The sequence below is a fragment of the Rhodnius prolixus genome, unplaced genomic scaffold, assembly GCF_049639745.1.
Source record: "Rhodnius prolixus isolate KJV_2025 unplaced genomic scaffold, Rpr scaffold_12, whole genome shotgun sequence".
NCBI lineage: Eukaryota > Metazoa > Arthropoda > Insecta > Hemiptera > Reduviidae > Rhodnius > Rhodnius prolixus.
In genome coordinates, this window is record NW_027411635.1 from 13,888,297 (window position 1) to 13,949,244 (window position 60,948).

The window sequence follows — 60,948 nt, forward strand, 5'->3', positions numbered from 1 at the left end:
AAAATCAGTGTCCGTGGTCGCTATGTACAGTGACCGTTAGGCGGAGGTCCTTTTATATAGAAAGTGCATAGGGGTAAAACGGAGAAATCCAAAAACTGTCCGTAAATGGTGGTGATGATCACAAATATCACCGGAAGTAACCATGTTTAGTTACCCTGAGCATAAAATGATCTCACACGACTTTCTCTGACCACCATCTTGACAACTTCCGATTCACAAATTTCCTATATCTCACAAATTTTGAACGTTTAAATTATATTTAATTCTTAACACTTTAAAAAGGAGTCTATTCATTTCCCTCTTTCAGAAATACCTCTAATAGGTTTTCAAGAAAACTGAATCAAAAACATGTTTTAGATTTATGTGTTTGAAGTCACTATACAAAGTTTAAATAATACAAAAATTAAATAATTATATGTTTGTCCAAGTACAAGCCGAAGTATACGAACTGTATCTGTTCAAGAAGTAGTCTGGCTTGACTACACTAGAAGACAGATAGACAGATGGCTTGTCTCTATTCTAGATCTCTCTAAAGGTTATGTGTTCTGTCTTTTGTGCTGAGTTGGCATTTTTCTGCAGTGAATTGGAAACTGAGCCAAACTATAACAGAAAAAAAGTAAAAATAATTGGCCATCTATCCCTACTGTTTGATGGCCATCTGTCCCGAATGCTAGAGAGAGATGGCCAACTTGTTAAACATAACTCAACGCATACTTTTTGACAGTTTTAGAGGTTAGGATTCATTAATGTATATTGTATTTTCCTAATATGTAAAAAACAACACTGAAAAATTTCGACACATACATTCGCTGCAGCACGCAATATGCAACTATCATAAAATTTTTTGTTGAGGCGATAATGTTTTTATTCTCTGAGTTAATTAATAACGCTTTGACGCAGACCAAAATGAACTCACTGTAGTCAGACATGAAGGTTCATCACTGGAAAGGTCACGCAGCGCCGTCGGACGACATTTCGGTTAAATTTCGGCTGTTGGCCATCTCTCCTAATTGACCATCTCACCCGACTTTACCCTACTAACATTTTCGATCGTTTAGTAATGCTGTTGTAAAATGACAGTTAAATAGGTCTGTATGTAGAATAAGGATAGAATGTCATTTGCATATGTAAAGATTGAAGTTAGCGGTTAAAGATCTAAAGAATATATGGGCCGTGCACAAATCGATTAACTCCACTTTTTGAAATGTCTTAAATTTAAGTGACAAAGCACTTGGTTTAGTCAGCTTTTTATATTTATAATATATTTCCCCAAATAATAAAGATTAACACCATTAAACGACCAAATTCTTGGGGCCATTAAATAATAAATGATTTATTTCAGAAGCCATTTTGATTAACTCCAGTGCTCTAATGTAAATCGTTGCAATATTTCGACTCAAATTCATGTAGCAGGCGCTGAATGATAGCGGTTTGAATTTATATTATAAACAGAAAATTTTAAAAAACAATGTACATTATTTCATCGCATTTCTCCATTTTTGTTTTGTTTTATGGAGTTAATCAAGTTGTGCAGTGAACGGCTCATATAATAAATGAAACGAGCCAGAGATTGTTTCTCTGTAAAACATCAGCCTCCACAGGATAAAATGATGACGCAGATATTATGATCAGAGAAATTTGACAGAAAGATTAAGTAATAGGTGTGAGGTAGAGTCTTTTTATATTAAAGTTTTCCACCTTAAGCCCGGATCCTTAAAAAGAAAATTGCTAGCACAACGTCGAGGAAAGGATTCAATATTTCGCTAGTGAGAGGAGGCGATGAGGTTTAGGTAAGATTTGTTGAGAGTTAAGGGATATAGGAGATAGCGTTATGAAAAAGAGTTCACTCTTATCACAACCCAATTTTGGAAATCAGGCCTGATCGTAACTGTGTTCCTCTTTCATTTTGACAAGAACTTTTGGTAGTGCTGCACGAGACCGAGACGAGGCGAGACTTTATGCAGTCTCGATCTCGGTCTCGGTCGCTCAAGTCTCGGTCTCGGTCTCGTCGAGATATCTCGGTCTCGGTCTCGGTTTTTTGAATTTTTGTTTAAGTATTAAAAGCGGTTTTGCTATTAATAATCTTTTCAAAAAATGTTATTATTTTCTAATAATTATTTTAATTTATATATTGGTAATGAAAATGTGTGTAAAAGAAGACAACTACTTACACTTCAATGCATCATATATTACTATTACTGTTATATATCTTTATATAATTTCAAAAAGATGTTAAAAACGCGCCAAATGAAAGACCCAAATAACATATCTGCCTGCTATAACAAGTCGATTCGTGAAATGAAAAATACACCTCCCAACAAACTTCCCGCTCCATTAGCTATGGCTGTTGGTGAAGATAAAGAATCTGAAGATTCACCTTTTGACGACGACGACGACTGCATCAATATTTTTGCACCATTTGCTCAAAAATCAGTAAATATCACCGAAGCATGGAAGACAGAAATAATTAATTACACCAAATTAGACCAAGCACCAGTAGACGTTGACATTTTAGAATGGTGGAAAACACTTGAGAATTCCTTCAAAAATTTGTCTAGAATGGCAAAAGATATTTTTAGTATCTGTGCAACTTCAGTGCCATCGGAAAGATTATTTTCGCAAGCTGCGATGATAATGACCAATAGAAGATCTCTAACTTCTGACTCAGTAAAAGCTCTTTTATGTATCAATGCTTGGGCAAAGTGTATCTTAAAAACGAAAATTTGTGGCAATATTTTTTAGGTGCATAGATAGTCTTTTTTTTCAAATTCACTAATTCCTAAATTCTAAAATATAATTCAAATAATATCAAAGTTCAAAGTATTAGATTATTAATAGTGAAATTTATGAATTTGAATGAATGAATGATATGAATAGTGAAATTTAGTGAATTTATGTAAAAATTATGTAATTCGAAGGGGTCCGCCACGGTAGCCGAGCGGTGCGAGATCTGCGAAGCTAATGTGTATTGTGGTATTGGGTTCGATTCCCGGTCTTAGGCCTTGGATTTTATTTAATGGTTAATATGAGAAATTTACAGTAAAGTATGTTTGCTAGTCGCCTCCGTCCGCGACACCTAATTGGTAGTTGGACGTAAAGCCCCGCCTGAAAAAATAGTCGATTACTTTACTTTGCTTACTTTACTTATGTAATTCGAAGTCAAATAGATGTAGTAATATTGAACATATATAATAAAATCGTATCTTTTAATAATTAATTCAATACCCGTAATGATTATTTATTAATAAAGAACACAATTTTATAATTTTGTAGCTAAAAATTAATATTTGAAAAACCGAGACGAGACCGAGATTTCTCGACGAGATATATATCATGTCTCGATCTCGGTCTCGTTTCTCGTGCAGCACTAACTTTTGGTACTGGCTCTTAAAATATGTGACTAAGAAAAGGATGCGTCTTTGGGGGAAGATTAAGGCATAGTTTCCGGTGAAACTGAATGGTGTTTTCTAGTTGATGTTTCCAGTTGATATAGAAGACGAAGAAAGTAAATGTATATATATCGGAAGAAGGCGAGGTGCTAGGAATATAGAATGGGGTGTGGTTGAACGATATCCCAAAGGGGCATCCATGGCTTAATTAGAGACTTACCCCCAATACTGGGGCTATGTATCCGTTCAATTTATTCATTAATTAGACAGGAACCAAGGCTGACGTTCCCCTCTACCGAGACTTGGGACAAACGCACATAAACACGGCCACGCAGGCTTATCGTCTCCACCCTTAAATCCATATCTTTAGCTCCTTGGCGAATAATAAATGTTTATGAATAACGGTGTTTGGTTTAATAAAACGAGCTAAATTTCTCGAGGTAATTTTAAATTTTAATGCCAATCAAATTATTCATTCAATAAATCTACAATGATTTTTTTTGTTTTTCAATTTTACTGAAAAAAAAAATAAGTCATTTTTCTAAAAAGAAAAAACTGTTTTAGGCATCTCTCGTGGAATATTTGGGGAGTAGAATTCCTGTTACAAAAGTAAACAGTAAAGTAAAGAGTAATGCCTATTTTTTGCAGGCTCTTTACAAGCCCAAATATCAAATTAGATGTCGAGAACGGAGGCGATTAGCAAACATAGATTTACAACAAATGTTCTCATATTAAACATTAAATAAAATCCAAGACCTAGAGACCAGGAATTGAACCCACTAAGCAAACAATACATCTTAAACTTTGTGGGCTTTGCCTACAATCTCTCGGCTATCGTGGCTTCAATTTTAATTCAGTAAAAAAAATCTCTCAAATCCCACCTCTCCTATTGATTTTCGTCCCATCTCTATTTTATCAAATTTCTCCAAACCCTTTGAACGTTTAGTGCAATCCCAGCTTTCTAATTACCTCGAACAAAACAATCTCCTTAATCCACTCCAATCTGGCTTTCGTCCTTCTTATTCCACTCATTCTGCACTCTTGAAAATTACCCATGACTTGCAGACGGCTATTGACGACCAAAAACTTACCATCCTTATACTCCTAGACTTCTCCAAAGCCTTTGATACTGTTGACCATCATATCCTGCTATCTAAACTACAATCCCTCTCTTTTTCCAATAGCACCCTCCGTTGGTTCCAATCCTTCCTGTCTAATCGTTCCCAATTCGTTGTCACTCCCGATAGTAATCCTTCTTCACTTCTTCCTTTGTCACGCGGTGTACCTCAAGGTTCTTCCCTATCTCCCACCCTCTTCTCAATTTACATCAATGACCTTCCTCTTTCCATCTCTCATTCCCAGTATCACCTCTATGCTGATGATTTTCAGATTTACTTATCCTTTTCCCCGTCGGATTTGTTTGAAGCTGTATTTAAACTTCAAGAAGACCTCAATAATATCTCAGCATGGGCCACGAACAATAAGCTTACCCTGAATGTAGAAAAGACCAAAGCTATAGTGATTGGCTCCAACCCACTCCTTAAATCATTGGCTCCTCTTCCTAATCTTTTCCTTTACAATACCCCAATAAAATATTGTTCCTCTGTGAAAAACCTTGGTATCACTTTCGATCAAAACCTATCCTGGAAAAACCATGTTTCCCAAATCTCTCGTCATTCCATCCATATCCTTAAGCAGTTTAATAGTTCCCGTCACCTTTTTCCAATTAAGACCCGGCAACTCCTAGTTTCCTCTCTTATATTCCCCCATTTCGACTATGGTTGTTTAGTGTATGGCGGTCTTTCTGGTGATATTGAAGCTAAGCTTAAGCGCCTCATGAACTGCTTCATAAGATTTATTTTCAGCATTTCCAGAGACTCTCGCATTTCGCACTGCTACGATGAGTTGAAGTGGCTTTTTCCTGTCTATCGCCGCCAATATTTTTTGGCTTCTTTCCTTTTTCAAGTCATCCAGTCTCAAAGGCCTTCCTATATTTTTCAACTCCTTAAGTTTAAATCCTCCATCCATTCCCGTTACACTAGATCTCGCTCATCTGATCTTTATATTCCCTCTCACCGTACCTCATCCTTTGACAAGTCCTTCCTCATACGTGCTACCTCTCTCTGGAACTCCTTGCCTTCATCTGTCCGCCATGCTCCTACCCTATCCATCTTTAAATCCCGTCTATTCAGTTATCTCCTTTCTATTCAGCTTCCTCCGAAATTGTAATTGTTTTAATTTATTTCCTTAATTTCTGCTGTTTTATTATTTTATTTTTACTTTCATTTTCACTTATTATATTTTCACTTTTGTAAATATTTATTTATTTATTTAATTTCTCTATAATCACAGGCCAAACTATTAAGGCCTCTATTTGTACCTGTATTTATTCTTAGGGGACAATTGTCCCAGAATAATAAATTTCTTTTCTATTCTATTTCTATTCTATATAGTTACACAAACTTTATTGTTTGAAGTAAGTTTTGTTAGTTAAAAAATCTTGTGAATAGGTTAGTAATAGAAATTAAGAAAGAATTTGATGCGTGTTGACCCTAAAAATGTTAGTTGCCTTCAATTTAGGCACATTATCTTCGCCTTAAAAATTATTTTGAGGTGAATTATGACTTTCAAAGCAATCCTCAATGAAGTAAATTTTCATTAAAAGTATTTGCAGCGATAAGCGATACCTGAAACTTTATTTATTTATTTTTTGTGTTTTTAATATAACAATAAAAGGGTGCCACGGTAGCCGAGCGGTTAGAGGCGGGACCTGTAAAGCTAATAAGTATTGTGGTACTGGGTTCGATTCCCGGTCTAGAGGCCTTGGATTTTATTTAATGTTTAATATGACAAATTTACAGTAAAGTATGTTTGCTAGTCGCATCCGTCCACGACACCTAATTGGTAGTTGGACGTTAAGTCCCGCCTATAAAAATAGGCGATTACTTTAATATAACAATAAAATTGTTATGAATACAAAAATGAAACCCACAATAGTATTGAAAAGTCATGTGAATATACACATCAGACTTTAGTTGACAAAAGTATTGATTCTTTAGTATAATTTATTTTTAATAAAATTTCTTTTGTGCATATTGAAGGTTGGTTTTGAGTGGAGTTACCTCTATATGAACTCTAGTTCGCACAATAGAAAACTTGAAGAAAGAATGGAAGACTAACATTGCAAGACCTATACAACATCCGTCTCTAAATATGCCAACAAATATTAATGGCTCATTTGACTTGCTATAGTGTGTACGCTGGCACTATACAAACCCTCCACCTCTTTCTGAATACTAAAACTTGACTGAATTTCCTCCGCCATTCCCCTTTCACACAAAACGGCCATCTTTGATGTGCCAGATCCAACAAATTGATTCTACTTGCCACCACTTAAGACCTTGCAGGCAAATCATTTCATACTATAAATATTTAAAGAGCCAGCTTACAAGACGGCTTACTGGGGATGGGAATGAGCCAGGCTTAACTTTTAATAGAAAAACTAGACAGACAGAAAGTTAAATCGAGTTTTATTAACGAAAAAGGAGCGAACTACCAGCTAGGGTTTTTTTTCAAAAATTAATTCCCTCAAAAAAAAAAGAATCTAAAAATTTTTTTTGGCTAGCTTAGTGTTTGACCACTTCGTCAGTTCTTTAAAGGCGAATTCATCCCATTTCTCGTCTCAAAGTCCAAACATTATGAACTGAGTATATCACTAATTAGTTATTGTAGGGGTGCCTGTAAATACAGAATTAGGGGTGGCCAAATGGAGGCGACTAGCAAACATACTTTACTCTAAATTTCTTTTATTAACTATTAAATAAAATCCAAGGCCTAAGACCGGGGAATCGAACCCAGTACCACAATACATAATAGTTTGGCAGGTCTCGCCTCTAACCGCTCGGCTACCGTGGCGCCCCACATTGCTAGTTGAAAACTCAGTTAGGTTATGTATAAAATTAAAATGAATAACTTGAAACATGGAAGGGATTAGCTATGCGGTTAAAGTATTGGATTGGCGGCGATCCCGGGTTCAAATCCCAGCTGTTGGCCCTTAGATTTTTTCTACCTAGGAGCTACTTACAGCTTACTGTCCGGTGATAGACAGTGTTGTCTGTGACGAGAGAACACTGTCCGGAGGCCAGTAGTGCACTAAAAGAATCCGGGCGCCAATAACCTCTGATATTGACGCGCCTTAAATCATAATAATGAAGAAATAATAATAATAATAATAACTGCAAACATTTGATTCTAAATAATTATTAAACAGTTACTACTTAATTAATGTGGCTTTCAAATTTGTAGTTTTTCTATCAAGTCAACTGCATTAGGATTAGTTGTTGGAGATGCTAATAAAATTAGGTGTTTTAGGTGCGTATCAGTTAATCTTGAACGATATTTTGTACAAACATTTTGTTAATCCAAACCTAAAAGAATATCTGACAGCCAAATCGTGTATATTTGGAAAACTGCTTTTTTGGAGTTACAAATTAATCTTACGGAATTTGGTAACATAATTAATTTTTTTTTTCGAATTTTTTAATTTTTCAATAAGTCTTCGCGTACCACTGTTAAAACTCCACCGTGGCACATTGCAGCACGCGTTCCGAGCGTTGGCCATTGCATTATTATAGATGAAGCCTAAATATTGGACTTTAAGTATTCAGAACTTTTTTTTTACTTTACTTATTTTTACAACTGCAGTATATTTCTGCAACAAGTGAAGCTGATACAACATGCTGCATAGTATAAACATGAGTAACGTGAGGGGAGAATTCACCCATTGGTGAAACTCCCAAAGAGGTACAGTTCAACTATTGTGCACTGGCATTTACCTCATTTAGAAGATCGCGTGGCCACCTGCGCTTCAACCATCTTGGGAGGATTTCCTGATAGTGTAGTAAGTTGGGATACTAGAGGATTGGGATACGAGGAAATTGAAGCGTGGAATTTAATGTAACGGGCATCTTGCAGCTTCAGAAACTTAGGGGAACAAGAAGATCTCGGTGCAAGGTAGAGTTTAAAACAAAGTAAGGAGCATCAGTGATTCGACTGAGTGTTTTTGATTGGAAGGATTGGATTCTTGTAGATATTGGAAGCTTTGGCTAAGCCCCAAAGTTCCATTCTGTCTTTCTAGGCAGGTTTCAGTATCATGGCGTAGATAAGTCGTTTGTTGTTTAACGAAAGTTTAGATCGTTCTTCGATAAGTTTAGCGATAAGTTTGAATCGTCTGTTTAGTTCTTATTCAGAAGTTTAAATTTAAAAGAAGGTAAAAATATATCTTTTAACTTGAGGGAATAATTTTGTTTAATATTTATTTATATTTTGTATATTTATCTGTGACTATGTTTCATTATATTTCAGGGTAATGATGTTATTTTACCTGTGATCAAGCTGTGACCAAGCTTAAACCTTTGTAAGTTTTAAGTTTTTAAGCATTATCTATCTAATGTCAAATTTAAACGTTCTCATATTGCTCTAAGTGCACAAAGGTGGCTTTGCCATTAGCATTACGATCATTTCAAGTTTTCAGGTACCTTGAAAAAAAATGTTGGTTCGGTTATAAAAATAAAAATTAGCTTTTTAATTATTAATGGAGACAATAAAATTGAAGAGAGAATACAGCATATTAAAGTGAGAAGTTAGTTTAGAATTAAGGGTTGAAGCGAGCTTGCATGTAGCTCGCTACATTATTGATAATGTTTCTTGTATGCTAATGAGGCTATAGATTACGTGTGTTCGGGGAATAAAGATAATACCTCCCCCTCTACGGCCAGCCGAAGATGGGGGTAACAATCAAGAAAGCTTCCTCTGTGTGTCGAGTGAATCCCCTTTTTTAAACCCTTATACTCTGTATCGAACCTTCATCCTAGCACGTCCGCCATACCAGCCAACCCAGGCCTTTTTAATATCCCAACCGCTTGGGATGGAGGTTATTAAAGACTCAATGGAAATTAAAGGCAAGCGTACGACTTTACCTTTCGGCTAATACACCAGTGGAATGGGCCTGCAAACGCTGTGGGTCCTTGATTAAAAATATGAGATAAATTACTAGCAGGGCTTTCTTAAGCGAATGGGAGATAGTAGTACAGCCATTGTTGTAATTTTTTTGTTTGTTTTAAGGCATAAAATAGCAACACATATTTAATTTATATGAGCGTATAGTCACCATGCGACCATGTACTCCAATCTCGAATACCTAGATTCGTGCTTCTGCCTCCCTTACCATCTAACCAACGAAATTATTTTTGGTTGTAGAGTGAAAAAAGAAACTCTTCTAGGAGCACCCTCACAAATTCTTGTTCCGCAACAATTCAATCTTTTTAAATCGGAATACCTACCACTCTCCATACAAATCAATCATCTCCGCCTTAGTACTTACGTATACACCGTTGGTCGCATTATTGGTGAATTCATCACCCAAAATAAAAATTCCGTAGAATTTAATTCAAATAATTAGAAGTTAATTTTCTTTAAAATCATTTCCTCTATAAATCAACAACTGCTTCACCAATTAGCCACCCTTCATTCTTGCAACAGAAATCGATTCAACAAATTAGTCGCATTGTTTTCTATCGATCATCGTAAAAAAGAGAACGGTTCTCTCTAATATCGATTATTATTAATCAACTTTGATGAAAAAAAAAACTTCCATTATGTCATTAAGATAAGTTTAAGGTAAGATTGTCAATAATATTAGACGTGTACGTAGATTCATCATAAAATAGGTATCGCGAATTCGGGGGCAATTCGACCAATTTTGGTAACGATTTTAGGTAGGCACCTACCTATTGTATTTTATTACTACTGTGTTTCATTGCTACCGTATTTTTCACTTCCGTTTTATTCTATAATAATTCTTCAAAACTAAAATGGTTACTTTTCTTTTTGTTCCTTCTCCAAAAATTTACATCCGAGTAAATTAATAATTTGATTTGTTCGGGGTAAGGTTTTATTAAAAATAAAAAAAGATCCAAATAATCTTGAAGCTCAATAAATGTCCAACTTTTCCTGTAATTGGGTGACTCCTTGATTCATTGATCATTGAAAAAATACAGTTGAAAATTTTAACAAAAATCATCGGGAACGAATTTTTTAGACATTAAAGTAAAAATTTCATTGTTTACAAGCAACGTTTTGAGGCTCCGGGTTAAGCAGATTTATAGGAAATTTAATGCTCTTTCGTTTGGTATAAGCAGATTTGTTGTAGGATAAAGGGTAGAAAAGTTACGACCGTTTTTATGGTAAAAAACGCGAATATCGACGGAAAAGTTAAAAATGCAAATATCTTGGACACTATTGAGAATCGGGCCATAGTGAATAGAATATTTTTTGTTGCATTTGAGCTGCTGAATCACCTCCCGAAGTTTCGACCTCTTCTCCGTGTACATCCTGTATATGTTGCTTATCAAATAGTGTCAGGATTTAGTCTATTATTTTTGAATTTATTTTTTTGGGAGCATTGACCGCTGTGACCTTTAGTGCCCGTTAATTCATTTAGCCTTCAGTAAATGCAGAGAGAAATTACTTGAATCTTCTACTTTGTTTTTTTTTATTTTTTAAAGAATCGCTTAAGAGAAAAAAGTGGAATATTTATTTAATTTTTATTCCTCTCTGAATTAAAAATTTAGTTTATTTCCACGGGCTGTTCTTTTTATTATTAAAAATACTATTCAATAATTATTTATGACTGTAAAGCTATAAGTAATGTAGAATTTCAGAGAAGGCTTGGTACGGCTAGATTTATTAATGAAGGCAATTGATCATTAGGGAGCGAAATGTTTGTGCGTGGTGGGTGGAGGCTGCAATAAGAACAGTGGAATACTGCATGATCTTGAAGCTAGGAAGAAATGGTAGTAAGGACATGATCGATCTCAAGCGGCAATGATACGTATAGTCCTTGCAAGCAAGAACGACAAGTTCGCGTGCGTTTGCTAGCTAGGTCCCACCTGCTGGTGCTCTCATAGAGTAGCTATATCTATCTCCTCATCCTGTCTTATACAAGGTCATCAATTATTTAGCCCCTCACTTTTATTTCCTTATCGGCATGAAGCCCTCACTGGACATGGCCTATCAAACTAATCCCCTTGTGGCTAAACACAAAACAACCATGATTAAAGAAATACCCAGCATTGTACAGAATTTTAATTTTATATCTTGCATATTTATCGTGTGCTTTTAGCATACCTGAGGACCCAAAGAAGTCGACACGGTTTTTCCCTATTATTTACTCATCTAAAACAATATCCGTTTTCTCTTGTCACGAACTTCCAACCAAACTTATTTCTAGAGCAGTCTTCACGCAGATATCATCCCTCATAGCAGAATGTCCAACAATAATTACCTGAAACCGATCCAGTTAGCATCCTAACATGGACCAAGCAAATGGCAGTAGGGATTCTCACCTTAGATGAAACGTAGGACGGTATTTTGTTTTACTTCTTCTTAATTTACAAAGGAGATTTTATAATCATGCAGAATATTCGATTTGGATATTGTTTCTGCATCCATCGGAACTCAAAAATGAAAAATTTGAGAAAGTGTAAATTTTGTGGAACAATTTTCGTTTAGATGCTAACAGAGAATGCTACAATAATGGTAATTTAATTAAAATCGGTCAACCGCACTTAGTACTTTATTTAAATCGTTTTCATTTCTTTTAAATTTTCTTAAATTTAGGGTTTCAATTATATGTGTAGTTCTATTAATTTTCTTTGAAACAATTTTTTGGGAGAAAAATTCTATTTAAGGGCAGTTTTGAAATAGGGGTGATTAGACTCATTTTTTTCTTTTCATCTAAACAATAATAATATTATTCGAGATAGTTACCCTAAGGCAGGGGTCGGCAACCCGCGGCACGCAAACCGCATGTGGCTCTTTTATCCAAATTTTGTGGCTCTTCAGCCTGTCCAAAATAAATTGTATATTTCAATTTTATTGAAACAGATGAAAATTTCATTTATTAAAGTAAAGATATTTTTCCAAAAAGAATTTTAAATGAGATTTGGTTTGAAATTGAATAGAATTATATTAAAATACAGTACGTAATTATAAAAGACTGTCCCCATTTTCATTCAAATACAGGTTTAGTTATTATTTATTCGTTTATTTACTTTGCAATATATGAAAATAAATATATAAAACATTTATATGTTATTGAATATCATAAAATCATAATTTGTGAATACAAATGATCTCCAGAGTTGTTTACACAGTATCATCCTTGCGGCTCTTGGTAAGATTTATTAAAATTATTTAAGGAGAAATGGTTCTCTACTTAAAATAGGTTGCCGACCCCCTGCTCTAAGGCATAGAACCTAGACCTCCAACGTACCTAATAGAAAACCCAAAATCTCACATTCAGTCCTCAACCTACCAGTTTTGGTTGCAGTACCTTCCTTCCGGTTTATAATGTCGTCCTTATTCTTATCCTAATCTACACTCCAAATTCCATCCATTTGCAATGTACAAAGCGCGGACCTATTTCCACATTTCCTAAGGTCAATGGTCATCGACTCTGTATATTTTTCAATGCCACATTGACACTGAACCGGCTGAATTACCTTCATTGTTGAAACTGGTACAGAAATCCAGTATCAGCTTTTTTCTCAGATATTTTTTGCTCCATCTTATGACCTCGAAACAATCCTTAGTTCTTTACGTTCTTTACAAATCTCTTTTATTGGGCGCGAGAGTTCTTAAACTGGCGCCATCTCGTGTCTATTTCTTGTAATCGCCACTCTCTCTGATTCTGGCAGCCCTGTTTCTGTAGCGGTCAGAAATTGGCCAAGGGTTTTTGGATCTTTGAACGGTATTACTATAAGTACAAAATTGTGGAATTAAATCTGTTTAGAAGGCCCTCAAAATTTGTATTTTTGGTAAAACCCAATGACCCGCATTACTTGTTCTTTCAAGAACTGGTGACCACCCAGATGTTTGTTCCCTCTGGTAGATAACTAAGTATATACAGTTGTAAATAGAATTTACCTTGATTCAAATTTTGTATTAGTATTAGTGGTTGCCTTCGGTAGGTGTGTTGGTTTACAAAGTCCTTGTTTTGTGCGGTTGATCTATACAAGAAAACCAATACACAGTTTCAAACATGCCCAAATTACAGATACCCTACAAAACCCAATCTTGAGATAATGTATTAATTATTGCCAGCAAGTCTGACTAACACTAATGTGACATATGACTTGTAAGTTTTTGCTCCGTTCATAATGGTTACCGTTCAGTTTTGGCTCGATAGCTTAACCCAAAAACCATTGAATCCCAGTTTTTGCGCTGACCATACGGTTACTGCTTTAATGTAAAGAAACACCACTTCAAGTACTTATGAGCGGGGGAACGGCCTAGGGGCAAACCTAATATGATCCAAATTAGGTAGCCTCTCATTGTAACGAGTGGCACGGGTGGAGTGGTTACCTAACCAAACCTTGTGGGCTAACCCTTTATCACTTTACTGTCGCGCGGCCACATTGCCTGACCAAATCGGTCAGGCACGTTTTTCCTGCCCAATCCCCCATCCAACTTGCACAACTAACCCTTCTTGCTACTGCACCCTTCTTCTTGTTCTTCACGGAGCCATTCATTAACCCCATTGGTCTCTCGGCCGCCCCACCATAATAGAGGTTTTCGAACTAACTCATTTGAAATTGGTTTCTGCGATGACAACAATGTTGGTAGATTAAATCCCGAATCGTTTCAAAGAAGAGATTTAATTACTGTTACTAATATGAGTGATTACTCCATCGCTCATGGACTGAACTTAATTCAAGTCTCATCCGCATTCTGTTCTCAATGCAGACACAAAAACTATTACCGAATCATTAAAGCATTAGTAGCCATACAAAAAGTGTTTTTTTTTCTTTCTTACTGCAAGTAATGATCCAGAAATGCATTTTTCTTGAGGTTTCGTAAATTAGAAAAAAAAAGAAATATTTCCGCAGTCCTCTATTTGTCTTAATCCCAAAAAAATGAAGAATCCGCATCCAGTTCGAACTTGGTATTCAGTTTTTAACCAATGTGGCCCTCTTTATCGTTTCGGCCATATTTAAATAAGAATTGCAATTTTTCTGAATGGCGCAGCCTCTTCGAAAACAACTCTATATAATTTATTATGTAATATGTAAATACTAGCAATTATACCAAATCCTGAGTATGTTTATGACGAATTTGTTTGGATTAAAAATTTATATTCATACGAACTTAATCTTGATTGAGAGACATTTAATGTTCATTTAAATACAGGGTGTTCAGCATAAGACTACCGAAACTTCGGGAGGCGATTCTGGACAACATTTGCAACAAAAAAGACTATATAAACTATGGCTCGATTCGGCTCCGTTTTATAGATATTTTTAATTTTATGTTTTTTTCAAGGTATCACTACTTTTTAGCAAACATTTGTCTATATTTCTTAAACTATTAAAGCTACAACAATTTCAATTAGCTCATTAGAAAGAAGGTTAAATTTCCTTTTAAATAAGCTAATTGTTATTTTAAAATAATAATATCAAGTGTTTCACATTGTGGCCCAAACATAAGAATTAGCAAGTTTCTAATTTTTTCCCAAAACTTTTGACTCGAAACTTCAACGTATGTTGATTGTTTTTCATGAGTAGTGCACGCTTTAAACTTACAATATTTTAGAGAAAAATTAAGTCAAAGTTTTTGGGAGAAAATAAATAAAATCTGTAGTATTTTTTTTTTTAATTTTGATTTTATTGCGCGTCAACATCCTGTAGTCATAGGCGGCCGGATCTTTTTTTCCATTGCATTACACAGTGTCCTCTCGTTGACTGTCCCATTACCGGACAGTGAGCTGTAAGAAGCTTCTAGGAAAAGAATATCTAAGGATTATTGGAAGTTATGTAGTTAATATTTAAATATTAATCGCGGGCCGCATGAATTCATTACGCACGTGCCTGTCCTAAGTATTTAATAGTATGATAGACCCGTTTAGTAAGTACACTTTTATCAGTTGTAAGTGTAAGTTTCTTTCTAGCCCACCGAAACAATACTTAATGTGCAACAAAGTCTAAAAATTCAAATAAATAAAGACTAATCTTTGCTTATAAGAGAGAACCGTACGTTTTACATCAAACTGTATACCAGAAATGCATTTACTGAGTAGCAGATGTGGCGGGACTACAAGGAAGTTTGATTTAGACATCAGAATTATTTTTGTTTTTATAGCTTGGGAGGTAGAATTTCTAATATATTTACAATAGAGATCTCCCCTCTTTGCTTTTGGAAGCACGGTATATCCCCATTTTTGGCCGATAGCCCCGTTACTCTCCTTCCAAACATTATTCATCGTCTAAGACACGGCCTACCCATCATTCCTCCGGCTACAACTCTAGATTTGACACATCATATATGGACTTGTCATTCTTTTCCTTGTTTTCGACAAACGTTTAGCCCGTAATGGATGTGCGTGCTAGCAGTCTGTGGGAATATGAATTGAAAGGGAACTCTAGGCAGGAGCCCTTTGTAGCAGAGCCCGGTTCTTACAACCTATCTACTACTACCCCATGTACGTCTCCTACGATATCCCTAAGGCACCAAAACAACTGGCGTCCGTTTTGCTTGGTATTCCACTAAACCCCATACTACTGTTGGCCCATTTTGATAAATGATCATGCTAGACTCCATGGTATTGCTGTGTCCGTGTCCTGCATCTGTACATTGGCTTACCGAGCATGCTGTCGCTGTGCAGACCTCTTCTTCACTTCTATTACCTGTCCGTTCAATCGATACTCTTGTTTCTTCTAAACAACACCCCTAACTTGTCCAATTGCTTCTTCCACAGCTATCGTTGCTTCTTAATCTCCCTTACTTATTAATTTATTTTACTGTCATAAGAGGATGTATAGATGGCATCAAGTTTTCTAAATTATGTTCACATTTTCAGGACTGCAATTGATTTACATTAGATTACAATGTTTTTTTGTTATATCTTCTTTTTTTTTAGATTTTATATAATATATTTATATTATTATTACAATGGTAAAAGTTTTTCAACTAGCAATAATCGCACCTCAGGTGACCTTCATTGGTTACGATATTGCCACTGCGCCATGGTAGCCGAGCGGTTAAGAGGCGAGACCTGCAAAGCTAATATGCATTGTGGTACTGGGTTCGATTCCCGGTCTTGGCCTTGGAGTTTATTTAATGGTTAAATGAGGAATAGTAAAGTACGTTTGCTAGTCGCCTCCGTCCGCGACACCTAGTAAATGGTAGTTGGGCGTTAAGCCGCGCCTGAAAAACTAGGCGATTACTTTACTTTTTTTACTTTAATTATTACATTGCAATTGGTTTCTGTCAAATATGTTCTAAAGCCCTGAAGATGACCTAGTCCTTAGAAATCTTGGCAATAAAATAACTCAAAAAATTACATCTGAAATTGGCAATCTTTTTTTCTTTTACCATTTTTGTTTTCAGAATACGTTTAGGACTACTGGTGTTGGGGGTAAGATCCTCTGTAAGGTTACATTTCAGTGTAATGGACGGTTAAAAACTGTGTAATATTCGTAAGAATCAATTGTTGAATAAATATTCGGTGATTGAAGGAAATTTGGGTGATAGAATTTCGAGAAAAGCAGTAAGTGAGAATCGTATGCGTTCGAATTCGGCGCTCGTAGCTTATTTCTGTGCGCTTTTGGTCTCGGACTTTGTACAGTCCATCACCGAACAGTGAACTGTAAGAAGCTCTTAGTAAGAGAAAAATCTAAAGAGCGAGCTGCTGGATTCGAACCTGGGTTCTCCGCATTGAGCTAACCACCTGGCTAATCCCTAAACTTTGCACCAGATTTGTTTTTATAAAGAATTTTGTTGCTAATGCTAGAGTTTACTGTTTTGTAAAAAGTAAGATTGAGTTTTGCATTATTAATTAATTTTTTTTTGTTTTGTAAAACGTTGATGCCAATATTCTTAGTTTTATTTTGTGGAAGGTACAAAAGGGATAAAAAGTTGTTAGATATAATACTAAGGGAGATAGCGAGAGATTACGGCTGGTGGTAGTTAATCTGTGGTGAAATGAAAGGAGGTGTGCTGTGGGCTATGGACCCACACAGTGGAGACGTTATGGAAAGATATTGGACTCAAAAATTATTAATGAGTCGAGATAAATTCAGCAGGTTATAGGAAGGGACGGTGTGCACGGTTGGGCAGATCCTACGCCTACTAAAAACTCTCTCCGCCCCATCTCGGCCGCTCCAAAAAAGACAATGGTAGCTGCTCTGTAAAAACAAATAATAACTGCGAAGGAAGAATGAGAAAGTAAGTGGGCTTGGAGAGAGAAGGTACGATATACCCAGCAGTTAGGATATACCCAGTGGCGGGGGTGGTTCAGAAGTACCCATATAATATCTGTGCGTGCCACCGTTGGAATATACGCTAGTGAAGAACAGGCGGAAGGTTTTGCCCCATCCTCTGTGCAGTCACTCCGCGGTATTCACCACTCATTCCTTCTCGCTCATATTCTGATACGCAGACAAAAAATATCACCACAGGTTTTTGATTATTCTAACGCATAAAAAGGGTTGAAACAGAGATAGCGGATGTGACATGCGGTACGCCCTGTACTGTAGGCCCCCTAGATGGTGAGGAGCCTCTACTGGGTAGGACAGAAGTTAAAAAAGGGGTTGGACGTAGCAAGCAAAAAGGGGTTAGGTGGAAAAGGATTAGCAGCGGCAGGGTGGCCATGGGAAAAGACAAAGGGAATTATAGGGAATGCCGTTTGTATAGAAGTCTGGAGGATGGAGGGGAAAAACTCAAGCTTCCCTGCCTCGGCTCGCAGACCCTCTTCTAAGCCGTTAGAGTGAAGGCGCAACTTCGATACTCCGGCTAATTTCCCCGCTGAGGCTTCTGTACACCCTGAACGGCCCCTACTCTTTGTCACTTCGGTCATACTTTCATTCAGATTAAAATCGTTACTTAATCATACATTGTCTCTCTTTCGCAATTCTATTAGAACGTCCCTTATCGTCGTCTTACTGTTGGAAGAACAACTTACATTACCTTGGTGACGAATTCTCACAACTATTTGTGGCGGATAACGCTTCTACGATGGTTCACTTCACTAGCTACGTCTTTTTTTGGGGGGGCGGGAACAAGCTAAAGCTGTTACTAAGAAGTAGTAGAATAGCACGTCCAACTACCAGATTAGATGTCATAGACCAGTGGTTCTCAACCTCGAGGGGGTCGAACGACCAAAACACGGGGGTTGCCTAAAGCCACTGAGAAGCCGCGCTACCGTCTGCAGCAGCGCTATTCAGCTGGGCCGTTAATGTTATTTATTGGAATTAGTAATAAATATTTCTCAATATACAGGGTGATCCATTTAAAACGCACCAATCGCTAATAACTTTTTAGGAAAGCGGAAATCCGGAAAAAAAACCCATGAAGTAAACTATATGTTTTTATTGGTCTAGTTTTCAAATTTTACTTCGGTGCGTTTTAAATAGATCACCCTGTATAATTATTGTTTTTTTGATTAATCACTATGTTTAAATTATGTTTGATTTGTAGCAATGATAATACATAATGCATATCAGGTATTTACATTCCGAATCATAACTGTAGCAAAATTACAGTTATGAAGCAGCCACCAAAATTATTTTTTGATTTGGGGTCACCGCAACATGAGGAACTGTATTGCGGGGTCACGGCATTAGAAAGGTTGAGAACCACTATCATAGACGGAAACTACCAGCAAACGCAGTTTATTATAACTCCTTATATTGACTTTTAAATAAAATCCTAGGCATAGAGACCGGGAATCGAACCTACTAAACCAACAATTCATCTTAGCTTTGCGGTCCTCGCCTCTAACCTCTCGTCTATCGTGTCGCCTACAAGAGCCGTTGCTATAAAGATTTTATAACATATTGTATCGTGCATAACTTGCGACGGACTACACATGCTGTAGATCGTGGGGAAAATTTAAATTTCTCGAACTATTCCCACTTATAACTTTATTGCAAAATATGTACATTATTATTATTATTATTTAAAGGACTAATGTATTTACATTATAACCTTTACTATATAGTTTAGAGATCGCTTAGGATGGGACAAGTACATAATTTGTCGGAAAGAATAACCTGCAGTTGGAGGAGAAACTTAGAGAAGGACATTTTTAATTTTTTTGTGTTTATAAGGAATGTAAGGAAGGCTCTGTAGGCTATATCGCACGGTACAGTGGGTTAGGATGACAGTCTAGGATGAAAAGGAGTTTCAGCAGACAGTTTTGGATGCAGGAATGTACGAGGATTATGGAAGTAATTTGATGGAGGGAGTCGATTTTTAGTTCGTCGAGGAGTGTCTGTCGCGAGTCTGACGAAATTTGTTCTGTGTTGCCCTGGAGTTTCTAGATGTTACCACTAGTCCAAATAAAAATGATTCATCTCATTATGTTTTATAATTGGAAACATTTTCTCTGCATTAATCACTGTTTTAATCGCTGAAAGTGGATGAACATTCGAAACCGATTAGAAAGAAAATAATGAAGTCAACTTGAAATGATTTTACAGTGAATTATTAACTGTTTTTGGTGACTAATTAAATAATTTAAATTGAAGAAAGAGGATTATTGCCAATTTTAGTTATAATTTTGGGTTATTTTTTTGGCCAAGCTTTTGGTCTAGGTACTAGTTCATCTTCCGGGATTATGCTTATTAACAATTGTAATATTATTCTGTTACATCAGAATATCTTAACAGTCAGGACAGGAGACACACCAACCTTAGATGTAACAATTTAAAATTAAATATAATTGTTAATAGCATAAGCCCTGAAGATGACCTAATCCCTAGGTCAAAAGATTGGCAAATAATTAAGACTGGTATTGGCAATGTCCTATCTTCTTTTTAAAATGATTTTTAAATCCGTCTGCTCAGTAGCAAGATATTTGAAATCCTGTATTCCATATTCTGTCTTCTAAGAAAGATTTGACAATGGTTACTGCTATAGTGTTTGCAACTGTCAACTAGCCCTAGGGAAGTGAAGGTATTAGTTGTGGGTTGATACCTTAGGGACTAACATTGAACACTGGACAGACTCACAAATAGTAAATAGCAATTCTTTGTATGAAATAAGATACTATATTGTATTTCTAGCTTGTTCCTTATGAGTGCCGACCACGTATTTGTCACCTAATTGATAGATTTGTCGGCAAGTCAACACCAGAATTACAATATCCTTCTACGGTAGCCTTGTTGCCATCCGGAGAGACAATACTTATCAAAGTACACACACATTGCTGACAATACGCTTGTCACTTAAATAGTAAATATCAATTACAACATATTCTACTTACACTTCTACACATAGTTGGAAACTGTCTAAAAATATCTGCTTTTCATGGCAATTTTCCTAGTGCCTTCATACTTAAGGCATTTCGACTAATTTCTTACAAAACTTTTAGCTTTGTTTTTCAACTCGTAAAAGAAGTATTGCTTTCGAGTAGAACATTTTTCTTTTCTTTTTTATAAGTAGTTTCTAGAATTTGTTCTATACGAGGGGGGACCCAAAAAAAACCGGAATTATTTTTTAAAAGCTATTTATTTACAAATTTTTTACAGAACAACCTTATCCCCTTCAAAATACTCTCCATTACAACTAATACATTTGTCCCACCGGTGCTTCCACTGTTCGAAACATTTTTTGTAATCATCTTTAGAAATGGCTGACAGCTCCCTGTTCGTTTTTTTCTTGACCTCTTCAATGTTGTCAAATCGGTGACCTTTCATGCCCTTTTTCATGCGTGGAAATAAGAAAAAGTCGCACGGAGCCAGGTCAGGCGAGTAAGGTGCGTGGGGCAGCGGAACCATGCCAATTTTTAGCCAAAAACTGTGTAACAGAGATGGCTGTGTGTGCAGGTGCATTGTCGTGGTGGAAGAACCAGTCTCCTGTTTGCCACAAATCGGGTCTTTTTTGGGCGAACACTATTGCGCAATCTTTTCAAAACTTCCAAATACAAGGTTTGATTGACGGTCTGACCTGGGGGGACAAACTCTGAATGGACTACGCCTTTGGCATCAAAAAAGCAAATCAGCATTGTTTTGATGTTTGACTTGACTTGACGACATTTTTTTGGTCGGGGTGAAGATGACGTCTTCCATTGGCTCGACTGTTGCTTTGTTTCTGGGTCATAACCATAGCACCATGACCTTTGACAGAAAGTCTGGATCAGTTTCAAGCTGTTGTTTCAAAGCACGACATGTTTCAACTCGATGTTCTTTTTGATTGTCAGTCAGAACTCGAGGAACAAACTTGGCAGCAACCCTTTTCATCCCCAAATCTTCCGTTAAAATTCGCTGAACCGAGCTCCAAGATAACCCACTACTCTCTGACAGTTGATCAATTGTCTATCGACGGTCTGTGAACACCAGCTCTCGAATTTTTTCAACATTTTCGTCGATTCGGGCAGTTGATGGACGTCCAGAACGAGGTTTGTCATCAATCGACATGTCGCCATTTTTAAACCGAGTAAACCACTCGTATACTTGAGTTTTTCCCATAGCGTCATCTTTGTAAGCTGTTTTCAACATTAAAACACTTTCAGCAGCATTTTTGCCGAGTAGAAAACAAAATTTCAGAGCTGCACGTTGTTCACTTAAACTTGCCATCATAAAAAACGAAAAAAGAACAAAACAGCGCTGGTAAAAACAATCACTGCAGATGAACAGAACAAGCCAGGCAGACAACACAGGCAGGACTGAACTGGCAAAGAATTGCGCTATACACGTCTAGCGGCAGAAATGCGTACTACATAAGCTCCATGCGCGGCAACGCAATTCCGGTTATTTTTGGGTACCCCCTCGTATATTTGCGAGTGAGTTGGTTGTAGTGTGTAGACAAAGTATAGCAAAAAATAAGAAAGCTAGAATAGATTAATTTTTTTTTATTGCAATAATTCAAGTTCTAATTGGTATATTTTATTAAAACTTTTAATTTCAATTGACATTTAATGTACAACTTGATGTCGCTGATATCACTTGGATATATCCACACTCTTCACAACATATTAAAAGGATTCAATTTAGCGAGGAATCGGTCCAGAACAAAAAATCACTCCTTTTCACCAACGTTTCGGCAAATTGATTGCCTTCTTTAGGGCGTTGATTGGACGCTGGCAAAACGTCGGAGACATTGTTTTTTTTTTTTTTTGTTCTGGACCGATTCCTCGCAATTTGAATCCTTAATATAAATATTTTACGGTCACTAAATGCTAACACAAACTCCTCAAAATGGTCACACCAATCCAATGAGAGAGTTACAAAAGCCAAACTGGATTCAAACTCAGTTTAAGAACAACTAAATGCAATAATAATATCTTTTTATGAGTTCAAAGTTGATATATAAATGATTCCATTTTAGAATCCACACTGTGCTAAGGTGCTCAAACGTGAGAATGACACGAATATCAAGGAAGTAAACCAAATTAAATTTAAATTTACTTAAAAGAATAACGTTACAGTAGCCGAGCGGTCAGAAGCGAAACCTGTAAAGCTAAGATGTATTCTAAGATGTATTCTGGGTTCGATTCCCCGGTCTTAGGCCTTGGATTTTTACTTAATGGTTAATATGAGGAATTTACAGTAAAGTATGTTTGTTAGTCGCCTCCGTCCACGACACCTAATTGGTAGTTGGATGTAAAGCTCGCCTGAAAAAATAGGCAATTACTTTACTTTTACAGTTTGTGAAACCGTACATTGAAGCGAGAACTAATAATAATAAATCTATTGCTTTAAAGTTTTCACCATAGCTAGGGGATGAGCATACAAAGCTGATAACATAATAAACATTACAAAATATTAATCTGACACTAGTGCTGGGTTCTTTGAAATCCTGTAAAATAGCGAAATTTACATGAAAAAATACATATGGGTATAAAAAAACCTTATTTAGACAATATAATGGAAATCTTCAGCATCTTAACATACAGATAAATGACAATAATTGCAAATGATATTTTGAAGAAATGAATGTTATGTCAGAGAATAATTCAAACACAAAAGTACAGAAGAGACAACAATAGTACATGTTTAAGCCCTACAAATAATATCGATCTTACTCCTAATCCCTCGATAGTTTTACAAATATTATTTGCTTTGATATCAATCTAAGCACAATAATTTTCCAAATTGGACTAAGTTAGAAACCTGCTCCTCTTGAAAATGGAATAGTAAGAATTTATTTCTCAGGTCAATCTAAAATTTTACATTCAGTAAAGAAATGACAAAGATCGTTCTTACAACTAGCCTCATTACACAATTTACATTGGTTTTGAAGCGAGAACTAGAAATAATTCTACCATTAACCTTAATCAAAACTTCCCTAGAAAAATAATTGATCTACATTCAGAAAATGTGGTGAAACGATAGCCGAGCGATTAGAGAGGCCAGCCACGCAAAGCTAAGAAAAGTATTGTGGTACTGGGTTCGATTCCCATTCTAGGCTTTAGATTTTATTTGATAGTTATTATAAGAAATTTATGGTTCAATATATTTGCTATTCAGGCGCCACGGTAGCCGAGCGGTTAAGAGGTGAGACCTGCAAAGCTAATATGCATTGTGGTACTGGGTTCGATTCCCCGGTCTTAGGCCTTGGATTTTATTTAATGGTTAATATGAGAAATTTAATAGTAAAGTATGTCCACGACACCTAATTGGTAGTTGGACGTTAAGCCCCGCCTGAAAAAATAGGCGATTACTTTACTTTAAAGCTTTTACTATATTTGCTATTCGTCTCCGTCCACGAGTTAGTTAGACCTAAATTCTGCCTGAAAAAAATTAAAAAAATAGGCATTCTGTTACATTAAATACCCTATTGCACACTAATGCAATGCAGCAGAGAAGCGGGGTAAAATTTCAAAAAAATAAATATATATGAATTTAAGGTATTTAAGGTTTAAAATGTAAGGTATTTGTCACCGGTTGAATTTAAATTTAAATTATGGACGGCAAGCTATTGATTCAATAGGCGAACTCTGTCGGCTGGAAAAAAATTAATTAAAACTAAACTTATCTAGCTGTGCTGCTATCTATTACCGCTTGGATGTATTGAATAGATACATTGAAAATTACGTATAGCATTTCTAATGTGTTCATTTTCAAAAAATGGAAGAAAATAATAACATTATTCATAATTCAAGTTAAAAATAATATAAACCGTAATTATTCACAAAACTTCAAAAATATTATTTTTCAAAAATGAAAAAATATTTGAGTTCTGAAACATTAGAAGGGGTTCTCTAATTTGCCATTACTGAATTATCTAATATTAAATAATTAATTGATATTAATGAAAATTAATTATGTGACTTAAAATCCGACTTGTAGGGAACGTAAATTAATTTTACTTTACTTTAAGAATATCGTCTGAATTTGTAAACTAGATTTCTGTTTTAGGCCTTGATTAAATGCCCAGATCTATAAAAACCTATCAATTTTTTTTTGGGTGGCTAGGAGAAATTTATTTTTCAATAATTTTAAGGAGTGATAGAATTTGATTTAATTTTCGGTAACCTCAGATAGTTGAAAGCTAAAAATTGCTGCTTATTCATCAAACGGCCTGGATGTGACAGTAACCATACTTGACGCACTTCACTTAAACAAACTGAAATAAGCAAACGTTTATATATAAATATGCATTTTTTTTTTTCAATTTCTTTTCATTAACTTGAAAGTCTAGCATAAAATTTGTCACTGCTCATCATATGCTATGTTTATCATTCAGAATCTTGTAATTTGAAGAGCCTTGTTTAAAAATCCGCTTATTAGACATGTTATAAGTTTTTAGGTTTCATTCTTCTTTTGATTTTAATTTTTTTTTCTTCCTACTTTTACCAGGAAATCAATTTTTTTTTGAAGTCCACACACTGAATGCCACTTTAGTGAATAAACCCAACTTCCATTTCTGTCTAGAAGTACCATTATTCTGAATAGACAGCGAGAAAAAAAATTTGAAAAATTAATTCAGCAAAATAACGTTTTTGGTTGCCTGAGATGGTGGCACCAAGACTGGGTAACAAGTTTGAAGTTCATGATTTTTTTCTTTTATTTAACTTGGGATTTTTACGGAAAAATCGATGCAAAACCCAACTAAACAATCATTCAAGGGAAAAAAGTAAAGTAATTGCCTATTTTTTCAGACCGCCTTTACGTCCAATTACCACAAAATTAGGTGTCGTGAACAGAGGCGACCAACTGTAATTTTTTTTTTCTTTCTTTAATTTATTTATTTTCACAACTGCAGAATAATTCTGCATCAAGTGAAGCTGATACAACATGATAATGGAATAGATACATGAATACATGAGGGGAGAATTCACCCATTGGTGAAACTCCCAAAGTGGTACAGTTCACTACTGTACCATTGGCTCTTACTTCATTTAGAAGATCGCGTGGCCACCTGCGCTTCAACCGCCTGGGAGGATTTCCTGGTAGAGTGGTAAGTTGAGCTACTAGAGGATTGGGATGTGAGGTGATTGATGTGTGGAGTTTAAAGTAACGGGATCTTACAGCTTCTGAAACATAAGAAACAAGGAAATCTCGGTGCAAGGTATGATTGGAAACAAAGTAAGGAGCATTAGCGATTCGACGGAGAGTTTTTGACTGGAAGGATTGGATTCTGTAGATATTGGAAGCTTTGGTTGAGCCCCAAAGTTCCATTCCGTAAGTCCAGGCAGGTTTCAGTATCATAGTGTAGATAAGTCGTTTATTCTGTATAGAGAGTTTAGATCGCTTGTCGAGAAGTCTAGAGAGAAGTTTGTATCGTCTGTTCAGTTCTTTCCGTTTGAGTCTAGTATGTGGATTCCAGGTTAGGCGTTTGTCCATGAAGAGTCCTAGGTACTTAACACAATCTGTTGTGGGAAGAGGAGTGAGGTTTAGGTAAACGGGTGGAAGGATAGTTCGCCTTAGGGAGAATGTAATGTAATTACATTTATTTTCATTAATTTTAATTCTCCATTTCTTTAGCCAAGGCTCAAGAGATTCTATATGGGATTGGAGGAAGCGGTAGGCAAAGACCGGGTCTTTATGAGGAGAGAGGATGGCCGTATCATCGGCATAAGTAAAAAGGAAGGTACGAGGATTGGTAGGAATATCAGCAGTGTATATGGTGTAGAGTACAGGCCCAAGGACACTTCCCTGGGGAACACCTGCTCGAACTGGGTAACAAGGAGAGTAGGAATTTCCAAAGATGACACTAAATAAGCGTCCAGTAAGGTAAGATTGAAGGATGAGAAAATATGTAGTTGGTAGGATGCTCTTGAGTTTGGCAAGCAATCCCCGGTGCCAGACGCGATCGAAAGCTTGAGCAACGTCTAGAAAAACTCCCGGACAATACTGTCCATTCTCAAGAGAGGTTGAGATTAACTGTAAATTAATAAATACTGTAAATTTCTTTTATTAACCATTAAATAAAATCCAAGGCATAAGACCAGGAATCAAACCCAGTACCACAATGCAGGTCTCGCCTCTAACCGCTCGGCTACCGTGGCGCCTCGTTTCGGTAAATATATTAACTTCTTCAGGTTACTGTAACCTGACAATTTTGAACGATGTTGTATGTATAAATATGTCAATACTTCAATAAAAATTATGGTGACTTAGACCATCTAATACATAATTAGGTTTTAATTTTATTTAAATCTTACAGCATCTAGTGATATCATTATACAAAATCTAAGATGTTGTTAACTAATTAGTGCAACCATTCGTGAAGCAGACATCGGTGCTTAAATATTGTAAAGAACGCCTTTCACCTGCATAAAAATTATGAGTTATGTTGTGTAATTCTATAAATCAAGTACAAGTAAGTTGTTTTGTAAGTTTCGCAATGGGAGCTCTCCATATAATATATGTATTAGAACTGGTGTACATAGAATATTTAATGTATATAGTTTATCTTAAATTGGTTTGATTAGATCCGAATAATTTTTCAAATAAACTGTTTAGGAAGAAAATGGTTGCATTGAAAGGTTATTTAATGATAATAATAGCCATTAGATTTTACCATAGGTTCGTATTAATAAGAGAAATCAACTGTAATACTTCGAAGATTTACTGTAAGTAGTAAGGTTTGTAAAAGAGGCGATTTCTACCCACTTTATTTGCGATGCAATAAAATGTTCTTCCTTTTCTTTAATAAAATAAAATCCAAGGCCTAGAGACCGGGAACCGAACCCAGTACCACAATACATATTAGCTTTACAGGTCAACGTCTCTAACCGCTCGGCTACCGTGGCGCTTTCATTCAAGGATAGATTCAGACAACATTGTAAATACGAAGGTCGTTTGAAAAGTCCGTGAAAAAATAAAAACTACTTAATTTTTTGGGGTAAACCTTTTTTATTTTTCAACATAGTCTCCTTTTAGGCTTATACACTTCGTCCAACGCTGCTCTAGTTTGTTGATCCCTTCCGAATAATAGGATTTGTCCAAGTCTGAAAAATATCATTCGTTTCTGCAATCACCTCCTCGTTTGAATAAAATCTTTTTCCCGCCAGCCATTTCTTCATATTGGGGAACAAATAGTAGTCCGAGGGAGCCAAGTCTGGAGAACAGGGGGGATGTGAAACGAGTTGGAACCCTATTTCCATTAATTTTGCGACCACAACTGCTGAGGTGTGAGCTGGCGCGTTGTCGTGATGGAAAAGGACTTTTTTGTGGGCCAATCGTGGGCTTTTTTCTTGCAGCTCGGTTTTCAAACGGTCCAATAACGATGAATAATATGCACCTGTAATAGTTTTACCCTTTTCCAGATAGTCGATGAGAATTATTCCTTGCGAATCCCAAAAGACAGTCGCCATAATCTTTCCGGCCGAAGGAACGGTCTTCGCCTTTTTTGGCGCAGATTCCCCCCTTGGTAACCCATTGTTTAGATTGTTCTTTGGTCTCAGGAGTGTAGTGATGTATCCATGTTTCATCCACAGTGACGAAACGACGCTTAAAGTCCTGCGGATTCTTCTGGAACAGCTGCAAACCGTCCTTACACGATTTCGTTTTTGGTCAAGCGTGAGCAATCGCGGCACCCATCTTGCGGATAGCTTTGTCATGTCCAAATGTTGATGCAAAATATTATGTACCCGTTCATTCGAGATGCCCACAGCAATAGCAATCTCACGCACCTTCACTCTTCTGTCATCCATCACCATATCATGGATTTTATCAATGATTTCTGGAGTAGTAACCTCAACAGGGCGTCCAGAACGTTCAGCGTCACTTGTGCCCATATGGCCACTCCGAAAATTTTGAAACCACTTATAAACTGTTCTAATCGAAGGTGCAGAGTCACCATAATGTTTATCAAGCTTCTCTTTAGTCTCCTGAGGCGTTTTGCCTTTCATAAAGTAGTGTTTAATCAACACACGAAATTCTTTTTCGTCCATTTTTTGAAAATCATTCGACTTCCTCGATTCAAACGAATGCCAAACACAAAGAAATAGACCCATCTGGCTGAAACTTGGTGTGTGTTCTTCCAAGAGATGCTGCTAACTAAGGTGCTATCTCTCTGACTTTGCACGGACTTTTCAAACGACCCTCGTAAACATGTACTGGAGGAATTCTTTCAGATTTTTTGATTTATTCGTCATTTATGCCTTCTCAGCCCAGGTAGGAGCTGTTCTAGAAAAGCAGATTACATTCAACCTAACAAGTTTATGGAAGATATAATTGAGGATTAAAATGTCCAACAAAATCCTACATGAAGTTGCTGAAATTATTAGATAAAATTTTCTTTATTTCTTTTACACCTCATCAATATTCAGAAAATGATGCTGCCAGAGATCAGTTTGCAGTAAATGTTCTACAGAATATTAAGTATTGTAGTGTAAGATATGAATTGTTTGTATTCCAAGATCAAATGGTCGGAACCCTCTAAAAAGATCTTAATAGTAAACAACCCCTGCGTAGCCGGGGACATCACAGCACAATCTGTCCCCAATTTAAAATCAATAATGTTCTACGTGTTTCTCATAGCGATTACAGTATTTTTTTTTTTACCCCTGTTGTCTTCTCATTTTTTTGGAAGTCAGAGTACGCGGGTGTGGTAGAAGTTGCCGATGAGAGGGGACATACTATGGGCCCGTTCCCTTGCCACGCACGTAGCTCGGCAGGTCCACTTTAGCCCAGTGCAAATAGACATCAAGGCAATGTTTCGGTCGCGTCGTACCATCTACCTACCGCTTCCATCTCGAAATATCCATCCAAACGCCTATCACTACTCCAAAATAATTCAATTAGTCAATTCGGCTCTAATTTCATTTCACTTCTTTCTCTTTACACTGTTATTCCTTGTTCTGTGAGATTATTTAATTAAAAATCTGATACCGAAACATTCGTATGCTTCTCTCTGTCTATAATTCTCAAGTTAGCACCCATTCTGAACCTCACTCACTGCAATTCATTTCAAAAATTTTTAAAATCTACCATACATTCTCAAATTTTATTCGCCTTTCGTTCCCTTTTCCAAAAAAAAAATTACCCAAAACCCCTCACAAAATGGAACATTTATGAGCAAACAAGGAAGCTGAAGATATCAAATCTTAGCGGAGACTCTATACTTATTGGACATCTCTTTAATATTGGAGGGAAGGATTTCTTTTTCTGTTAATATCAGCCGTCTTATCCTGACTGCGTTTGGTGAAGAGTATCAATAATCCTGCACCGTTATGCTCGCACATCCAATGGCCAATTACTCTATAATCACATCAAGGTTCCCAGATTTCTAGAGGATGGCTGTCCCAGATTAAGAGAGTCTCCAGATGGTTTTTAGGTAGAGTATAACCCTTCCGTCTTTTCAAATCATGTATTTCTGAGTATATTGAATTTTGAAACCTAGTCATGGTCGCAAATAAGTAACTGTTACTGCTAGTAACAGAAACAGCTATAAACCTGTATGGAATGGTGAGTTAGAAGACTGGGGAAGATGTATATATATATAGCGGACTAATGTCATTTCTCACAAGTGACCGAGACAAATGTTTCTTTATTTATTCATTGGTTTTCGTTGAATATCAGTTGGTAGAACTGTAGGGATCGCTGCAACGTCACTAACAGACGCACAAGTCTACGTCTCTTATCAATTGGACGTACGTCCATCCCACTATGTCGATCTACGCCATTCATCACTGGGTTATTACAAGGAGTTACCATCAATAACCCAGCACCGTTATCCCCGCACATCCAAGGCCCAACACACATGCTATCTCCTCCAGTAACCCCGTCGCATTCTCTATGATTCCGCCCCCTCTTAACCATTTCCAACCATCTATTCTACCTAGGGGCCTGCCAATCATATACAATAAAGACGTTGCCAGGTAATTTTTAACAGATGTTCAACCGGGTCGGCTACACACACGCGCGTTATATGATGACAGATCTATCCACTCGGCCAAAACTCAATTATTATTAATGGAAACGCTGGCCAAACAGAAAATTAGATTAGACTGTATTTATACTAGGTGGTGCAGTCGATGTTGTCGAATGGTTTTAGTACAATGAAAAAAGTATAAAAGCTTCGCTTATTAACTAACACGTTCCACATTCAATCTAATTCCCAGAGAGCCAATTAATTCTCTAGGCGAGCTGGATTTCACTTTAAAAATGCCTATACCCTTATTTGAGTACTTTAAATATTCAAAACTTGATTACCTAAAAGACGGAAATTTTACAAATCATTTACAAAATTAGACTTAGGCTCTTAAGCCGTTCACTGCACAACTCGATTAACTCCACAAAACATTTTAAAAAATTGGAGAAATGCGATGAAATAATGTTCATTGTTTATTTATAATTCTTTTTATAATATAAATTCAAATAACTTTACCGTTATCATCCAGCGCCTGCTACATGAATTTGAGTTGAATTATTGCTACGATTTACATTAGAGCACTGGAGTTAATCAAAATGACTTCTTAAATAAATTATTTATTATTTGATAACCCCAAAATTTTTTTATCGTTTAATGGTGTTAATCTTCATTATTTGGGGAAATTTATTATAAATATAAAAAGCTATGACTGAACCAAGTGCTTTGTCACTTAAATTTAAGATATTTCCAAAAAGCGAAGTTAATCGATTTGTGCATTGAACTGATCATATAGTATTAAAATGTGCAGAATGTTTTATACATTTCACATTAGGTGCACAGATTTCACAGATTTACATTGAATATTACCTAATACTCGTGGTATATAAAACTAGCTTAACACTTAACTACGGTTCAGATATTGAAGCTTGCATTTTTTTGAACCATTTTGGAAAAATCCTGTTTTTCCCACCAATTTTTAGACTTCTTTTTTCTCAAAATCTATCAGAACTGAGTTGTTGCAAAAAAAATTACAGTTATAAAGGAGGATTTTCCCTATATTATAAAGAAAATTTGGGAATTTTATCTTTTATAGAAAAAGAGAAAAAAATTATTAAAGTTGGGTGTTATTCAAAGATCCTCTTTTTCGGACACATTTTTTGGGGCTTAACAGAATTATCCTATCAAACTATTTTGACTTATCTCCTTTATTTAACCATTAACTCAAAACAATGTTTGGTTAATAACAGATTAAACTTTAAGAAAATTATTCAAGTACCACCACTTGAGAATGATTCACCCGCTCATCATTAAAGTAAGCATACGTTTAAGGTTTTTGTAGTAACGAGAGTGTTTGGATAAATACTTTAAGAAAATAAAGTAACTCCCACCCACTGACCGCACTTGAAAAGCACTAAAACCGTATAAAATAAGCTGTCCGTCGCGTTAATTTTTAGTTTTCATCTTGGACAAGGGACAAGTCCGGTATTTATAGATTATGAATGGTGTGCGCAAAAGATAAGACAATTCATTGTCCAGGATCGGAAGGTTTAATTCTGTGTGCAGTATAAAGTGAACCCTTCATCAAACTTTTTGTAGTGATTAAAAAATACATAAATCTACAATTATTTTTGCTAAAAACATTTTTTCGTTTTTCATGAAATTCGATTAAGTGTAATTCGGTGTTGATGTGTAGTTTCCACATTCAAAAGTGTTAAAAATTAAATATAACTCATACGTTCGGAGTTAAAAGAAAGTGTTAGATCTTTGACAGTAATAATACGAGTAACAAGAGATTCGAGTAATAATCGTAGTAACAAGAGAGAATTATATTCGTCTTCACATCAGATTTGTTTAAATTTTTTGAGGACTATTTATTCAGGTGAAAGAAGTATAATTGATTTTGCTTTTTTTTTTGTTTTTTTATTGACACCAAAAACTTATGCTAACCAATACACACACGCTCATTTCCCTTAACCAAATTCAAAAATTTAGAAATTAGCGATTTGTAAAGGAGGAAAAAACTTAACTCCCAAACCAGAAACCCTCATAAAATTAATAAATCCGTAACAAAAATTACACGCGAATCTGATCAGTAGCAAAATATATACAAATTAAACCAATGTTCAATCGTATTTCGCGCAAGAAATAGTCGTAGAGACGAGTGTTGGTGTATTGTTAGCTGTAGTTGAGATTGGTGTTGATGTGTACAGCCACGAGCAAAAGATGTAGATGTAGCTATTAATTTAAATATTTGACCGGAAATTTTAAATTGGATTAGGAAGGCTGAAGGGTTGAATAGAATAAGATATAATGTTACAGACTAACAGTGTAATGGCTAGCAATAACTTAGGGACGAGCGTAAATTACAATAACTAACTAGAGTAAACTAAATATAAACTATTTCTAAAAGAATTACGAGTAGAGTAAGGTCGTGAAGAGAGTGTAAGAATGAATCCTCGGTGAGTGAATGCAATGCCCTGAATGAGATTGAATTGTCCTGAGCGGTGGTCTCCTTACATACTCTGATGCTTGGGCAGCTTCTATTGTCCTGAGGCTAAATACAAACTATTTCTAGAAGAATTGGCTAAACTGAATGCAGATTAGAGTCACGATTGATTGTCTGTGAGCAGTGGTCTGGTCTCCTTATATGTATACTCTGATGCTTGGGCAGCTTCTATTGTTCTGAGGCTAAATATAAATTATTTCTAAAAGAATTGGGTGAACTGAACGACGGGTAGAGTAAGGTCGTGAAGAGAGTGTAAGAATGAATTCTCGGTGAGTGAATGCAATGCCCTGAATGCGATTGAATTGTCCCGAGCGGTGGTCTCCTTATATACTCAGATGCTTGGCCATCCTCTATTGTTCTGGACCTACCTGCTTTTAACCCTCTAATCTTTTTAAAAACTTTTCAATCTTCTAATTCTGTAATACTACAGTGAATAGTGTGATTATGAAGCGTGAAACTTACTTTTGAGTTGTGTGAAATACACTCATTTTTCTCTCTTTTTTTTTTTTTTTTTTTTTTTTTTTTTTTTTTTTTTTTTTTTTTTTTTTTTGGCATTAGCTGTTAAGCCATAGCCACTTATTATTCCTACACGACCAAAAGTTGTCACCCCTGGCCGGAATTGGTCCCCCCTCGCACTCAATCGTACCAATTATGCACACTAAGGATTCTAATTCTAAATCTACACTATTACTATACAGCCACTGCAATAAATACTTTCATTCAAATAAATACAGTCATACCGGTAATAAATAATATATGTACATGCAAATTATATAATACACTCATACAAAACCGTATATGCTTTATAACACTCACACACACATACATACGCACACATAAGAATACTTTATAAGGGTGGAGTACTCGATATTCCTCCAACCCATTAGACTTAAAGCAGATATATTCTGTAACTTTTACGTTTTGTACTGTTTTCTGTGCAAATATCTAATTAACTTGTTCATTGTTTGGTGGTGTCTTCTATAGAGAGTTTTGGGTACCATTCCCAAGCATATGTGGCTGGTCTTTCAGTCTCTGTTTGCACTGATACAGAGCTTTCATTAATTACCTTGAACGCTTACGTTTTTTGGGTTTAGGACGTTTACTTTCGGCGACAAAACAAAATCTGTGCGGTTGTAATACCTCCTTTCAGTACAAGTAAAATAAATAAAGAAGTTTAGGGAAATTTTAGATAAAATTTCAATTTATAATTTTAGAATATTCGCTTTAAAGAAAAAACATACAGATAAGCCCTCGATGTATAGTTAGGTGTATTGGAAGGGTTCGAATCCATAATCAGTAGTGACACTTTGCAATTTGTGAAAAAAAAGAAGCAAGAATTGATTAAAAGCATAGCAAATGGATCACGTATATAGCAATCAAATCCACGCCTTGGTTGTAACATTTTGAAGTGATGGTTTTGTTTGTTGTATGCGATACCGTGCATGTGCGTGTGTAAAAGTTGGCTAGGGTGCGGGTGTATATATGCAGGCTATAAAATGCGAAGGGGGTTTCCAGCCCCTTCCTTCCATACCACAGTGGTTGGACTATTGGTAGCAGCCGAACCGAGTTTGATTCGTTAAGTGTACGAGTGCATGTTTGATTCAGAACGAGTCCAAAAGCGGTTGCGGTCTAGATGAAAGGGCCAGTAATGCGGTTAGTTCTGGCGGCCTGAACATGCGTCTCCCTACTGGCTCACTCATCTACATTTCTATTATATACCGCTAATTTCTGAAATATATGCGAACAAACCCATAGCTGATGCCAAAGCATTCGTGTATCGATATAGTTAAACGACTAGCCCCTTTTCTACTTAAAATACAACTTCTATTATATATATATTTAGGTGTACTGCTTTTGTCTAGGCCAACATGGATTCATACAAATGATAGACTGATAAAGCTGTGTCTAGACTATATACCATACTGCTAAAAAAGACTAAAACAAAATCAATATTAACAAGAACAACCAACGCTTATGTTTAAAATAAAGAATTTTAGCATAATATTAACTGTTCAACCAAATTCAACAAAGGTGAACATTAAAAAAAACTTATCTAACTACTCGTAATTCAATATACAGTCGAGCCTCCCATAAAGGACACTCTCACTAGCGACCACCTCCATTTACGGACAGTTTTGTTGGATTTCCCCGTTTTACCCCTATACACTTTCTATATAAAAGAACCTCCGTCTAACGGACACTCTACATAACGACCGCGGACATTGATTCCATTGGGGAACGGATTAAATGTTTCACCTCCCACCAACGACCACCTTATTATTAAAAGTTCGTTTGACGCGGTGATCAAAATAATTATCCCCTCTCAAGTTTTTGTTTTTTTTTCTGGTTTTTCCTAAAGTTTCCTATATAAGCTCCATCCATCTTGAACCATTTTAATCATTTTTCAATATAACTTTGGACGAACAATATTATTTTTTTCCGATATGTCTCTCAAACGAAAGTGGTTAACTCTAGAAGAGAAAATAAATGTGTTGGAAGATTTTGCAAAAACCAAATCGAGCCACCGTCAACTTGCCGAAAGGTTGGTTCTATTTTTCTAATAATAGATAATAGTATGATGATAATTTTACCATAATTTATTATTTTTATGAATAAATGTGATGATTATTATAAAAATTATTAATTAAGTCAATAATATGTAGTTTTTTGATAGTTTTTTTGGATAATTAATAAGTGATGAAATTTGATGCATATCATATAGCTAAATAAATAATTACGCAATTATGTACGTTTTTAAATCTATTAATAGTAAAAAGATTTTAAATAGATGTTTGGAAAAAAAACCCCATATTTTTTCATTATGAAACTTGCCTACCTCCTTCTAACGGCCACCTCCAAACAGCGGCCACTTTGCTTTCCCCCGCCAGTGTCCGTTATTGTAAGGTTCGACTGAATCTTTGTGCAGATTGTGTCAGGAAGAGGAGGAAACGGCCTCTAACTTGCTGTGTTCTATTGCGTTGCAATCGAGCGGTTGCGCTATGAAACCTTTGGCACTTTTGAGGTCAATGGAGATTGTAGTGCAAAAATAAGTAATTGGGTTAGAAGGGGAGGTTTCGACTATCAAACTCAAAAAAAGAGGAATGCACAAATAAGCCTCTTGGGGCTGCAGTGCCTTGGTGTATAGGTCCCGTCCCGTTTTCTATTTTTTAATTCAATATTTAAGGCGTGAACAGATAAAACCGTGGGTTTCAATAGATCTTATTTTTGGGAGACACAGTTGTAATCAGTCAGCTCAAGCTGATTTCATTTACTAAAAAGAATCAGAAACTGTTATAAATACTCAGACGACATTCTCTTGAAATCATTCTCCAAGTTCTTACAAAATATTCTTTTCAAAATATGTAAAAAAAAATTATAACAGAACTTGGCAATAGTCTTTCTTCTCCTTGTTACTGTTCACGATGCAATGTGTGCAACTGTATGCATTTCCAAGTCTACCCTTAAAAGCGATGTTTTTCTCGTTTAGTTCCTTTAATTTAGGCAATAAATAAGGAGATTAAATTCAACAGTTAGCAAATTTTATTGGATATTAAAAAAATACAAGAAATTTTTAAAAAGTTATAATGAAGCAAGCGGCTACTTGATTAAAATATAAGCAGAAATAAGCCAAATAAATCATTGATTGGTTAAACTAATAACTTTTCTGACCTTCTAAGGTCTATTTCAGACTATATGTCGAACGCTATATAAATGTATTTATCTGATATGGTGATGTAAGTCAATATGGTTGGAACTGGTAACTCACATTGTCAATATAATTAAGATTTCCTAATACAAGTTACTAATGAATTAGTACTTTAATGTATTGATTGATCAAGGATTATCCCATCATCAAGAGATATGTGGGTTCCGAGTTCCTACCATATTGACTTACATTATTGACCGGCCGTTGGACACCTGCCATACCGAACGATGAATTAATGTCATTTCAATGCGAACGCCGCCACGCATATTGAAGGCGGCTATATCATTACAGGAGATGGTCGTCCTCTCATATCCATAAAAAACGCCACCAGCTCTCATTGCCTGCAACAAGCAAATTCATTCTATAGAGAGATTGGTTAAAGCAAACATTAGTTTAAGCAAGTATAGTGGTTTCTACAATAAGCAGTTTGAAATCCTATATTGCTGTATTCTAACGCTGCTTCTTAGTCTCCACATTTGGAAAACTTACGCTTAATTTGTTTGTATTTTACTTATATATTTATATTCTTTTTGGGTATGATTGAAAACAAAGTTGCTTTAATATCTCAGAAAATTTGCGCTCAGGTCTCTCTAGTGCACTGTCGGCTTCTGGAAAGTGTTATCTCGCTACTAAAACACAGTCTATCATCGCACTGAGAAATAAAGAGTCTCCTAAAAACTGAAAATCTAACTGGGGTTATCTGATTTTCAAGATTAACTTTCAAAACATTATTTTTCTTAACATAGAACAAGACATTAACTAGTAACTTCGATAAATTTTTTCGCTTTTGACTAAGATTAGCTATTAGAGCAACCAAACACTTAACAGCATGGTTGAGGGACAGTGCCCAATCAGCAAAACTCTTGCTAGTACTCTAAGAGAAGTTATTGTAATCGTGCGGATTTCCGATAATATGCAATACTGCATCAGATGAAGTAGTACCAGAACTTATTTAAGAATTTCTTTCTAAAAAAATCAAGCTAATTACTAATTGATACTCACTCGACTGCGCTCGAAATATGAAACACGAGAGATCATTAGTTCCCAAGCATGAATATGGAACCAGACATCATACGCCATTGAAGGGCAAAATTGGAAGACCACTTCTCCTGGAAACTAAATAATTTTAAATGTTAATAACGCTGCATCCAACTTGATTTTGCCTTGATTTCGATTTTTGAACTCAAATTTGTTTGATTACGGCTTGAAAAATTTCGGACTTCAAGCAAAAATAACTTTTTCACAAATCCCTTTCAGATAGGACACATATCGTCTGCCATTCAGAGCATATATTCGTGCCAAAATGTTAAGCAAATGGAGGAATCTTAGTTTTAAAGACATACGAGTACGTCCAAAAAGGAACCTCAGTTCAAAACATATTAATATCTCTTACAATAAATAATTAGTACGAGGGTCGTTTGAAAAGTCCGTGCAAAAATAAAAACTACTTAAGTTTTTGGGGTAAACCTTTTTTATTTTTCAACATAGTCTCCTTTTAGGCTTATACACTTCGTCCAACGCTGCTCTAGTTTGTTGATCCCTTCCGAATAATAGGATTTGTCCAAGTCTGAAAAATATCATTCGTTTCTGCAATCACCTCCTCGTTTGAATAAAATCTTTTTCCCGCCAGCCATTTCTTCATATTGGGGAACAAATAGTAGTCCGAGGGAGCCAAGTCTGGAGAATAGGGGGGATGTGAAACGAGTTGGAACCCTATTTCCATTAATTTTGCGACCACAACTGCTGAGGTGTGAGCTGGTGCGTTGTCGTGATGGAAATGGACTTTTTTGTGGGCCAATCGTAGGCGTTTTTCTTGCAGCTCGGTTTTCAAACGGTCCAATAACGATGAATAATATGCACCTGTAATAGTTTTACCCTTTTCTAGATAGTCGATGAGGATTATACCTTGCGAATCCCAAAAGACAGTCGCCATAATCTTTCCGGCCGAAGGAACGGTCTTCGCCTTTTTTGGCGCAGATTCCCCCTTGGTAACCCATTGTTTAGATTGTTCTTTGGTCTCAGGAGTGTAGTGATGTATCCATGTTTCATCCACAGTGACGAAACGACGCTTAAAGTCATGCGGATTCTTCTGTAACAGTTGCAAACCGTCCTTGCAACACTTCACACGATTTCGTTTTAGGTCAAGCGTGAGAAAATCACTCGACTTCCTCGATTCAAACGAATGCCAAACACAAAGAAATAGACCGATCTGGCTGAAACTTGGTGTGTGTTCTTCCAAGAGATGCCACTAACTAAACATAACCTCGATACGCGCCAGTAGTGCTATCTCTCTGACTTTGCACGGACTTTTCAAACGACCCTCGTATAAGTATGATTTTTAATAAATTTTTTCTGTAATCATCATATGCAGTTTATAAAAACTAAAAAATTGTAGCATGAACTCACTTTCTGGCGCAATACTTACGAGTAATTATCTGTTATTAAGTCTGTTACTAGAATTATTGTAATCTTTCTACTTTTGCAATGTTTTGAGCTCCAACTATGGAGCTCTTTTAGTTTTTTGTACCAGAGATTTAATAACTAGTTAATATATGAGATAACTCCTCTTAAAAATGCACTACATCAAGGACCTACTCATTGCACATCTACAAGAACGTTATGTTCTTTCCAAAATAATAGTAAATTCAAATTTTGGGAAACGCAACGATTTTTTCTCGTAGTTTATGAATTGTATTCGCGTTGTTGCAATGAAATACTGTTAAAAACTAGGATAACTTCTTTGTTATTTTTCTTTTACCGAAAATTTAATTACATCTTTTAAATGAAACTTTTTTTTTTAACAGTCCCCTATTAAAACTAAATTAAAAGAATGGTTGCTATCGATAATATAGCTGGGATTAATGGCGCTGCTGATATTTCGGTTTTTATTGACCTAGTCATTCCTCGAAAAACAGTAAAGGATAAAAACATTAATTACCAAAGTTTTCTCCAGAATCCAGGAAACAAACATGTTGTCCAGATTCCTGTAGCTTTGCAATAAGATAAGTTGAGAGCCAATAATAGTCAATTCAAGTAAAGGCCCAACGACAAACTGGAATAATATTAAGCAAAAAATTAGAGCTAGTTGTTGTAGAGTATAAAATAGTTGCATTGCGTTGATTGTTTGTTAGTCATTGCATTTGCAAGTGGAAAATTACTTTCACCAAAGCGATTATTACCAAATTTGCAAATAGTGTACAAGGAAACTATTATAAGTTTTGATGTTAATAATAACATTTTGCTAGAACCAATTAATTCTTTAAAGAATAGCATCAGAAATTTGAGGAGAAATAAATAGGACCATTGGAAGAAAGAATAAGAAGAAATATTTATTATAATAAATATGTACATAAAATAAATATAGAAGTATAAATGTATAATACATTTAAACCTTCTTAATTAACTAAGTGAAGTAAGAGAAAAGTTAGGGGGATTGGAAAGCCGGGAAAAAGGAGGAAAAACCTGCAGCTAGTGTAGAGAGTTAGAGTAGGATATGCTTTAGTCTTCTGTGTCGGTATGTTGTAGAAGGATCTGTAGGAGGCTATGTCGCGGCAGAGTGGATTAGGATGACAGACTAGGATGGTAAGGAGTTTGAGCAGACGATTTTGGATATAGGAGTGTACAGGGGATAATGGATGCAGTCTCATGGAGTGAGTCAATTCTAGTGCGTCGTGGAGAATCTGTTGCGAGTCTGAGAAATTTGTTCTGGGTTACCTGAAGTTTCTTGATGTTGCTACTACAAGTCTAGGCTCCAGGCGGAGCAGGCGTAGAGCAACATCAGCCTAATGACTACTTTGTAAAGGAGGAGTTTGCTGGTCACAGTCATTTTGGAGTCACGTGAGAGTAGAGGAAATGATAGTCTTGTAGTCCAGTTTGCCTACGTTTTCTTTGTCCTGTACGTGCGTAGTGAAAGTCAGTTTGTTGCCCAAAGTTAGCCCTAAGTAGTTAACGTAAGGTAGACCACGGAATGAGACGAACCATTAGAAAAATAATTAGCACGGCCTGTCATTAATAAGAACTGTTAACCTGAAATACAGCCGAGTTTTCAGGTTTTTTAAAGATTATACTCTGGCCATGGGGCGTCCCTTGATGCCAAGCCCCTGTACCACAAGAGTCTAGATGTGCCTACACTTTGTTGATGTATGAGAAAGATTCTCCCATTTTCGTCTAGCCCAGAGTATTTCTCACCGGTCTATTCTGGGCGCTATCCTTTCATCTGCTCTCGAATTGCCATTATCAAACGGATTACATTTGCTTCACTTTCTGACACTATCTATCTGCATTTTGGTAGATAGCCACCAAGTCCTGCACTTAAGAGATCTATTCTTAGCCTTCAAACAGTTTAATAATGCATAAAGCCTGATTGAGGCTGCACAGACTCGGCGTCAAGGCTCACAGCAATCTACCGTTAGGAACACTATTAGGTGGGAAACCTTTGCCTCCAAACTGTGACGGATTGGACTTTTGCAGACCCTAAGCAACCACCTCTCCAGTCCAATATACATGGGCTGCAAAGTGTTGGTCTCTAATCTTGGAATGTCATCTGGTCAACCAAGAATATACCCAGATCCTGGCCTACATCCTGTCTAAAATAGACATTTAAAACTTACTCCACCACTCCTGAAATGGTTGATGCTCCTGTTGACCTGGAATTCAGAATGAATCCAAGTTGGTTGTAATTGATGGTGCTCAACTTTTATGTAAAAGAATTCACCTTCCTAATTAAACAAAAAAAGATGGTTATTTAAGAATAGTTTAGGTCAAATATAGCCTATAAGTACATACCTTTTTAGTTGTGTACAGGATGTACACGGAGAAGAGTTCGAAACTTCAAGAGGTGATTCAGCAGCTCAAATGCAACAAAAAATATTCTCTTCACTTTGGCCCGATTCTCAATAGTGTCCAAGATATTTGCATTTTTAACTTTTCCGTCGATATGGCGCCATAAAAACAGTCGTATCTTTTTTATCCTTTATCCTACAACAAATCTGCTTATTCCAAACGAAAAAGCATTAAATTTCCTATAAATCTGCTTAACCCAGAGCCTCAAAACGTTTCTTATAAACAATGCAATTTTTACTTTAATGTCTAAAAAATTCGTTCTCGATGATTTCTGTTAAAATTGTCAACTGTATTTTTTCAATGATTAATGAATCAAGGAGTCACCCGATTACAGAAAAACTTGTGCATTTATTGAACTTCAAGATCATATAGATGTTATTGTTTTTAATAAAACCCTACCCCGAACAGAGCGGGTGTAAATGCAGAAATCTGGGAAGTTGCGCAACCTTACATTGATATCAAATTATTAATTTACTCGTAAGTCAATTTTTGGAGAAGGAACAAAAAGAAAATAACCATTTTAAAAATGCAAATATCTGGGACACTATTGAGAATTGGGCCAAAGTTATTTTCATTTGAGCTGCTGAATCGCTTCCCGAAGTTTCGACCTCTCCTCCGTGTACACCCTGTGTATAAATGTTAAAGCCCAAAAATATTGATATTTTTCAATCTGATGTATTAATGAAAACAATGAATTGCAAGCTGCATAAAACTTACGTAAACCAAATTAACCATTGATCGCACAGCATCATGATCTAGGCTAGGCGGGGCCAAGACATACAACTCTCCATTTGCATTCAGCTCCATACGTAATATATCAATACCTGATACCTGTTGATGTAAATTAGTTTAGGCTAATTCTCAAATTTAAAAACTATCAATTTTATTAGTAGTAAATAATTGCTTACCGCATGCATATTAAAGTTCATGATGATTGTGTGTTAGAATTTAGATGCAGACTTTTAGGTAGTTGTCCTATTATGAGGTCACACCTATTCTGAAGTGAAAGGAACCAAAATGGCTTCCTAAAGCAGATAATAAAATCTGTATTGCCATCAAAAAAATATTGATTAGGGAAAAAAAAAATTTTACACACCAAAAAACAAAAATCACACACCAATAAAGTCCATTACGTTTTTCCTAACCATCTTCTAATTAAAAATTAATCTTAAATTTCTATCTTCCTTATCAGTAAAAAAAAATCAAAATTTGGGGGAGCGACTTCGTTCGTCCCTTCTCCTCTACCACATTTCTTTGTTAGTTCTTTCAAATTACTGGTTCATCAACTTCTTTTATACCCCAAATTGTGGAGTTTTAAAATCGAGTCCTTTACTAAAAATTCGTGCAAGAAAATCTTTAATAAAAATCAAAAATAGGACCATAACATCCAACGTCCAGATACACCGTCTTCTTCATGTTTAAAATACGAAGACCTAACTTCCTAGCTGCAGCCTAGAACTCTTGTAATACTCCTGAGAGAGGCTGACAAAGATCTCGCTTTCAGCGTTTGGGCCATTCTGTTGGATTTGTGCGAGTGGCTAGTATTGCTATTTATAGTGATAAATTAAATTTGAGAGGAGATAGAGGATCTCATTGTCCTCAGACATCTACAATTTTGTTTGACAGCTCATTGGTCTTAAATTTAGAATTTAAAACTTTGGTTACCTTAAAAACTGTTACGAACACTCGTACAGCTTTCCATACTATTATGTTCAAAGTTATAGCTGAAAATTTTCCCTCAAATTGCGATATAATTGAAGAAATATTTTTTAAAAAAAGGTACGTTTTGTGTATTATTAAATAATAACATAAGCTAACTTTGCGGGAAAATCTCCAAATTTGGTGTAGCAACACTATACCAATCAGCCCATTTTCATAAAATTTAGGAAATCAACCTCACATTTGGTGATAAAAATGTTACACTTATTCTCATAAATGCATATAACATGCGTCTAATGTACCAAATTTGAAGAACATCATTGGTTTAATAAGAAGAATTACTTACGGTTGACCCATTTTTTTACCAAAACCTTATGGTTTGATGCATAGTTCCCTGACAACTTTTTCCAATTAAGAGACCCAGCAACCATCCAGTGTATTCTAGTGGATATTGAAGCTAAGCTCAAGCGCCTCTCATGAACTGCTTGAATACGATTTATTTTCAGCATTCCCAGAGACACTCTCGCATTTCGCGCTACTACAATGAGTTGAAGTGGCTTTTCCCCTGTCTACCGCCGCCAGTATTTTTTTTGGCTTCATTCCTTTTCCAAGTTATCCGGTCTCAAAGACCATATTTTCCAACTCTTCAAGTTCAAATCCTCGATCCATTCTCGCAATACTAGATCTCGTTCCTCTGATCTCTATATTCCCTCTCACCGTACCTCATCCTTTGACAAATCCTTCCTAATACTCTACCTCTCTCTGGAACTCCTTACCTTCATCGGTCCGCCATGCTCCTATCCTTTCTATCTTTAAATCCCGCCTATTATCTCCTTTCTACTCAGCTTCCTCCGAAATGAATTCATTTATTTCCTTAATTTTAATTCTAATTTTTGTAAATACTTGCCTATTTTTGTTTATAAATATCTAAAATTCAGGCCAAACCAATAGGGCCTCCAATTGTACATGCATTTATTCTAAGGGGACAATAGGCCCAGGAAAATAAATGTATTTTCATTCATACATTTATGGTGTCTAAGCAAAATTTCCAATTGCACTCTTACCAAAAGTCTCCCTTATCAAATTTTCTCTTACTAGAACAAGAGACAGTAACATTTAGATTTATCGTGACTGTGTTTTCCTTGAATTCGAACAAGAGATCTTCCAAAACTCCTAGCAATTTAGGCATATCTTTAAGTAGTTCATTTTAATATTGAAAGTGTCACATTAAAAGCATTATTTTTGAATAATCTCCTAAAATTACAAAAAAAAATCTATGCAATGAAAGGGCTCATTCGTCATTAAATGTTAAGAATGTGATAAGTTCATTTATTTTACTGAAAGAGAACATTAGAGGACTGATTAACCTCTTACCCCGCAACTGAATAGATGCCTTAATTCAATTTACTTCATACAAGTTACAAAAAATAGTAAATTCATTAAAACTGTTATAATTTACTAAATGTATTCAAATTGGGTTTAGGTCTGCAATGCTGCATAATATTGCATATTTTATGCATAATATTGCAAGCAGTTTTTTTGTATCTTCCACCGGAAACTTTCGATAAGTATTAGAGAAATTTTATTCATTTTGGTGAAGACCATTCGACTTCATGTTTTCGTCCCACTCTAAAACTTGCTGACCCAATGGTCTGGTACAATGAATATTAAAGCTAGGCAAAAAATTATGACAGAAATTGGCAATAATCTATCTTATGAAGTAATCTTAATGGAGTATGAAACGAAATTAAATATTGAATTTGGTGTACCGCGGGTGAAATAAGATTGCGGAACTCTGCTTTAGGGGATATGAGGATACCCTGCGTAACTATCTTCCGTTTTGATTGTAAAATATCCCTCTTTGGTTACTAGAAATGGGGGTATATATACTTATCACAAGACAGTGTAAGCAAGCACACATAACATTAAACGCGTAGCCGCCACGGTAGCCGAACGGTTAGAGGTGAGACCTGCGAAGCTAATATGTATTGTGGTACTGGGTTCGATTCCCCGGTCTTAGGCCTTGGATTTCATTTAATGGTTAAAAAAATTTACAGCAAAGTATGTTTACTAGTTGCCTCCGTCCTAATTAGTAGTTGGCCGTTAAGCCCCGCCTGGAAAAAATAGGCGATTACTTTACTAATCTTTCTTTTCCTTGATTGTGTTTGCGATTGAATGTTATTGTGTGCAATTGTATGCATTTACAAGTCTAAAATGCAGTGTGTTTCTTGTTTAGTTCCTTTAATTTAGGCAATAAATAAGGAGAATAAATTAAACGATTAGCAAATTTTATTGAATATTAAAAGAATACAAGAAATGTGGTTTGATTAAAATATAAGCAGAAATATAAGCCTAATATCATTGATTGGTTAAACTAATAACTTTTCTGACCGTCCAAGATCTATTTCAGATTACATGTCGAACGCTATATAAATGTATTTATTTTTGATAAGGTAATGTAAGTCAATATGGTTGGAACTGGTAACCCACATAGTCAATATAATTAAGATTTCCTTACACAAGTTACTAATAAATTAGTACTTTAAATCATTGATGGATCAAAGATTATCTCATCATCAGAGATATGTGGGTTTCTAGTTCCTACCATATTGACTTACATTAGGAACGGCCATTGGACAACTGCCATACCGGCCGACGGATTAAAATCACTTCAATCTCAACGCCGCTACGCATGTTGATGAGGGCAGGTATATCATTATAGGAGATGGTCGTCCTGTTGTATACATACAGAACATCACCAGCTCTGATTGCCTGCAACAAATGAATTCATTAGACTATTTAATATAGGATTAAAATAAATCCTATATTGCTGTATCCTAACGCTGTTTCTTTCAGGATCATAATAATAGTCTCCAAATTTGGAAAAATTAGGCTTAAACTGTTTGTATTTTACTTATATATTTACATTCTTTTTGGGTTTAACGAAAAACAAAGTTACGTTAATATCTCAGATCATTTGCGCTCAGGCCTCTCTAGTGCACTGTCAGCTTCTGGAAAGTGTTCTCTCGCTACAAAAACACAGTCTATCATCGCACAGAGAACTAAAGAGTCTTCTAAAAAACAGAAAATCTAACTGGGATACCCAATTTTCAATATTAACGTTAAAAACAGTATTTTTCTTAACATAGAACAAGACATTAACTAGAAACTTCGACAAGTTTTTCGCTTTTGATTAAGATTAGCTATTAGAGCAACTACATACATACACATAGAGAAAAATTGGCGATAGATTACAATACTAAATCAGATGTAGTAGTAACAGAGGTTTCATTTCTAAAAAAATTGATGCTAATTACAAATCGATACTTACTCGACTGCGCTCGAAGTATGAAAAGAGATAAACCATTGGTTCCCAAGCACGAATATGGAACCAGACATCATGCATGACAGTAGTGTAAAACTGGAAGACCACTTCTCCGGGAAACTAAATCATTTTAAATGTAAATAATTATTCTCTAAGAAATATCTTCAAGATAATACTAAGGAATTAGTTCTCTGTAAAATGGACACTATTTCTAAAAGAATTGGGTGAACTGAATGACGAGTAGAGAAAGGTCGTGAAGAGAGTTGAAGAATGAATCCTCGGTGAGTGAATGCAATGCCCTGATTGCGATTGAATTGTCCCGAGCGGTGGTTTAGTCTCCTTATATACGTACTCTGATGCTTGGGGCAGCTTCTATTGTTCTAGGCTTACCTGCTTTTAACCCTCTAATTCCTTTCCAAACCACTTTTTACCAACTTTTGAATTCGAGAATTTGGTTGCAGTATAAGTGTAAGGGTTAAAACTTTTACAATCTACAAGTAATTAACTTGTTAATGGAGGATTAGGTTAATGAGGATTAGATTTCCTGAAATCAAAAGACTAGTTGCTATCGATAATATAAACGAAATTAATGGCGCTGCTGAGATTTCGGTTTTCTTGGCCAAGACATTCCTCGATAAACAGTAAAGGATAAAAACATTAATTACCAAAGTTTTCTCAAGGATCCAGGAAGTAAGGATCCTATCCAGATTCCTGTAGCTTTTCAGTATGATTAGTTGACAGCCAAAAGTGGTCAATTCAAGTAAAGGCCCATCGACTAACTGTAACAATAATTAGGCTAGAAAATATCTAAATTTTGGCCTACATCCTGTCTCTAAATTAGACATCCTAGACTTATTCAAAACTTACCCCACCACTCCTGAGATGGTTGATGCTCCTGTTGACCTGGAATTCATAATGAATCCATGTTGGTTGTACTTGATGGCGTTCAATATTTATGTAACGGAATTCTCCGTCCTAATTTTTGTACAAAAAAAAAAACTACAAAGTCTAATTGTGAATAGTGTACGAGTAGGTTAATTTAGCTTAACTTCTCCCAAATACCTACCCATTTTAGTTGTATACAGGGTGGACCAGTAAGTATTGTCCATAGGCCTACTGTGGGTAGTACATCTAAAGTGGAGTTTAATGACGTATTGGCCAACTTCATATTTTTCACTGTTCTTGAGTGAAGTCACTTTAATTTTTTTTTTCTAAAATCATTACTTTTTTGCAATAAAAATGTTATTACTTAGAAAGTTTTAGTCCGAATTCGATTCTGATGACACGGTTAGAAAGACAGATAAATTTTCTAAAAATTGATACCATTTTGAAGCATAAGTTATTCTCCAACAGCCTCAATTGGAAAAAAAAGTAATGATTTTAGAAAAAAAATTAAAGTGACGTCACTCAAGAACAGTGGAAAATATGAAGTTGGCCAATACGTCATTGAACTCCACTTTAGATGTACTACACACAGTAGGCCTATGGACATTTCTTACTGGTTCACCCTGTATATGTATATTTTGTTTTTTGCATAAAGTATCTCATTGTTTAATAATTATTAAATTTACTTATTAAAGCCTTGGTATATCTTTACTAAATTTAAAATAATTTGTCGAGTGTAATAGCTGGTTTAAAAATGCTTAAAATGAATTAAATCTTGAAAAAGTTTCCTTCTAAATGATCACCTCTACTTCTCCATTTAGAAATGCAAGTCCCTCATCTTGTTTCGGTAGACAGTTCAGTTTAAGATGGTGAACTGTGGATCTTATGGTTACAAAATTATTTAGATATTTTTGAAAAAAAGAAAACTTTTTTAGAGTTTAGGTATCCGTGGCGTAAATAGAAGATTTAGCTCAAATTTACAGATAACCTTCAATTTACTGTTTTAATGAATACCAATAATTGCAAGCAAAAAAAAACTGCATAAAACTTACGCAAACCAAATGCACCATTATACCCAAAGTATTATCATCCAGGCTAGGCGGGGCTAGGACACACAATTCTCCGTTCGCTTTTATCTCCATTCGTAATACATCAATTCTGGGCAACTATTGATATTTTAGTTAGTTAATACCAATTTCAAATTTAAATTTAGCTAATTTATTAATCTTAAATAATTGCTTACCACATGTACGTTCAAATTCATGATGATTTGTTAGAATTTAGAAACAAACTTATAACTTTCCTGTTGTGAGATCACTTCTATTCTGAAGTAAAAGGAGTGAACAAAAATGGCCTCCAAAAGCAGTTTAAAAAAAATGCATTCCTAACAAAAAAAATATGCATTAAAAAAAAACAAACCTTTTACAACTCAAAAACAGAAAAACACCCCCAACCTTTAAAGTAAATTACGGCTATCCTACCAATATCCTTAATAAAAAATAGTTTTAAATTTCTGCTTGTCTTTTCAGTAAAAACAAAATTTGGGGGAGCGACTTCGTTCGTCCTTTCTCCTCTATCTCATTTCTTTGTTAGTTCTTTTAAATTACGAATTCATCAACTTCTTTTATTCCCAAAATTTTAAGTTTTTACTAAAAATTGGTGCACGAAAATCTTCAATAAATCAGAAATAGGACCACAACATCCAACGTCCAGATACACCGTCTTTTTCATGTTTAAAATACGAAGACCTAATTTCTTAGCTGCAGCCAAAAACTCTTGTAGTATCCCTGAGGATATTACAAATATATTAATCCTAAGCGAATTATCAAATTCAACACCCTCTCTTATCAAATTTTCTTTTACTAAAATAGGACAAGTACGCTACCTAGGACTGTATTTAGACAGTCAACTAACCTGGAACCCACTCAGTAGATTGTAGTGCTGCACGAGACCGAGACGAGGCGAGACTTTATGCAGTCTCGATCTCGGTCTCGGTCTCGGTCGCTCAAGTCTCGGTCTCGTCGAGATATCTCGGTCTCGGTTTTTTTGAATTTTTGTTTAAGTATTAAAAGCGGTTTGCTATTAATAATCTTTTCAAAAAATGTTATTATTTTCTAATAATTATTTTAATTTATATATTGGTAATGAAAATGTGTGTAAAAGAAGACAACTACTTAGACTTCAGTGCATCATATATTACTATTACTGTTATATATCTTTATATAATTTCAAAAAGATGTTAAAAACGCGCCAAATGAAAGACCCAAATAACATATCTGCCTCCTATAACAAGTCGATTCGTGAAATAAAAAATACACCTCCCAACAAACTTCCCGCTCCATTAGTTATGGCTGTTGGTGAAGATAAAGAATCTGATGATTCACCTTTTGACGACGACGACGACTGCATCAATATTTTTGCACCATTTGCTCAAAAATCAGCAAATATCACCGAAGCATGGAAGACAGAAATAATTAATACTATACCAAATTAGACCAAGCACCAGTAGACGTTGACATTTTAGAATGGTGGAAAACACTTGAGAATTCCTTCAAAAATTTGTCTAGAATGGCGAAAGATATTTTTAGTATCTGTGCAACTTCAGTGCCATCGGAAAGATTATTTTCGCAAGCTGCGATGATAATGACCAATAGAAGATCTTCTCTAACTTCTGACTCAGTAAAAGCTCTTTTATGTATCAATGCTTGGGCAAAGTGTATCTTAAAAACGAAAATTTGTGGCGATATTTTTTAGGTGCATAGATAGTCTTTTTTTTCAAATTCATTAATTCTAAAATATAATTCAAATAATATCTAAGTTCAAAGTATTAGATTATTAATAGTGAAATTTATGAAATTGGATGAATGAATGATATGAATAGTGAAATTTAGTGAATTTATGTAAAAATTAGGTAATTCGAAGGGGGCCGCCACGGTAGCCGAGCGGTGCGAGACCTGCGAAGCTAATGTGTATTGTGGTACTGGGTTCGATTTCCGGTCTTAGGCCTTGAATTTTATTTAATGGTTAATATGAGAAATTTACAGTAAAGTATGTTTGCTAGTCGCCTCCGTCCGCGACACCTAATTGGTAGTTGGACGTAAAGCCCCGCCTGAAAAAATAGGCGATTACTTTACTTTGCTTACTTTACTTATGTAATTCGAAGTCAAATAGATGTAGCAATATTGAACATATATAATAAAATCGTATCTTTTAATAATTAATTCAATACCCGTAATGATTATTTATTAATAAAGAACACAATTTTATAATTTTGTAGCTAAAAATTAATATTTGAAAAACCGAGACGAGACCGAGATTTCTCGACGAGATATATATCATGTCTCGATCTCGGTTGCTCAAGTCTCGTCTCGGTCTCGGTACCGAGACCGAGACCGAGATTTGTCTCGTTTCTCGTGCAGCACTGGTAGATTGAAAAGACAAGAACTAATGGACGATACGGACTATTACGAAGACTGCTAGGGCGGAGATCAGCCATGAAAGTACAGAACAAACTGACTCTATACAAGACACTACTAAGACCCATCTGGAGCTGAGCTGTGGGGCTCTGCGAAACCATCCAACATCCAAAGAATCAAATCCTTTCAATCTAAAGTCCTTTGGCATATCCTCAACGCTCCTTATTATGTATCCAATTTAACCCTCCATACAGACCTCAATATCCCTTTTTGTCAATGACCTAACACATTCTCGGCTTCCTTAATTTCCATAATAGCCTAAATCATACATCCTAATCTCACAGCACAAGCCTTATTCACGACAACCCTTCCCGACAGTCCTCCACGTCGTTGGCCCCGTGACCTTTTACCAATTTCCTAAACTTCCTTCTAACCTCTAGAGAGTTCCAGCATTGGCTGGGGCCCCTCACAGCATGCCTTCCCGATTGTGGCGTTGGATCCTCCAGGATTCAGCCTACAATCTGTGCATAACTCAATTAAGAACACATTTACTTGATGCATATGTTCGAGTATATGTACAGGTTGTAAATAAATAAATAAAAAACTAAAATAGGAGTCAGTAACATTTAACTTATTTGAAAAAATCGTGAAAATATTTCGCTTGAATTCGAAATGGGGATCTGTAATTTACAAACCTCTTCGCTTGTAAGTAATAATAATAGCCGTTCCCTTTTTAAAGATGTCTGTCATTACTTCAAATTTCAAATCCATGATAAATGTAAATGAACTTAGTGCATCACTACAGTTATTGCACCATTCAAACCTCAAAATACCCTGCAATTAATGCATATTTTAAAGTAGCTCACTTTAAAAATTAATTTCCAAAAAAATCTACACAGTGACAATGGCAATTCTGTCATTAAATGTTACTTTTCGGTTACCTATATAATCCTTAATAATATTTATGGTGATAGGTTCAGTTATTTTACTGAAATGGAACATTAGGGCATAGATTAACCTCGTACTTCCAGCCAGCTAAGTACTGCCATTAACTGAATTTACTCGATTGAACTTACAAATAAAAATAGTCGATTAAAAGTACAATTTTTCTTTTATAATTTGTGAAGCCTTTAGGCCCTACAAATGGGTACAGTGTAGATTGTTACAAAATATTAAAGAAATATACAATAAGGGATAAACTAATGCAATAAACGTTTTAACAAACTATGTAATAAATTGTAATAAACTTCTTAATTAATTAAATGAAATCAAACATATGAGCATAAGTTTAAACTAAACACAATAAATAATTTTATAGCAACTGTAAATTAAGCATTTTTTGCCCCAAATTATTATTATTATAAGATCATTAACTCACTAATTACTAAATATATTTAAATTGGAGTTAGCTTCGCAGTTCTGGATAATACAGCTTAATTGATCCATCATAGCATGCATGTTTATTGCATATTACACTGGATTCGATCATTATAGGAATTTTAATCTGTTTGATGTACAAAAATTCGGCTTCACTTCATGTTTTCGTCCCACACTAAAACTTGCTGACCCAATAGACTGGTACAATGAATATTAAAGCTGGGCAAAAAATTGTAACAGAAATTGGCAATAATCTATCTTCTCCTTGGTACTGTTCACGTTGCAATGTGTGCAATTGTATGCATTTCCAAATCTAGAATGCAGTGTGTTTCTCGTTTAGTTCCTTTAATTTAGGCAATAAATAAGGAGATTAAATTAAACGATTAGCACATTTTATTGAATATTAAAAGAATACAAGAAATGTGGTTTGATTAAAATATAAGCAGAAATATAAGCCTAATATCATTGATTGGTTAAACTAATAACTTTTCTGACCGTCTAAGGTCTATTTCATACTACATGTCGAACGCTGTATATATGTTCATATCTGATATGGTAATGTAAGTCAATATGGTTGGAACTGGTAACCCACATAGTCAATATAATTAAGATTTCCTTACACAAGTTACTAATAAATTATTACTTTATTGTATTGATAGATCAAGATTCACCTCCTACACAGATTTATGTGGGTTCCGAGTTCTTACTATATTGACTTACATTAGGAACGTCCATTGGACATCTGCCACATTGGCTGACGGATAAAAATCACTTTAATCTGAACGCCACTTCGCAAGTTGATGATGGCAGGTATATCATTGTGGGTGATGAACATCCTGTTGTACACATAAAGAACATCACCAGCTCTGATTGCCTGCAACAAATGAATTCATTCTATAGAGAGATTGGTTAAAGCAAACATTAGTTTAAGCAAGTATAGTTGTTTCTACAATAAGTAGCTTGAAATCCTATATTGCTGTATCCTAACACAGCTTCATAGTCTCCAAATTTGGAAAAATTAGGCTTAAATTGTTTGTATTTCACTTATATATTTATATTCTTTTTGGGTATAATTAAAAACAAAGTTGCGTTAATATCTCAGATCATTTGCGCTCAGGTCTCTCTAGTGCACTGTCCGGCTTCTGGAAAGTGTTCTCTCGCTACTAAAACACTGTCAAAACAAAGTACATCGCACAAAGAACTAAAGAGTCTTCTATAAACAGAAAATCTTACTAGGATACCCGATTTTCAAGACTAACGTTCAAAACATTATTTCTCTTAACATAGAACAAGACATTAACTAGTAACTTTGACAATTTTTTCGCTTTTGACTAAGGTTAGCTATTAGAGCAACCAAACACTTACAGAATGATTGAGGGACAGTGCCCAATCAGCAATACTCTTGCTAGCACTCAAAGAGAAGTTATTGTAATCGTGCAGATTTCCGATAAAATGCAATACTACCTCAGATGAAGTAGTATCAGAACTTACGAGGTCTGTAAATTAAGTAATGAGACTGATTTTTTAATTTTTTTTTATTCCAAAAGAATTACAATTCTATATTGTCACCTTCAAAATAGCTTCCTTCTGAAGCCACACAGCGTTGGAGACGTTTCTTCCACTCCTCATAGCAGTGCTCGAACACTGGAATAGCCTTCAGCTGGTCGGTTACAGCCGTTTGAATGTTTTTGACTGTCCCAAAATGAGTTCCCTTGAGGTGATTTTTCAATTTCGGGAAGAGAAAAAAGTCACAAGGACTCTAGTCAGGCGAATAAAAAGGCTGAGGAGCCACAGGAATGTTTTTACTGGCCAAAAACACGTTTATTGAAATTGCTGTGTGACAAGGAGCATGCTGATTTGTTTTTTTGATATCCACGGAATCGTCCACAAAGAGATTCTACCTCAAGGTCAAACGTTCAATCAACACTTTTACCGAGAGGTTCTTGAAAAACTTTGAAAAAGGGTCATTCGTGTGAGACCAAACATCAAGAACAAGTGGGTGTTGCATCACGATAATGCTCTTTGTCACACAGCAATTTCAATAAACCAGAGTTTTGGGCCAGTAAAAACATTCCTGTGGCTCCTCAGCCTCCTTATAGCGCCTGATTTGAGTCCTTGTGACTTTTTTTCTCTTCCCGAAGTTGAAAAATCACCTCAAGGGAACTCATTTTGGGATAGTCGAAAACATTCAAACGGCTGTAACCGACCAGCTGAAGGCTATTCCAGTATCGGAGTTCGAGCACTGCTATGAGGAGTGGAAGAAACGTCACCAGCGGAGTGTACCTTCAGAAGGAAGTTATTTTGAAGGTTACAATATAGAATTGTAATTCTTTTGGAATAAACAATTTTTAAAAAATCAGTCTCTACTTAATTTACAGACCTCGTATATAAGTATCTCTTTCTAAAAAATAAAGTTACAAATTACAAACTGATACTTACTCGACTCCGTTCGAAGTATGAAAAGGGAACGATGAATGGTTGCCAAGCACGAATATGGAACCAGACATCATGCGCCACAGAAGTGCAAAATTGGAAGACCACTTCTCCTGGGAACTAAATAATTTTAAATGTTAATAACACTGCATCCAACTTGATTTTGTCTTGATTTCCATTTTAGAACTCAGGTTTGTTTGAGTACGTCTTGAAAAACTCGGGACTAAGAAGCATAAATAACCTCTACAAACACCCCTCTCAGATAGTACACATATCGTCTGCCATTCAGAGCACATATTCGTGGCAAAAGGTTGAGCTAATAGAGGAAACCTGGTTTTCAAGAAATACATCTAAAAAGAAGCCTGAGTTCAAAACTATTGACGTTTAAAAGAAAATAATTAGTGTAAGTCTGATTTTTAATATTTGGTTCTGTGATCATCAGATGCAGAATTCCAGAATATAAAATCTAAAAAATGGTAGCATGAATTCACTTCCTGTATTACCACTTCCAGTGTAACTTCCTATTATTAAATCTGCCACATTATAAGAGGAATTATTGTTATCGTATCAAGTTTTCTGTAGCTTTCTACCTTTTTTATTTAGTAAATCGCCTGGGTTTGTTCCTTCCTCAGGCATCGACCAGAAATTCTGATTTAATGTAGAAGGCTGTGAATGAATGCGATTGAATGTCCCGAGCGCTCATTTGGCGTTTTTATGTACTTTCGATTCTTGCACAGCTACTATTGTTCTGAGCCCTATACCTGGCTTGTAACCCTTTGTTACCATTCACAGCCATTTTTTTCCAACTTTTGGATTTACTCATTCGGTTGCAGTACTTAGGGTTAAAGGTTAAACAAAGGTAAACAAAGAAAAAAAGGACAATTTTAACAGTCTGTAATAATATAATTATGGGAGAAATAATGGGTGAGGATTATCTATTTGGTTAGTGTACTGAATTGCCAGGTAATGATTCCGGGTTCGAATCCAGCTGTGGCTCTTTCTAGAAGATTTTATGCACACAACCCAGTGATAGACAGTTTTGTCTGTAAAGAGTGAACAGTTATTTTATTTCATTTACTTAATTATTTATTATTTTATTTTGTTTTTACTTAACAAATTACTTTATTTTATTTTCTATTTCACATTTATGATGTGCTTATTCGTTATCATATTTACTTGTTGCGTCTATGTATTACGCAGTTGCGAATTAAATAATAAAAGAAAAAGATAAAAAAGAGTGAACATCTTCCGGATTTTGAAAGAGCTCTGAAAAAGGTCAGGGCGCTTGTGACCACAGATATACACGCGTCTCAAATTGAAAATAATAATAATAATAATAATAAATGTTATATTATCCTACCAGCCCATAATTTCAGCCAGATCGAAATGTTTGAATAGAACATATACATTTAAAAAAATATTAGTGATTTTACAAATTTTGGTAAGTTCATCTTTAAATGAAAAAGAAGAAAAAACGAAGAGTTATTCAAAAGTCCCTAACGCTAATCTAGACAAGATCCATTTCACTGCTGAGATATCAGTTTTCTCGACCTGTAATTTCTTGGTAACAGTAAAGGATAAAAAAAAAAGTCTCTAAATACCAAGGTTTTCTGCAGAATCCAAGAAGTAAGCACCTTATCTATACGCCTATGGCTTAGAAGGATTATATGTTCACTGCCGATGACTCTCAATTCAAGGAAACGCCCACAGGCGACAATCTATAACAATATCAAAACCAAAATTAGAGCTAGTTATTTCATTTTGTTTGGAATTTTTGTTTTCCAGTATTAGACAAATATCTAAGCCTGAAATTGAAATTACTCAAAAATCAGTGGGTGATTAAGAACGGCTATTTTACGAGGGTCGTTTGAAAAGTCCGTGCAAAGTCAGAGAGATAGCACCACTGGCGCGTATCGAGGTTATGTTTAGTTAGTAGCATCTCTTGGAAGAACACACACCAAGTTTCAGCCAGATCGGTCTATTTCTTTGTGTTTGGCATTCGTTTCAATCGAGGAAGTCGAGTGATTTTCAAAAAATGGACGAAAAAGAATTTCGTGTGTTGATTAAACACTACTTTATGAAAGGCAAAACGCCTCAGGAGACTAAAGAGAAGCTTGATAAACATTATGGTGACTCTGCACCTTCGATTAGAACAGTTTATAAGTGGTTTCAAAATCACAAGTGACGCTGAACGTTCTGGACGCCCTGTTGAGGTTACTACTCCAGAAATCATTGATAAAATCCATGATATGGTGATGGATGACAGAAGAGTGAAGGTGCGTGAGATTGCTAGTGCTGTGGGCATCTCGAATGAACGGGTACATAATATTTTGCATCAACATTTGGACATGACAAAGCTATGCGCAAGATGGGTGCCGCGATTGCTCACGCTTGACCAAAAACGAAATCGTGTGAAGTGTTGCAAGGACGGTTCGCAGCTGTTCCAGAAGAATCCGCAGGACTTTAAGCGTCGTTTCGTCACTGTGGATGAAACATGGATACATCACTACACTCCTGAGACCAAAGAACAATCAAAACAATGGGTTACCAAGGGGGAATCTGCGCCAAAAAAGGCGAAGACCATTCCTTCGGCCGGAAAGATTATGGCGACTGTCTTTTGGGATTCGCAAGGAATAATCCTCATCGACTATCTGGAAAAGGGTAAAACTATTACAGGTGCATATTATTCATCGTTATTGGACCGTTTGAAAACCGAGCTGCAAGAAAAACGCCCACGATTGGCCCACAAAAAAGTCCTTTTCCATCACGACAACGCACCAGCTCACACCTCAGCAGTTGTGGTCGCAAAATTAATGGAAATAGGGTTCCAACTCGTTTCACATCCCCCCTATTCTCCAGACTTGGCTCCCTCGGACTACTGTTTGTTCCACAATATGAAGAAATGGCTGGCGGGAAAAAGATTTTATTCAAACGAGGAGGTGATTGCAGAAACGAATGGCTATTTTAAAGACTTGGACAAATCCTATTATTCGGAAGGGATCAACAAACTAGAGCAGCGTTGGACGAAGTGTATAAGCCTAAAAGGAGACTATGTTGAAAAATAAAAAAGGTTTACCCTAAAAAATTAAGTAGTTTTTATTTTTGCACGGACTTTTCAAACGACCCTCGTAAGTCTTAAATATTTACAAACTTCGGCTATCTCTACAGGTACTACGTAAATTACGTTAATTGTTGGAGTACATTGTGTTGATTGTCAGTATGATTGCCATAGGTCATGCTACTGAGAATATAAGTTCTCAAACTTATTTTGCTTTCCGCCCACTTTGAGAATCAATTATTTTCTAGCGCCCCCTAAATTTAACTTTACCACATCTTAAAAATCACAATCACGACCGTTACTATATTTTAATTATAGCGTACCATATGAGTCTTATCCTGTTTCTGAGTTGGAACTTACATATTAAATGAGACTGTTCTAATGAGAGCAATAAAACGAAACTTTATAAATAATATTTAGAAAAATAAACATTTCAATTTAAATTTTAAAACTAATCTAATGTGAAGGATGGAGCTGATAATTTTTAAAAAGTTTGCTCGCGTTCGGTAACATGCAAACGTTTTCTCTTTCTAGTTAGCAGCGTTGCTACAGCACTAAATCCACGTTCACCACAAATACGACGATTGGAATGCTATCAAAAATCGTTGAACAACTGACCATAATCCAGGGTACAATTAGGGGATTGGCTTTTGTAGCCCAAAAATCAACGAAAAAACAACGAAATAATCGATGGTAGTTGTAGTAGGTAGGTTTTGGTTTTAGTTTAAAATATTAGAAAAAAAAACAACAAATCAGCCATCGCCCCCCTAAAGGGCTTCAATACCCCCCAATTTTCTCTGGGCCCTTTACCCAACCTCCAACAAGCCTCCAACAAGGGGGGCGTTATAGCCCACTTTTAGAAAGACTGACCTAAGATCATTCTCAAATACGGTTTTTAATCAAAACATGCTCAGCTAGTGCATCCTAAAAGAAATGCCAAAATTTTTTAAATATTTCTAATTAAACTTACTTCTCCTCTTCTAAGTTGTTTCAGTTTCCTATGGACCTGGAATTCAGTATGAATCCACGTTGGTTGTAGGCGATGATGCTTTACAATTATGCTACGAAATTCTCCGTTCTAATTGGTACAAAAGGAAAACAAACGGTTAATTGTGAATAGAGTTGGTCGAACAAATGCTAAACCCTTAAGAACCTATTTGCCTTTGTAATTTAAGAACTAGTGAATGCAAAAAAAATTATTTTACCCATGCTTTATAATTAGAAAGCATTGCAAATTTTTAGCATTGCAAAGTTGCATTTGCATGAGAGAAAATGCTTTGATGCAACAAAACACCGTCAAGCTGCAAAATTTTAATGGATTAAATTTTTTTGTCATGCAAAAGTTGCAATAGTTTTTTTCCCTTAGCTAAAAAAAAATGCAGGTAAAAAACTAAAACAAATAATTAAGGCCTTGGTATATCTTTATTAAATTTAAAATAATTTTTTGAGTGCAATAGCTGGTTTGAAAATGCTTAAAATGTCTTAAATGATGAAAAAAGTTTCCTTCTAAATGATCACAGCATTATCACCATCCTCTACTTCTCCATTTAGAAATGGAATTTCCTCATCTTGTTTCGGTAGACCAGGGGGATCTTCAACCTGGGTACCGTGGAACCCTTGGGTTCCCTCCAACGATGACAGGGGATCCGCAAGTGATCACTATTTTCTCAGCCAAAACGAGGAACAGGGTATTGAACCGTTTATTAAAATATTAGATTAATATGTATAATATTTAGGTTAAAAAAAATACAATATGAATATAAATTGGTTACAAAAAGGCAGTTGATTGTAACAAAATAATTTTTTTTGGATAAAATATAATTTTGGAATTCGGTAAAAGTCACGTGCTTCAAATACCTATCAAGACAAATATAAAATTTAAAAGTTAATTGTTCATAAAATGTATTCTAGAAAATAAATTAAATAAAACCTCCTTCCTCGATATTCATTGTCTTATTAAGGTGTATTAAGATCAAACAAAGATACAATGATAATTTTGCGAATTTGAGTAGAAAAAAAGCTTTGATCAACTATTTTACCTGCTACTTAAACCTGAGGTTCCTTCAAGAAAAACCATGAGCTCAAAGTGTCCTTAAAAGTCTAAAAGGTTGAAGACCCCTCCCCCCCCAGCGGCAGATAATTCAGTTATAGATCGTGAACTGAGGATCTTATGGTTATATAATTAACATATTTAGATCTTTTTTTTTAAAAAATGAGGTTAGATCTATGGCGTGGGCTGTAAGTTGGCATACACACACACCAAAGATTTAGCCCAAAAATTACCGATAACCTTCCATTAACTGTTTCAATGAAAACAATTACTAGCAAAGCTACATAATAAAACTTACGTAAACAAAATGAATCATTAATCGCAAGGTAGTAATATCCAGACAACGAGGAGCCCAAACTAATAATCTTCCGTCTGCTTTTACACCCATCCTTAATACAATTGTACCTGGTATCTGTTCACAATATTTGGTTTAGATCAAATTTCAAATTTAAAGCAGTATTTTTATGTTTTAACTGATCTTAAAATTAATTGCTTACCCTATGTACATTCAAGTTCATGATGATTGTTAGCTACAAAATTAGACGCAAACTTATAACTTTTCTACTGAGTGGTCACAGCTATACTGAGCTACAAAAAAAAAAAGGGAGAACAAACATGGCCTCCTAAAGTAGTTAACCAAAAAATTGCATTGACATCAAAAAAATATACATTAAAAAATAAGAATTTTTTACAGTCCATAATTATCGGTTTTTTTGTCTACCCATAATAATAATCCTTAATTTAACAATTTGTTGTCTAACTTTATTTTGCCTTATTAGTAAAAAATTAAAATAAAAAATTAGTTTTTGGGGTGGATCGCTTTCGTTTTTTCTCCTCTAACTTATTATTTTCAAATTACGTATTCATCATTTTCTTTTATTTCCAAAATTTGCAAGTATTAGCAGCTATGCAAACGTTTTAATTCAAATTTGCGTACCAAAATCGTCCATACATCAGTAATATGAGCTTAAATTACAC

General features: G+C 35.5%; 3 protein-coding genes and 1 pseudogene across 3 annotated transcripts; all 4 read right to left on the minus strand.

Annotated features, from left to right (window-relative positions):
• Positions 1-16,350: 16,350 nt before the first annotated feature.
• Positions 16,351-16,476, minus strand: LOC141462098 (U4 spliceosomal RNA; annotated as a pseudogene).
• A 20,273-nt stretch (positions 16,477-36,749) lies between these two features.
• Positions 36,750-42,804, minus strand: LOC141461863 (uncharacterized). The gene is made up of 6 exons (XM_074143278.1): positions 42,676-42,804; positions 42,485-42,598; positions 41,536-41,643; positions 39,864-39,977; positions 37,928-38,041; positions 36,750-37,266 (listed from the first exon to the last, which is right to left on the minus strand). Exons 1-6 carry the CDS (start codon positions 42,694-42,696, stop codon positions 37,111-37,113), a joined length of 627 nt encoding a protein of 208 aa, XP_073999379.1. The 5' UTR covers positions 42,697-42,804; the 3' UTR covers positions 36,750-37,110.
• Positions 42,805-45,714: 2,910 nt separating this feature from the next.
• On the minus strand, positions 45,715-49,156 carry LOC141461855 (uncharacterized). Its single transcript, XM_074143261.1, has 6 exons — positions 48,880-49,156; positions 48,689-48,802; positions 47,619-47,726; positions 47,417-47,530; positions 46,758-46,871; positions 45,715-46,198 (listed from the first exon to the last, which is right to left on the minus strand). Exons 1-6 carry the CDS (start codon positions 48,898-48,900, stop codon positions 46,046-46,048), a joined length of 624 nt encoding a protein of 207 aa, XP_073999362.1. The 5' UTR covers positions 48,901-49,156; the 3' UTR covers positions 45,715-46,045.
• Positions 49,157-52,804: 3,648 nt separating this feature from the next.
• On the minus strand, positions 52,805-60,574 carry LOC141461864 (uncharacterized). Its single transcript, XM_074143279.1, has 6 exons — positions 60,468-60,574; positions 60,269-60,382; positions 58,891-58,998; positions 56,464-56,580; positions 54,869-54,982; positions 52,805-53,303 (listed from the first exon to the last, which is right to left on the minus strand). The coding sequence occupies exons 1-6, from the start codon at positions 60,486-60,488 to the stop codon at positions 53,151-53,153; spliced, it is 627 nt and encodes a 208-aa protein (XP_073999380.1). The 5' UTR covers positions 60,489-60,574; the 3' UTR covers positions 52,805-53,150.
• Between the last annotated feature and the right edge of the window lie 374 nt (positions 60,575-60,948).

Coding starts and splice junctions, on each gene's coding strand:
- LOC141461863 (XM_074143278.1), bottom strand. CDS start 42,696: ATGAACTTTAATATGCATGCG. Junction 42,599..42,675: donor TGAACTTTAATATGCATGCG/GTAAGCAATTAT, acceptor TTACATCAACAG/GTATCAGGTATTGATATATT. Junction 38,042..39,863: donor GGATTCTGGAGAAAACTTTG/GTAATTAATGTT, acceptor AAAATTATTTAG/TTTCCAGGAGAAGTGGTCTT.
- LOC141461855 (XM_074143261.1), bottom strand. CDS start 48,900: ATGAATTTGAACGTACATGTG. Junction 48,803..48,879: donor TGAATTTGAACGTACATGTG/GTAAGCAATTAT, acceptor AAATATCAATAG/TTGCCCAGAATTGATGTATT. Junction 47,531..47,618: donor ACCATCTCAGGAGTGGTGGG/GTAAGTTTTGAA, acceptor TTATTGTTACAG/TTAGTCGATGGGCCTTTACT.
- LOC141461864 (XM_074143279.1), bottom strand. CDS start 60,488: ATGAACTTGAATGTACATAGG. Junction 60,383..60,467: donor TGAACTTGAATGTACATAGG/GTAAGCAATTAA, acceptor TATTGTGAACAG/ATACCAGGTACAATTGTATT. Junction 54,983..56,463: donor GGATTCTGCAGAAAACCTTG/GTATTTAGAGAC, acceptor AAAATTATTTAG/TTCCCAGGAGAAGTGGTCTT.